This window comes from Podarcis tiliguerta, assembly GCF_965153285.1.
Source record: "Podarcis tiliguerta genome assembly, chromosome: 10".
NCBI classification, from domain to species: domain Eukaryota; kingdom Metazoa; phylum Chordata; class Lepidosauria; order Squamata; family Lacertidae; genus Podarcis; species Podarcis tiliguerta.
In genome coordinates, this window is record NC_139543.1 from 18,082,385 (window position 1) to 18,154,473 (window position 72,089).

The following is a 72,089-nucleotide window of genomic DNA, read 5'->3' on the forward strand; positions in this document are numbered from 1 at the left end:
CATTAAAAACTTCCCTAAACAGGGCTGCCTTCAGATGTCTTCTAAAAGTTTGGTTGTTATTTTCCCTTTGACATCTGGTGGGAGGGCGTTCCACAGGGCGGGTGCAACTACTGAGAAGGCCCTCTGCCTGGTTCCCTATAACTTGGCTTCTCACAGCGAAGGAACCGCCAGAAGTCCCTTGGCACTGGACCTTAGCAGAACGATGGAGGTGGAGATGCTCCTTCAGGTATACTGGACCGAGGCCGTTTAGGGCTTTAAAGGTCGGCACCAACACTTTGAATTATGCTCGGAAACGTACTGGGAGCTAGTGTAGGTCTTTCAAGACCGGTGTTATGTGGTCTTGGCGGCCACTCCCAGTCACCAGTCTAGCTGCCGCATTCTGGATTAGTTGTAGTGTATCTGATCCATGCCCAATGCAGAACTTTGTGTAAGTGCCGATCATATGACTGGCACTAACAGCAAGCCCTGCTGTGACATCAAGACTTACAACAGGTCCCCAGGTTCATGAGAAGGGCTACTGCTGGTTGAAGAGACCTGAGCTCGGTGGAGAGAAAATAGGCCTTCAAAACAGAGTTGGACTTGCATCACTCTCAATGGTTGACTTTGGTAATATGATCCCACTAATATCAATATTGGATTACCGCAATGCACTCAATATTGGGCTTCTTTTGTGCTGGATCCAGAAGCATATACAGTGGTACTTTGGTTCTCAAACGCCTTGGTTCCCAAACACCGAAAACCCAGAAGTAAGTGTTCCACTTTTTGAACGTTTTTCAGAAGTCAAACGTCCAATGCGTCTGCTGGCTGTTGTTTCCAGGGCACCTGCACCAATCAGAAGCTGTGCCTTGGTTTTCAATATTTCAATATGAGTATTTCAATATGAGTAGGAAAATGAGAGTACCCCTAAACATTTTTAAAGGGGGGGAAAGTACTAGATTAGTTAGTTAGATAAATAGATAGATGATAGATAGATAGATGATTGATAGATAGATAGATGATAGATATAGATAGATAGATGATGGATAGATAGATAGATAGATAGATGATAGATAGAGATAGATAGATAGATAGATGATAGATAGATAGATAGATAGATAGATAGATGATAGATAGATAGATATAGATAGATAGATAGATAGATGATAGATAGATAGATATAGATAGATAGATAGATAGATAGATAGATAGATAGATGATAGATAGATAGATGATAGATAGATAGATAGATAGATGATAGATAGATAGATAGATGATAGATAATAGATAGATCGATCGATCACTGGGGGTAGTTGACCAGGAAAGAAACCTTGTATGCTATCTTTTAATCTTAGGTTCATCTTACTCTCCCTGTCTGTCTGTTTATAGGAAGTAGGTACATATTTCAATTCACCCTCATGTTGCCATTATAGTATGTTGCTGATGGAGCCTCTTATGCGGCTCTCAAAACTTATGTCATTTTTTAAATAAAAGTGAATAATGATTAGAGGCAAAGAGGACAAGCTTAGATGGAAACACACAGAAGAAAGAGAGAGGAGATTAAGGAAAGTCCATGCAGAGAGGGGGCTAGCAAGGGCATAAGAGGGAGCTGAAGAAAATTCTTTGATTAGAACAATAATATAAGGGTAGGTGGCAGATGAGGAATGGAGGTGATGAAAGAAGATGTGAGAGTGAACACGGATGAAAAGAGGGAGACAATTACAGAACCGAAAGAGACCAAAGTCAAAAAGTAAAGATCTGCTTCTATTGAAGTCTGTGAGATCATTGCTATTTATACTTCATGGAAATTAGTTGAAATCTTCCCGCAGTGTCTTTAACATCTAGGCAAGTGGATGGTGTGAAAAGGAGGGAGGAAAAGAAAATATAAAATACAGACAATTAAATAATACCAAGATTATGTTCATGAATGTCTGTATTATTGATTTATTTTTTACACTTGTCTCCTGTCCTTCTTCCCAAGGGAGTTCAGGACAGCAAACATCCAAGGGTCAAAACAGTACAATTTAAAATAATATAGAAACATATGTGTAATGGTTCTAGGGGTTGCTTGTGCGTAAATCGGCGCCACACCTGGGTGGGTTGCCTGAGTGGACCCTTTCTGTCTGGACAGCCACTCGCCCGTGGCTGTCTCAATCGCTGGCATAATCCATCAGTGGGCGTTTCTTGAACTTCTTCGAGCATAAAAGTTCTTTGACGCCTAGTCGCCGCCTACTCTCCCTGCGCGGAAGCCTTCTGCACAGGGAGGGTGTGGGCATCGGAGGACCCGTGCTCTCCCCGCTGGTCCCCGGCGAGATGTCTTGGAGCCACCTCGCCGATTCCCCCATCTGCCCCCCTCCTCCACTGGTGCTACACTGATTTCCTTCCCCAGAAGATGTGCTGCTTCTCTCCCTCCCGGGACGCTCTCCAGAATCCCTCTGGAGCCCTCCCTCTCCTTCTGGCTCCAATGGCAGTTCCCTGACAATATGTAAAGCTGCTTCTGTTGAAATCAGTTACTTGGAAGTAAGTCCTGTTAAATGTAGTGAGACTGACTTCTGGGTAGGTACGCCAGGTAAAATGATTGTGTTGTGACAGCACAACCCTGTGTATAGGCACTTTTTCTGCAGCACTTTGCTTGCGTCGCCTGTTTGCCCAACAATAACGACTGAGAATTAAAACTTGGCAATTCTTGCTGACTCCAGTGAACATTGACGTCAAGAAGCTATCCATTTTGTTAGCTTGTTGCTGTTCCTCGCCGAAAGTAATCAACGTAACGTTTTGAGTCAAAGGAGATGTCAGTTTTTATGTATATATTTTCAAAAAAATATTTGCAAGCTGCAACTTGCTTGCAGGTTGTGCAACATGTACTGGAATACATAATATTGGAAGGGTTTTGACACCCTCACTTTAAAGAGGGAATGCACCCATTTAAGGAAGGAGATGTTATTAGGACAATTGATTTGGTAAGCATAGTTGTGCTAAGGGTTAAAGTAGCAATTGCTTGAATGAAAAGAAAGACATTGCATGGAACGGCTAAATGGCGGCTGGTCAAGAAATTCAATTACGTTGCTCGTGGCCTGAATCGAAATAAGGGTTTTTAAAAATTAGTTTGTGCATTTATTTATTAATTATGAATTATGGTGCTGGAGGAGACTCTTGAGAGTCCCATGGACTGCAAGAAGATCAAACCTATCCATTCTTAAGGAAATCAGCCCTGAGTGCTCACTGGAAGGACAGGTCCTGAAGCTGAGGCTCCAATACTTTGGCCACCTCATGAGAAGAGAAGACTCCCTGGAAAAGACCCTGATGTTGGGAAAGATTGAGGGCACAAGGAGAAGGGGATGACAGAGGACGGGATGGTTGGACAGTGTTCTCGAAACTACAAACATGAGTTTGACCAAACTGCGGGAGGCAGTGAAAGACAGGAGTGCCTGGCGTGCTCTGGTCCATGGGGTCACGAAGAGTCGGACACGACTAAACAACTAAACAACAACAATTTATTAAATTGGTATACCGCCCTCCATCTGAAGACCACAGGGCAGTTCTCAACATAAAAATACAAAAGGAAATCACAAACTAAAACAAAACAATAACCCCCCTCCCACAAACACATTTAAAATGCTATAGAATATTTAATCAGCCAAATGGGATCCTCCTAAATCGAGGGTCCTGGTTGAGCTCGGGACCCTTAAGCCACCCCTATGGGGTGTGTTGTTGCTAGGTGTGGCCCAAGCCTTGTCTGTTGGGCCCCAGGATCACGCTTGGCTGTTTGGGCCAATTGGGGCGAGTGGCGTGATCCCGGGGACCTATAAATGCAGCAGCGTGACAGGGGTGGGGCACTTGCTTTGTGCTGCCTAACACCTGCCCTGCTTCCCTATTTTAGGTGCTGATGCTTTGGCCTTGCTTTGGATTGGATCGCCTGCTTTGGAGCAGGGGCTGGGTAGGAATTTTTCCATTTGGGAGATTGGCTTTAGCCGCTTGGTTTTTGCCTACCCCCTAAGCAATCATCACAACTTTGTAAGGTTTGGCAGTTGGGCATTGGTTTATAGAAATGTGTGGGAGGGGAGATGTGGCCATCACCTGCCCCTCCAGAAATAGGGTATTCCGATAAAGGAATCTGGGGGTCCTGGATCTCATCCGCAGTCCGCTTGAGGGGCTAGGGCCATGCCAGGACCACAGGAACCCCGGGGTGAGCTTCAATCGATCTTCGCCAATGTTGCTCCCCGGGAGAAGCAGCACCAAACCATGGTTTTATCCTGTATTTCTGGAAACTCAAACCATGCTGTGAGTTTTTAACTACGGATTAGCAAAAATAGTTGGTTGCAGAAAGGTGCACCTCTGGAAGCACATATTGATTGATATTCACTTTGTTACCCTTACAATTTAACAATCCGAAACACAGCAGGACATGAGAAAACACCAATTAGGTTCTAAATAGATCCTCGGTGTCTGGATGAAAGTGAACGTTGGCTTGCTAATTGCCAGTCTTTGGTACTGTTAGCAAATGCATTTATAGTGCTGAAACTTTTCTTTAGAAAAGCTGGGTCATTTAGCACACAGCAACTTCATTTTTAACAGAGCTAGTCCCCTGTATGGCTTAGGGCAGTGTTTCCCAAACTTGGGTTTTCAGCTGATTTTGGACTACAGTTCCCATCATCCCTGACCACTGGCCTTGCTAGCTAGGGATGATGGGAGTTGTAATCCAAAAACATCTGGAGACCCAAGTTTGGGAGACACTGACTTAGAGTCTTGGGTTCCAATTCCTGCCCAGGCATGAAGCTGAGTGGGTGACCTAGGACTATTTCTCGGCCTAACCCACTTTGCATGGTTGTTGCGAGCATAAAATGGAGGACTGCAGAAGCATGTAGGACACCTTGAGCTGCTTGTCGGTTTGTATTTCTTAGTACAGAAAGTATTGGTCTGATGTGTAGAGATCTTTCCTATTCTAATTAATTCAAGAGGGTTCTGGAAGCTTCTCTGTGTGAAAGAAACAAGCAGAAGGTTCATGATGTTTGGGTTATTCCTTCAGAGAAGCTGAGTACAGCTGGTTTAAACAGGTTCTCTTATCTCTTTCCGTCAAGGCTATGTTGACTATAAAAGTAGAGCCAGAGGGAGCCTGGCTTTCACGCTCTCTTTCTGTCTTTTTTCCTTCTAGTGTAGTGTTCTGTACATAATATGCTTAGTGTTAAGGGTTTAGACATATTATAAGTTATTGTAAAAGGTAAAGGTAAAGGGACCCCTGACCATTAGGTCCAGTCTTGACCGACTCTGGGGTTGCAGCTCTCATCTCGCTTTACTGGCTGATGGAGCCCGCATACAGCTTCTGGGTCATGTGGCCAGCATGACTAAGCCGCTTCTGGCAAACCAGAGCAGCACACGGAAACACTGTTTACCTTCCCGCCAGAGTGGTACCTATTTATCTACTTGCACTTTGACGTGCTTTCAAGCTGCTAGGTTGGCAGGAGCAGGGACCGAGCAACAGGAGCGCACCCCGTCACGGGGATTTGAACCGCCGACCTTCTGATCGGCAAGTCCTAGGCTCCGTGGTTTAACCCACAGCGCCACCCGCGTCCCTATAAGTTATTTTAAGTTTAAGTCTGCTGCAACTGGATTTCTTATGGACAGGGCCAGTCCTGAATATATTGGATTTGTGACCATTATGCTCATTTGCCTTCAGTAGCAATAAAGCTCTGCTGGATGAAATACAATTGCCTCTTGTCTATTTTGGGGGAATCCTGAAATGTTTTCACACTGCTAACTATACAATGTAATCTACTCTGGATCAATATTGAGTAGAAATTCATGGCACTGCTTTATAATAAATAATGAATAAAGCACACACCCCCCAACAGAAACAATCTCTGTCAATTTTAAATTAAACTCATATGTCTATACATGCGACATGAAGGCTGGCGACATGAACCCCGCCATGTGGGAATCCCTTGCAGACAATTGCAGTGCCTGGAGTCAGACAGTCAGGTTGTGTGTCCACAGCAGTGAACAGAAGAGGAATGAACTCTGGGAGGAGCACAGAAAGAAGAAATGCCATGGTGCATCTCTAGCGGCAAAACTGAATGCCTTCCTCTGCCCCAGCTGCAATAAACATGTCTCTCCCATATCAGTCTCTACAGCCACAGCAGGCGCCGTAATTCTCCAACAGTTTAACTTTACCTTTGAAGGCATGCTCTTCCATTGTTGTTTGCAAACAACAAGAATAGAGAGGGAAAGAGAAAGCAATTTGTCATTGCCGAACTAAAGGCATTTGAGATGTGATTGATCTATACTATAAAATGTATCTACTATCCAAAGACAGGGCTGGCAATAACATTAACACTGAATCCTAGACTTCTGGCACGAAAGCATAGATTTATTGTCCCATTATAATCTCCTAGCTGACAGCCAACGTATTAGGAAAGCAGTATTTAATATAATAATAAAACCAAGTTTCCTCAACATGTTCCAGTGTAGGGTACAGGCTGGTGATTAACTTCATCATTAGTTTTCTAGAGGGGGGAACTGTATTTCTTTTTTGAAAACACTGATCATAGCCTTTGGAGAGGCTTTTATCACTTGTACAAAAAATCCTGTTTTCCTTCCATTTTGCTTCTGTTGTCAGAGAGGAGCCCTTCGTCTTTTTTTGACTCACAGCAAACTCATTGTCATTCAGCATGTGCTTTCTTGAATCACTGGGCATGATTCAACCCATGTCAAGCAAAGCTTTCAGCTCCGCGAATTTGAATACGCAGACTTAACATCGGATCTGCCTTTATACCCAACACATGCTTAAAACAACAATCCTATGGACATTTAGACCAAAGGCTGGTGGATTATAAAACGAGAGCCACTGCCATACTTTGAGATCAGTTCCACATTTGAAATGGTCACAGAGAGAAATGGACCAAAAATGCATTCATCCTGAAGGAGGGTACTTTTTACCATATGCGGTGGACATGTACATTGGTTAAGGCTTTCTGGGAAATGATATACAGTGGAACCTCTACTTACAGCCATAATCCATTCCAGAGGTCCGGTCACAACTAGAAATGTACATAAGTAGAGGAACACTTTATTAGGATATTTCCGTTCCACCTTAAAAGGGAGCAGGCTTTGTGAGTCACAGAGTCTGCGTATTTCCTGTTCACAGGAAGTTTATGTTGTGTCTTTGCTTTCGTTTCTCTCTCTGTGCCGGAGACACTGAAGCAGGCAGTCATGTTTTCTCTTTGTTCTGACCAACGCTGAATAAAGTTGTAAATATGCTCTCCTGAGTGCATCTTTCGCTGTGTGCATTATCTGCTGATAGAGCGTGCATCGGCTCTGGAATGTGGCAAGCTATTTCTGGAGCTCGTGTCGCTAATTGCTGATACTGCGTGTCTACGGGAGATCGATGGACGTCCGGAGACGACGTGGAGTCATGATGGACTTTGTCTCCCTGGCAGTATCCCAACACACTTTTCCATAGAAAGTAATGGAAAAGTGAATTGATCCATTCTAGACGATGAAAAACACTCCCTAAAACAGCAATTTAACATGGATTTTACTGTCTAATGAGACCATAGATCCATAAAATGAAGGCAATAACCAATGTACTGTATTATAAAACAAATAAGACAGTATTGTAGATGAAATTTTTTGGGGGTGGGCTTACTTGGCTACAAGCTGGGGGTGGAGCAAGGGTCAGCAAAGAGCTGATTCACTTCGGCCAGGGTCACTTTTTTTCTTGCGCGGCCAGGTTCTTCTCTGGACTTCCTCAGGTTAGTTCCTCAGTGGGGTTTTGCGCTGCAGTGCGCCCTGCTATGCCTCTTGCAGGCGGCACCTCTTCCACAGCTTTGGGGGTAGGATGGGGACCGTCTCCCTAGTGGCTGAGGCCCCAGCGCTAATCCGCAGCCGGCCGGGCGAGCTCCGGGCTGCTGGCAAGGCCTCTGTTTGTATCTAGAGGAAAGTTCATAAGTTGAAGTACCTACTGAAGGTCGTAACTGGAATCGTACATAAGTAGAGCCGTACGTAAGTCAAGATTTCACTGTATAATGAACTAAAGAAAATGTTTTAAAATACATTTATTAAAAAACCAGAAGCCTTCTTACTAGGTATACTAGGTGAAGAGTTACCAAGAGAAGATGAAAGATTATTTCTGTATGCAACAACAGCAGCGAGAATGCTACCAGCCCAGAGATGGAAGGAAGAAGTACGAACAAAAAATGGCAGATGAAACAGACGGAGGATGCAGAGATGGCAAAACTGACAGGGAAGATCCGAAACCAGGAAGATCAAGTACTTTCTAAAGACTGGAGAAAATTTGTAATTTATTTAAAAGACCACTGTAAACAGTTAAAATCCTTGGCAGGGATGTAATGACACTTGCAATGTGGAATTATTTATGATAAGTAGTATGGAACCAACCTTGAGAGAAAGAGGGAGCTTTGAGCTCCGAAAAGACCTATTGAAGCTGAATTCTTGGGAATCTGAAGCAAGACACTGGATCCACAGAATACTGGGAGTGCAGGGCTATGTGCTTCCATTGATGCACCTATCTTTGTAAACCAATTCCCTAGGGCTGTGGTGATTTCTCCTCCAAAGAAAGTGAAGCTCACGTAAATACAGTGGTGCCTCGCAAGACGAAAAGAATCCGTTCCGCGAGTCTCTTCGTCTTGTGGTTTTTTTCATCTTGCGAAGCAAGCCCATTAACGGATTAGCGGATTAGCGCTATTAGCGGCTTAGCGGGTTTAGCGGATCAGCTGATAAGCGGCTTAGCGGATCAGCTGATAAGCGGCTTAGCGGATCAGCTGATAAGCGGCTTAGCGGATCAGCTGATAAGCGGCTTAGCGGATCAGCTGTTAAGCGGCTTAGCGGCTTAACGGATCAGCTGATAAGCGGCTTAGTGGCTTGGGGAAAAGGGGAGGGAACCCCGCAGGAACTCGCAAGACATTTTGGTCTTGCAAAGCAAGCCCATAGGAAATTCGAAGCACCTCCAAAACGGAAAACCCTTTCGTCTAGCGGGTTTTCCGTCTTGCGAGGCATTCGTCTTGCGGGGCACCACTGTACTGTCGCTGGGACTTCTTGTTGCTTGGGGAAGTGGGGCACACATAATAATATATTTCTCAGGCAAGGGCTACCAACTTTTTTGGATCCATGCGCTCATTTGAAAACAGGAGAAACAGGTGTGGGCACCATGCACACAAACACACACCACAACCGTTTCTCTTGGCTACAGTAGAGGACTTCTTTAAAGCCTATTTTCAGAGGAGGGACGAGCAAGGTGAGAAGACTACATAAGAGGCAAGGAAAACTCTGCAGGTGCATGTTCACCCATGGGTGAACCCCTGTTCTGAAGGGCATCTGTCAGTTCCTCGCTAAGCTCCCATTGCAGACTTGTCTCAACCTGCATTCAGGTCTCCTTTATGGTTTTAAGATCCAAAAGTTTGTGATTCATTTTTTTCTTGAGGAAAGTGACACACAAACACACACACCATTGTGTTTACTAAATAGAACAGCTATTCAATTGCTGTACATGTGTAAGGCTTTATTTTGCCTCGATCCCTGACTTGGTGTTATTTTCTGAAAGGCAAGGAGTCCCTGTGGTTTCTGTAAATCAGCTTGGTTAGTGATCGCTTGTCTTTCCTTCTGTTTCCAAAGCAAACGTTCCGCTGCGCACAGCATCTGTGAAAATATTTCGGGCAGATGATGCTGCTTGCTTCCAGTCGGAGAAACCATCTCTCGATCAGTCAGTGTGTGGCACACCGCTGCTGCATTTATATTTTCTCTTGCTTAAAATGGAGGAATGTTGTACACAGAAACATGTGCATGTCTAAGGAAAGAAGAAACATTGGTACGTTATGGGTCTCAAAGGCAAAGACATTGGCAGGCTTTGGGCTTTCAAATTCCAGCAGCAGCTTGTGTGATCCAGGAATTTGGTGCCCTTGTCTCTTACATCATTGTTGCAGTGCCCTCTGCAGTACTTCTTAAACCACTTGTGGCAAAAAGAAAAAAGGATTGCAGTTGTGTACAAATCCTTGCAGAACGCAGATGAATTCTACTTCCAACCAGACTAGATGTTTACCAGTCATGCTACAACTGAATCAGATTGAGGTTGAATCCTGACAAGACAGAAGTACTGTTTTAGGGGGACAGGAGGCGGGTGGGTGTGGAGGACTCCCTGGTCCTGAATGGGGTAACTGTGCCCCTGAAGGACCAGGTGCGCAGCCTGGGAGTCATTTTGCACTCACAGCTGTCCATGGAGGTGCAGGTCAGTTCTGTGTCCAAGGCAGCTGTTTACCAGCTCCATCTGGTACACAGGCTGAGACCCTACCTGCCCGCAGACTGCCTCACCAGAGTGGTGCATGCTCTGGTTATCTCCCGCTTGGACTACTGCAGTGCGCTCTATGTAGGGCTACCTTTGAAGGTGATCCGGAAACTACAACTAATCCAGAATGCGGCAGCTAGACTGGTGACTGAGAGCGGCCGCTGAGACCACATAACACCGGTCCTGAAAGACCTACATTGGCTCCTAGTACGTTTCCAAGCACAATTCAAAGTGTTGGTGCCCTAAACGGCCTCAGTCCAGTATATCTGAAGGAGCATCTCCACCCCCATTATTCTGCCCGGACACTGAGGTCCAGTGCTGAGGGCCTTCTGACGGTTCCCTCACTGTGAGAAGCCAAGTTACAGGGAACCAGGCAGAGGGCCTTCTTGGTAGTGGCACCGGCTCTGTGGAACACCCTCCCACCAGATGTCAAAGAGAAAAACAACTACCAGACTTTTAGACGACATCTGAAGGCAGCCCTGTTTAGGGAAGCTTTTAACGTTCGATGTATTATGGTATTTTAATATTTTGTTGGAAGCCTCCCAGAGTGGCTGAGGAAGCCCAGCCAGATGGGCGGGGTATAAATAATAAATTGTTGTTGTTGTTGTTATTGGCAGTATTGCTTTCACAGGTTGGCAGTGTCTTTCCAGAGACTGAGGGAGGGGTCTCTCTCAGCTCTACCAGGAGACGTCAGGGTTCGAACCTGGAGCCTTTTGCATGCAAAGCAGGTAGCCTACCACTGAGTCACAGCCTGACAGGAACTGGGGGTAGATCTACACACAGGAAAAAACACTTCAAATAAGTCATAAATTAAATCATTATGACAAAACAGGGGGGGGAAGCCTATGTAAAATCACATAGAAATGTTTTGTGCTCTACAGCGCCATCTGGTGTTGCATATTTATAATGCATTTAAAATGCTGTTTTTTGACTAATGTAGCTGAGTCCTGGATGTGCAAACCTAGCAACTTGCAGCATTTGTATACTAAGGCTATTAATACAAGGGGGACAATCAGTTTCCCACCCCCAGAAAAAAAATGGTGCTGGTACTCACCACACAATGGAGGGCTCTAGAGCTGGGCAGAAGCTCTCCGGGCTTTGGCAAGGAGGTGCGAGTCATCTGACAGGATCCTCCAGCCCTCCTGCCTCCTTCCCAAAGAGGGCTTTGGGAAGGACAGCTCTCAGATCTAGCCAGAGCATCATGTCTCCTTTTCTAATCCAGACAGCAGCTTCCCAGGTTTTAGGAAGGAGACACAAGACTCTGGTTTGATGGGGTGCTGGTACTGGAACTACGTACAAAAATTACTTTATGTACAAAGGAAACAGTGCAAAATTCAGGTGCGATTTCACTCATGGAAAGTCCAGCGAGTAGTGTGTTGGATTTGGCTCTCAGGTCTTGATAAATGTGATCCTTTGCCCTGCATCACACACACACAAAAGGACATCGATTTGTATAAAATCTGCATGTGCTTATCTATGTGTACAGATGCAGATTTGGACGTGCTTATTATAATTTAAACAGGAACACCATGTTCAAGTCTGCTGCCTCTGTGAGACGCAACTTCTCTCTCTTCTTATGGCTTGGATTGGACAACACTTTAGCCAGTCTGTCCACTGGCCATATTGCAGCACTATCCTCAGAATGGCCTGAACCAAACCACAAAATCAAGGAGCTTCTGGGACTTGAGTAATCATTAGGTCTACTCTACATTTCCAAGGAAACGGTTATTTGACTGCAGACAAGGGACACAGTTACTGCAGCATTACTGTATTTATATTCATGTCTTTGTTCCCCCCCAAAGCTTTTCCCACACTTTTCTCCAGAAGTATATATATGTTATTCTGATAGGGCCCCAGGGAGACATGCCAAGAATGATGGAACAAATCAGATGTATTGTTCCTAACAGTAATTCTTTTTTTTTAAAAAAAGAAAAACTTTAGGAATTAGCATCCTTTCCATAGCGTTGGCATAGCTCCCTCATGGGGTTAATGCTTTTACATCTGCACGGATGGCTTTTAATTAAATGCATTCATAAACAGACTTCGGAGATGACACGTCTTGTTGCAAATACAATCTGTCAGCGCACAGCAGCTGCGGCAGTCATTCTGTCATCTACCACAAGCAGAGCACGGCTCAGCTCACTCTGCGCAGGAGATGATAGGTGACATGGTTAACTCTTTGGGGTTGGTGGAATGATCACTGGCGCAAAGGGCTCATCTGCACTGGCATCTTCCATTACCACAAACAAAGGGCTACTTCATAGACTTTCATGCCATTTTTGGTACTGAAGCAAATCCCCTAGCAAGCCTCGCCTTAGTAAACCTCTGGCACAAACCATTTTATGCTATCCTTCTCTGCAATGAATCAGTGCAGATGGGTGGCACACAGAGAAGTAGATGAGGGTTGTGGTCTAAACCACTGAGTCTCTTGGGCTTGCTGATCGGAAGGTCGGTGGTTCGAATCCCCACGACGGAGTGAGCTCTGTCCCAGTTCCTGCCAACCAGCAGTTCGAAAGCACACCAGTGCAAGTAGATAAATAGGTAGCACTGCAGTGGGAAGGTAAACGACGTTTCCATGTGCTCTGGCTTCCATCATGGCATCCCATTGTGCCAGAAGCTGTTTAGTCATGCAGGCCCCATGACGTGGAAAGCTATCTGTGGACACACACCCGCTCCCCTTGGCCTGAAAGTGAGATGAGCACCGCAACCCCATAGTCGCCTTTGACAGGACTTAGCCATCCATGGGTCCTTTACCTTTACTCTTTACCTAAAATGAGGGTTTCTTGCTTTACCTGGCAACATCTTGTGCATTCAATACCCGTGATGTATTGAGGCAGAATGAATCAATTGTGCACTGACCCCTTAAGTAGAATTCAGCCCGCAGGCTCACTCCTTCCTGTCTTTCCCTGACTCAAATCACTTGGCTTGGACCAAGCTGCTGCAAAAGAAAGAATTGGCCACTTGATGTCATAGTGATGTCAGGTGATGATAATAATAATAATAATAATAATAATAATAATAATAATAATAATAATATATTTATTTATTTATTTATTTATTTATTCATTCATTCATTCATTCCCTGCCCATCTGGCTGGGTTTCCCCAGCCACTCTGGGCAGCTTCCAACACAATATTAAAATACAGTAATGCATCAAACATTAAAAGCTTCCCTAAACAGGGCTGCCTTCAGATGTCGTCTAAAAGTCTGGTAGTTGTTTTTCTCTTTGACATCTGGTCGGAGGGTGTTCCACAGGGCCGGTGCCACTACCAAGAAGGCCCTCTGCCTGGTTCCCTGTAACTTGGCTTCTCACAGTGAGGGAACCGTCAGAAGGCCCTCGGCGCTGGACCTGAGTGTCGGGGGTGAAGATGCTCCTTCAGATATACTGGACCGAGGCCATTTAGGGCTTTAAAGATCAGACCAACACTCTGAATTGTGCTCGGAAATGTATTGGGAGCCAATGTAGGTCTTTCAAGACCAGTGTTATGTGGTCTTGGTGACCGCTCCCAGTCACCAGTCTAGCTGCCGCATTCTGGATTAGTTGTAGTTTCTGGGTCACCTTCAAAGGTAGCCCCACGTAGAGTGCGTTGCAGTAGTCCAAGCGGGAGATAACCAAAGTATGCACCACTCTGGTTAAACAGTCCACGGGCAGACAGGGTTTCAGCCTGCGTACCAGATGGATCTGGTAGACAGCTGCCCTGGACACAGAATTGACCTGTGCCTGATTGACAGGAGTGTGTCACCTATGAAAGTGGCTGACCAAGTTCCCCTGGTCTAAGTGAAGACCCAGATGGAATGTAGACACATATAAAAAATGCTGCAAAAATGCTTTTTTAAAAAAAAAAAGTTTTGAAAAATATATTGAATTTGCCATCACCATCTAGTGTCACGTTTGTATAAAGCGTGTTCTCACTAAAGGAGAGCACGTGTTGCGGCTGGGAACAGACAAGCACCCTGTAATTGCCAGGCAGAATTGAAGGAAGGGGCCTGTCATGGATTGGATGTGTTGTTGCTGGGGCAATTTGTATGTTGCCAATTTGGGGTGGGATCAGAGGATATTTAAGTAAGGCCCACAGCAAGTTGCTTTCTCTTTCGCTGTGGGCATTGGATCACCCGCCCGCCCTCCCTTGTTTGGGCTTGCGCCTTGACCTTGCTATGCCTGTCATGGGGTCGTTCGCTTTGATGTGGGGGCCCAGTAGGAATTTTTCCATTTGGCTGATTAGTGTGTGCCATCTGGTTTTCGCCTACTGCGTAGCAAATCGTCACAACTTGTAAGGTTGGCGGTTAGGCATTGGTTTAAATTGGTTGGTGGAGGGGTATGGATTGGCTGTGCCTGCCCCTCCAGAGCTGCTGCTGCACGGGAATTCCGTTAAAGGAATTTAGGGGCTTACCATCCTTTCGTCCAAACCCCTGGAATCGGGTTTGGGCTGCGTATGCCCCTAGGAGCATGCGGGGAGAAGCTGAGGGTCTGTGTCGCAGCTCCAGTTATCCCTGATCTTGTTCCTCCACACTGTCTTCCACTGGAATCCGGGAGTCAGTGCTGTCCCCAAAGGCGGGGGGGGGGCAGCTAGTCTTAACCAATGCCTAAGCGACCACTCACAATTTGTATGTTGAATAAAGTTGTGGCCAAAATTATGCCAAAAACCTTAAACAAAAATTAATGTGTGATGTGTGAGTTATTGGGCTAGGGGTGTTTGGGCGATCTCAGCACGCAAAGCACTTAAAGCTCACTTAAAACATTATATTTGCAGCTGCACAGCTGAGTTTCCAGTATAGAATCCTGATAAGAAAAGCTTCAGTCTGAAGGTGGGGCATGGTGGTTCTTGTGTCTCATCTAAGGGCTTGCCCACATTTCTGCTTGTCCTAGAAAGCTCAGGTCCAAGCCATTTCCAACCTGCCCCATGCTTTCTATCCATGGGTCTGAGCGCTTTTGCATTTCCCCTGCCACTAAATTGGAACAAGCAGCAATCCATGGGAAACTCAATTGCTCTTTGTTCCAATTCAATACTAAACCATGGGTTTTCCCAGGAGAAAGTGGTGCAGCAAACAAAGGCATAGATAAGCCTTAACACTATGCAAGGCTATGTTCTTATGTGAATGTGACGTTTCCTGGAAGTTGCTTTCTTTATTGATTCCCTCCCCTTGTTCCTGATTTTTTTTGGGGGGGGGAATAAACAAGAAGAAACTAGAAACACAGTTCAAGAAGGACACTGACAAACTGGAACGTGTCCAGAGGAGGGCAACCAAAATGGTCAAAGGCCTGGAAACGATGCCTTATGAGGAACGGCTAAGGGAGCTGGGCATGTTTAGCCTGGAGGAGAGGAGGTTAAGGGGCGACATGATAGCCATGTTCAAATATATAAAAGGATGTCACATAGAGGAGGGAGAAAGGTGGTTTTCTGCTGCTCCAGAGAAGCAGACACAGAGCAATGGATCCAAACTACAAGAAAGAAGATTCCACCTAAACATGAGGAAGAACTTCCTGACAGTAAGAGCTGTTCGACAGTGGAATTTGCTGCCAAGGAGTGTGGTGGAGTCTCCTTCTTTGGAGGTCTTTAAGCAGAGGCTTGACAACCATATGTCAGGAGTGCTCTGATGGTGTTTCCTGCTTGGCAGGGGGTTGGACTCGATGGCCCTTGTGGTCTCTTCCAACTCTATGATTCTATGATTCTAGGCCAGCTTCTGAACCAACATTGTTTTCCTCCCAGTTTGGGGGTACACTAGGGTACATTTTTGTTATATCCTCTTGAACATCTCTTCAGTTGACCTTTCCCCCATCTAGTCTTCTGTCTCAGGGGCAGAGAACATGCGGCTCCCCATATGCTGTTGGACCAGAACTTCCATTATCTTGACCATTGGCCAAGTTGCCTGGGAACAGGAATGCAGTAACATCTGGAAAGCCACATGTTCCACATCCTAGTTCTATCACATCCTTGTCAGAAAAGATTATTTTTATAAGTATAGGACGTGTATCAGCACTCTACTTTCATTCTCCCCTTTTATGATGCTAACGTTTAGCTACAGAAGGACACTGCATCAGTCAATCTTCTCCTCTAATGCTTCATCCGTTACCCTCTGAGGTCAAGAAGTTCTCGTTATTCCTCTCCAGCAGTTGTTGTTTTTATCCAAATCTCTCTAACTTCTATATACAGTGGTATCTCAGGTTACATACGCTTCAGGTTACATACACTTCAGGTTACAGACTCCGCTAACCCAGAAATAGTGCTTCAGGTTCAGAGCTTTGCTTTAGGATGAGAACAGAAATCGTGCAGCAGCGGCGCAGCGGCAGCAGGAGGCCCCATTAGCTAAAGTGGTGCTTCAGGTTAAGAACAGTTTCAGGTTAAGTACGGACCTCAGGAATGAATCAAGTACTTAACCTGAGGTACCACTGTAGTCTCTTAGTTCTCATATTTCAGCACTAAGCTTTGCAGAGCTGTTTTCTGTTTTGTCTCCCTACAGAATGAATGCCACCTTCAAAATAACCCAGGCTTGCTACACACACGAAGAGCGTGGGGTTGCATGTTGAAATATTCGGGACTGCTGATCCCTACCAGGATTTTGATGTCCAATTTGATTCTCTGTAGTAGAATGTGAACCCTGACGTTGATATTTCAACAGCTGATTGGACAACTTGACACCTGATATTAGACATATAGCGCAATTCTGACAAGGGCGACATCAGCTACTGAATTAAAAGGCAATTGCTTTGTCGACAGATTTCTCAGACATTCAAACGAGGATGTTGAAGTCCATTGTTAACACTGAATGCCCTAGTTTCAAAGTGTCATTGAATGATAGCAAAATGAATTAATGCAAATCACCTTGAAATTAATAGGAAGTGCTTTGTACAAAAACCACTATGTTACTTAAGTTTTATTTTCCAAATCAGAGTGGTCAGCTAAAGCTGGGATTAAGTGGAAATTTTACAGGGGGGGGTGTGTGTGTGTGTTTACACACACACACACACACACACACACACACACACACACGTCAACTGGAATACCCAAATTAAATATATAGAATCAAAATAGAGTCGTATCTTGGTTGTCAGATGGAATCCGTTCTGGAAGTCCGTTCAGCTTCTGAAAATGTTTGACAACCAAGGCGCAGCTTCCAATTGGCTGCAGGAGATTCCTCCACGCAACCAGAAGCCGTGGAAGCTGCATCAGACGTTCAGCTTCCAAAGAACTTTCGCAAACCGGAACACTCTCTTCCAAGTTTGCAGCGTTTGGGTGCCAAAACAGACGAAAACCAAGGTGTTCGGGATCCAAGGTACGACTGTAGGACAACATAAGAAGACCAAAAGTATATCTAGTCCAGCATCCTGATCTTACATTGGCCAACCGGATACCCATGGGAAGCCTGTAAGAAGGGCATGAGCACATCAACACAACAACTGGTACGTGGAGGCGCATTCCCTTTTGTATGTGAAGTCATACAGCCATCATGACCACAACCCATTGTCAGCCTTAATGTTGTTTCATAGATTATAAATGCTGTAATTATTCTCTTTAGCTTATTTGGTTGCTGTTTTATTAAGAGTGGAGGTCTTTTTATTAAAAATTTATTAGACTTTCATAACTTTAACTGATTTCAAACTTCAGATTTGTTCCACATTTGACTTCCCACCTTCCATGCTGTTTTTATAAGGTAAAGGTAAAGGTACCCCTGCCCATACGGGCCAGTCTTGACAGACTCTAGGGTTGTGCGCCCATCTCACTCAAAGAGGCCGGGGGCCAGCGCTGTCCGAAGACACTTCCGGGTCACGTGGCCAGCGTGACATCGCTGCTCTGGCGAGCCAGAGCTGCACACGGAAACGCCGTTTACCTTCCCGCTAGTAAGTGGTCCCTATTTATCTACTTGCACCCAAGAGTGCTTTCGAACTGCTAGGTTGGCAGGCGCTGGGACCAAACAGCGGGAGCGCACCCCGCCACGGGGATTCGAACCGCCGACCTTGCGATCAGCAAGCCCTAGGCGCTGAGGCTTTAACCCACAGCACCACCCGCGTCCCTGCTGTTTTTATACCTACCCCTTTTATGTACTGCACAATATCACACTTTTCATTCAATACATATTCCTCTATTGCATCCCACATTTCATCTAATATATATTCCTCTATTTCATACATTAAGGTTTCTGCCCATTGCTCAAATTTCAAATCCTGCCTGCGATTTCATTTGGTTATTATGGGTTTTCTCTCTCCAAATAATCCAAAAAAAGACTGCCACTCTTCCATAAATTGTCCATTGTGTTGATTTCTTATTATTGCCATTAGCTTTGCCAGTTCTGCTTGGTCCTTTAATTTCGTTGTTTCGTTGGTTTTCCCCCTTCTTTACGTATAAGATTCTGGCTGCTGTTATTAATGGTGTTTAATTGATTGTAATTGTTTTATTGATGACTTGCTGATTATTTTATCCTATTAATGCTGTATTTGTGATGTTCGATTATGTTTTAGTTGTTTGCACCTGTCTGTCCCGAGAGACAATGGAGTGCTCCTCTGGGGGTGAAGTAAAACTGGTGCGGCAGTTTAGGACTGCAGTCTTAAACTTCAATATCCCCTCCATTTCTCCAAACTTCAATATCCCCTCCATTTCTCCTTCATTTCTGTTATTTTCAAAGGGCAGGAGCAGACACAGCCATCCCCCCCATTTTATACTCCATATGCCTTATGGAGTATAAAAATATATTGAGAAACCATCTTTTCAATTTTCCTGGAGAGCTAAATTATATGCGGTTCACTGTATCTTTTTTCACTCATAAATGCTAATTCCTCATTAGAAAAGGCAGGGTGAAAAGGTACATTACTTATGGATGCTTAATCTATTGTCCTCCGATGGATAGTGAACATTAAATAAGACCTTTCTTATATCCCTCCAAGGAGTCTTAATATTAATATACTGCCCTAGTCCATGAAACCAAGGTTAATTAAGTCTCTACATGTGTCAAAAATAAAGTAGAGTAGAACTTTATTGTTTGTGTTGTTGCAAAGACAACAGAAACCCAGTCAAATAATAAATACTATGAAGATGTTACGAAGAAGTATTATCAAGTTCATAAATAAATTCCAAAATGGTAACCTTTGAAAGAACTCATTGTGAGACCTTGTATATAGGTTGCATCCTGAGTTCCCTGTCTCCCAGAAAAGCTACCCTGAAGATTTGGAAGAGCGTGGGAAGTCGAATAGGGGCAGAGGTGGAGCAGGAAAGCAGGGGAGTTTGAATCCCCACAATGGGGTGAGCTCCCATTGCTCTATCCCAGCTCCTGCCAACCTAGCAGTTCAAAAGCACACCAGTGCAAGTAGATAAATAGGTACTGCTGTGGCAGGAAGGTAAACGGTGTTTCCGTGTGCTCTGGTTTCCGTAATGGTCTTCTGTTGTGCCAGAAGTGGTTTAGTTATGCTGGCCACATGGCCAGGAAAGCGGTCTGTGGACAAATGCCGGCTCCCTCAGCCTGAAAACGAGATGAGCACCACAACCCCATAGTTGCCTTTGACTGGACTTAACCATCCAGGGGTCCTTTTCCTTTACATTTTTTATATCTTTTGTAGAAACATAAGAACAAAGAGCTTACTGGATTAGGGCAGTGGTCCATTCAATTCTCACAGCGGCACCTGCAAAATTTACCACCCTTGCACAGAGGACTGCAGGGAGGAGAGTGAATTGGCAGCAATTGCCCCTCTTCTATACAGTGGTACCTCGGGTTACAGACACTTCAGGTTACAGACTCTACTAACCCAGAAATAGTACCTCGGGTTAAGAACTTTGCTTCAGGATGAGAACAGAAATCGTGCGGTGGCAGTGGAAGGCTCCATTAGCTAAAGTGGTATCTCAGGTTAAGAACATTTTCAGGTTAAAAACGGACCTCCGGAACAAATTAAGTTCTTAACCCGAGGTACCACTGTATCACCCTTGTGGGTCCCTTCCAACTCTATGGTTTTATGATTCTTCCTCCACTGGGAGCACCACTGTGCTGGTCCCGGGGGAAAGGTTACCGAGAGGCAAGGTCAGGGTCCTGGGTCGAGGGTCTGTAGATTGTCCTCCGAGGGTGGAGCAGGGTCCGAAGCGAGGAGCCGGGCAAGGACAGGAACTCTGAAGGTGCAGGTCTGGGTGCTGGCCGAAACAGCTCTTCAACGACGTTGCTCCTGCAGCCTGGGACCGGGCTGACTGTCCTTTATCTTCTCTGAGGCCAGGGGCGGTCCCAGCCCCCAGGAGACCCGCCTCTCCTGGCCTTAAGGCGAGCACTCCTCCTGGGAGAAACCAGTTCCCTCCGCCTCTCTGCCCTGAGCCTCTGCAGCTCAGGAGAGGCTGGAGGGTTACTGGACCCAGGGGGAGACTTACCTTCCCCTGACAGGGCTGGGATAGGAGCACCTATAGGCACTGTGTCCTCAATCACCTCCGGAGCCAGAGTGGATTCACCTGGTGCCTGCTCCTGAGGATCTGGCACAGGTGCAGGCGCTTCAGATCCAAGGCCCTGCCCCAGCTCAGCCGGCCCTGGAGGCGGGGACTCCTGTGCAGGCTGGGGTTCCTCCGGTTCAGCCTCTGAATCAGACTCCCAGGCCATCACAACCACTAAATTGTGGTCCCTTTTGCAAACGGACTATTTTGTACCATGTATCTATTTTGTTTCAATCTGTGAACTTTTTAAGGGGAAAAAACAAGAGGCCTCATGAAAGTTCATCAAGATTTTAGTGCAATTTTCTCTTAATACATACATTTGTAAGCAATATTGCTTCCTTTGCCTGTTTTGCATAGCAATTCCCCCTAATACAATCACTTCTTAATGTTATCTTCACTTATATATTTATTTGATGCACACTATGGGCATTTTTGTAGACATCACATGGCTGGTGAACAGCATTGCAAAATTCGGAAAACTGAGAAGTGTGACAGATGGCTGTGTTTTGGTGCCTGCATTGTTTTGGGCAGTGCGAATCAGGTACTTCACCTTTAAATATGAACTGAATTGAATCTCTCCCTAATCCCTACTCTTGTCAACACTCATCTGTGACCTTTAAAAAGAGATTAATATAAACATTGTGGTACTGGTGGCGCTTTTTTTGCATTCCTGCAAGGCGATACACAGGCGAAGGAGAAGCAGAAAATTGCCTCTGCATTGGTGAAGCAGATGGAGACAAGGTTCAAAAAGAGAGATAAATTAGCCATGGAAGGAACATGCAGGAGTCTTCATTTCACACCTCTGCATTTGTGGTTTTCCACCATTCCTTTTTTAAAGTGGTTTCCAATAAGTTATCTTTGACCTTCTACCTGTCCTTTGAACAGTAAATTTGAACAGCCAAAGAAGTCAATTTTCATGAATTAGAATTTATATAGATATGGGTGGGTGGGGATTTTAAATGAAGACCACCCTAGACAGCTTTGTACACAACAAGGAACAAGCTAACCCCCTTGACTTGTCTAATCCTAAATAGATTGCTGTGGCATTTCTCTCTTTATTTCCCACCATTTGGTAATCTGGATCACAATTACCTTTTCTAAAATCCCTCCCCAAATTCTTCTCAAAACACTCTAAGCAGGAACAATTAATGTAACAAAAGCTTAGCAATGCAAACATCAATAAACTGATTTTGCATTCAGAAAATTAATCCTGCTGTGTGCTAATCCTTAAGCCATTTTTTTAAAAAAAAAAGAAACTGATTAATGGAAGTTCCTTCAACTGCTCTCTTTTCCCCCTGCAAACCCTCATTAAATGTTCTATAAAATGCTTCAGGAAAGTTTCATACACAGCGCTTTTGAAATTCTAGCCTTTAGGGTTTTCCTCCCATGCAATTTTATCAACTCAGCCCCCTTTCAAAACTTGAGCAAATCTAAATTCACCATCAGAAGAAAAGAAAAGAAAACACACCCTGGGCACACATTATGCTGGAAGGAGAGCGCTGCAACAGTTTGCAACTTTCAAAAAGGCTAGACATGTGTTCCTGAATTTGCACACTGGTAGCATGGCTACAAAAGGGACGCGGGTGGCGCTGTGGGTAAAAGCCTCAGCGCCTAGGGCTTGCCGATCGAAAGGTTGGCGGTTCAAATCCCCGCGGCGGAGTGCGCTCCTGTTGTTCAGTCCCAGCGCCTGCCAACCTAGCAGTTCGAAAGCACTCTCGGGTGCAAGTAGATAAATAGGGACCGCTTACTAGCGGGAAGGTAAACGGCGTTTCCGTGTGCGGCTCTGGCTCGCCAGAGCAGCGATGTCACGCTGGCCACATGACCCGGAAGTGTCTTCGGACAGCGCTGGCCCCCGGCCTCTTTGAGTGAGATGGGCGCACAACCCTAGAGTCAGACACGACTGGCCCGTATGGGCAGGGGTACCTTTACCTTTTTAGCATGGCTACATAATCTTAAAAAATAAAAAAGGTCCACAGACACAGATTTGCTAGTGATAATGTATCAATCTTTCTGCAAATGTGGAGGTAATTACAATACAGTACATCTTACCATAATAAGGAATATGACCAGGTGGCCTAAAACTGGCAGTATGGGCAACTCCTGGTGTTCCTTCTTAGGGGTCTTTATCTTGAACCTAGAAAGCCCTTCAAACAGAGAACTGCCCTTTGACATCCTTCAAATAGAAAACTGTCAAGAAAGAAAACCTCGAGAAAGAAGGGCATTTTCGCTGGCCAGGTTTAATTCAAATCTATCAAACCTCCTTTGGGGAAGGTTCTCAGGCAGGGTGGAAGGAGAAAGAACTTGCCCATGTGAAGACCACCTGGTGGAAACCCTTACACATATGGTTCTTAATTGTAAACTATATTCTGATCTCCGTCAGCAATTTCTAGATCAACTCTGTATCCCCAAATGGAAACCAGAGTTGGAGGTGATACATTTTCTATTACTGCGGAATGATCAGGAGCTCATCAAGTTAGTGGCTAAATATCTCTATTTGCTTTTTTGTCGTCGAAATACACTGCAGGCGTCTGATCTCCCTGGAGACCTAGAGATATGACGATAGACTGCTCTGCCTCCTTTCTTTTAGCAAATGTTTTGTGCCACTGGGGAAGTGGTAATTCTGTATTGATTTGTTTCGGATGTATCTATGTGATACCAATAAAAGGTTTGATGATGATGAAGAGAAACTGCCTTCTCTGAATAAGGACACCTGGCCACTCGATGATACCAACTGGCTTGGAAGCAACTCTGAAGGGGTGGGGAAACTAGCCGTTTGGCACTGTATAGCCATCCCCACTTTGCACAGGTTATCCAAGAAAATCTGTCATAGGAAGGCTCACCTGCCATGCAAAAACATTCCTCTTCTCCCATAAAAGATTGAACAATCTATGGCCTTCTAAACACTGGGGGGGGGGGGGGGGTTCCAATTCCTGGCTGAGCAAAGCCTATAGGGACATTTATTTTAAAATAAAAGGTAAAGGGACCCCTGACCATTAGGTCCAGTTGTGGCCAACTCTGGGGTTGCGGTGCTCATCTCGCTTTATTGGCTGAGGGAGCCGGTGTACAGCTTCCGGGTCATGTGACCAGCATGACTAAGCCACTTCTGGCGAACCAGAGCAGCGCACAGAAACGCCATTTACCTTCCCGCCGGAGTGGTACCTATTTATCTACTTGCACTTTGAAGTGCTTTCGAACTGCTAGGTTGGCAGGAGCAAGGACCGAGCAACGGGAGCTCACCCCGTCGCGGGGATTTGAACCGCGACCTTCTGATCGGCAAGTCCTAGGCTCTGTGGTTTAACCCACAGCGCCACAATAGTTTTGCTCTAAATTCCGTGGGGACCACGGGATGTTGAACATATATTCATTGATTTTATACTTCCAAAGAGAATGTAAGAAAAGAGGGCATACACAAGCCTGCCACCGTTTTCAATGGAGGGAGGGAATGTTTTGAAAGGAGCAAATTATACATCGAGTAAACAACAAATCACTGTCAGGCTAATTAGCAGCTTTCTTCAGAGATCTATGGATGGCACAATGAAATGGCTACATGAAAGCAGATCACTTCCCCACCCCCCACCCTACAAGTTTATTTACAGTTACATTAGTTCAGTACAGTCTTCAGAGATTAGAAAGCTTTCCATCTACAATATTCAGGTGCTGCACTTTCAACCATGACAGAAAAATGTGGCCTACATTTATGAGATACAAATTACATTTCTGGATAATAGAGGTGCCTGTTTCACTTGTAATGGAAGCCTTCCTGGGCATGTGAACAAGGATTTATATACTACAACAAAATGGTGCAGTGTGGAATGCTCCTGCTCACTGTTCCATTCAGCCTTGCCTTCTTTCAGGATGAGTCATTCCAGCTCCGCCCCCCCTCCATTTTCTGTTTCCTCAATCAGTTGCAGCCAACAAGTCCATATTGGATTGTTTTACGGGTTAGGGATGCTATGAAATTTCCCTCCCTTTGTTTCCCAACCACTGTAAACCTCAGGGCTCCCCAGAGAATGGATGTTAAGTACAGGAGTTCCCCTCTCCCTTCCGGTGGCTCCCTGATAAGAATTAATGACCATTTGGTAGATTTATAGTCCTTTTATTACAGTATTCTGTTACAAGCACAAACAGGCAACCCTCCGCAATAATAATAAATTTTTATTTATACCCCGCTCTTCCCGGTTCAGGACACCGGGCTCAGGGCAGCTAACAACAAATTTAAAACACTTAATTGATGCAACAAAAAAAACAGCATAAAATACAGTATAAAACATGAATAACAATAAATTCAGAATTCAAAAATCAATTTAGGGGGGAAATCCATCCAATAAACATTAGATGATCACCAGGGCTAGCTGGCTAAATTAGGATATCAGTTGCCTACTCTGAATCATCCTTGCGACTTCCACAGGAAGGAGTGTGCCAAAAGGAAGTCCCTCCCCTTCTCTGTCTCCTTTGTTCTCTGATACGTTTGGACCATCTAGTCTGAGGGGAAGAGGCTTCCCCCACACTCTCGACTGACGTATCACCCAGCTGCCCCCCTCCTTCCAGTTCTCTCGTCCTGGTCTCAAAACTGGGTAGCTCCAAGCTGTTTGTCTGCTTTGTGTAAGTCTGACCTTCTCTCTCTGCTTCTGGGAGCACTGGAGGCAAGGGTGGGGGCATGAATATTCCCCTTCCTCCTCTGAACTGAGCTGGTCTGCCTACGACTGCATTCCCCAACATTCGTCTTCAGCGTATTCCCTGACAATAGAGTTCCTAGAACCATAGAATTGTAGAGTTGGACTTCCATCACGTTCTAACCAGTAACCCTGTTTTGGCTACATAGCCATCAGAAATGAGTGCACGAGTTCATTGTTGGGCTGGCATATATCAGGAAAGGTGCTCAAACAGGTGCCTGGTTCCTAAGCTATTTGGGATCTTGTAAGCGAACATCAATACCTTAAAGCGGGCTGAGAAGTGGACAGGCAGTTGCTGTGGATCACAGGCAGCCACAGCCTCTGAACTGTCTTCAAGGGCAGCCCCACAGAGAGTGCATTGCAGTAATCTAGCCTTGAGGCTTCAAGAGCACGAGTCACTGTGTGGCAAGGCTATCCTGATCGAGGAAGGACTGTAGCTCTTGAGCAAGCTGGCGGTGGAAATGGGAACTCCTTTTGGGCCTCCAGCTGGATCCAGGATCATGTCCCAAGCTACAAAGCTGTCCTTTCAAGGAGAGAGCAAACCTGTTTAATATAGGCCTGGTCCCCACATCCTAGACTTGGGAGCCACCCATTCAAAGCACCCTTGATTTAACAGGATTCAGTTTCAGTTTATTAATCCAGCCCTTTCCTGCCTTCAGACACAGGTCCAGTAGCAACACTGATCCACATATCCTGTGTTTCCATTTGTGGTCTGTGTTGCAGGAATTTATGTATAGGTTGGGGGGAGGGTTGCCCCTCTAGCAGATATCATGCACAGGCAGCCCACTACCAAAATCAGCACAATCGCTTTTGTGACTTTTGTGATTTGTCCCCACAAAACACTTCATCACAGTTTCTTCCTATCTATTCAAAGGGCCTCTGCTGCACTATACCAAACGTAACAATTCACTGATAAATGTATCTATGTACTGGCTCACTGGGAAAACTACAGAAATTCATATAGACATGTGAGCTCAGCTACTCAGCAGCCCCTCTGCCTGAGTGATAATCCCTGGCATCCTGATACCTGAGTGCCAGACAGGTAGCCATTCCAGAAATAACAAACCCAGATGAAGACAAAAGGGTGTACTTAACTTAGCTGGGAAACAGGGAGATGCAAATATCTCTTTTGTTACACTTGATGGGTGTTTGGTGGAGGGCAAGGAGAACCATGGTCCAGGATGCTCAGATTACTGCCACCAGACCTCCCCTTTCGTGATGTAACCGTGATGTATGAGTGATGTAGTTTGGGCGGGTGTAACATGGGGATTAGCAGCTAATAAAAGTTTGGGGGCTCTTTTGTTTGGGGCTTCCATCTTGTTCCACCTTGTGACAGGTGGGAATCCTGTCGTGACATTCTTCAATAAAGACCAAGCCTACTCGCTGCTGTTTTGCTTTGGTATTCCTGGCTGGTGTCCTTGTTTTTTTGTCCAAGGGAGCCCTCAGATTTCTCCGTGAACATTTGAGAAAGTAGGGCATGGAAGCTGGTGTTTATTTATCAGAATATTTGGAAAGCACTGTTCTATGAAGCCCAAGCTTTCAGTTATTTAGCAATAATATTTTGCCCACGAATCGTCGTCTTCAGATAGAAGGCAACTACCAATATTGACATGCAGGTTCCCTCTGGCTTCCTCGTTGTCAGTGTGTCTGGCAGCAGCGGTTTGATCCCACTTTGAAACGTTACCTTCAAGGAAGACTTCCAGAGGGGAAAACACAGGAGCTCATGCTTTGAACAGATTCGCCTGGGTCACAATCTGCCTCAGCTGTTGCCTGGGGCTGAGAAACAAGGTTGCACAGCAAGACAGAGGGAAAGAATTCAGGTAATGAGATGACCTCTTCCGAAAGGTGCTCCCCTGCTCAGTGCTGTTGATTTATTCAAGTAGATTGCAAACTGGGGCTGGTTCCACACCCCGAGGCCAGCTCACAAACAGAGAGGAGCATTGCTCCCAATGATAATCAGCTTCTGTGGTTTCTCATTCATATGGCTTTTATAGGAGAATAAATACCATGTCTGGACCATAAAGAAGGCTGATCGCCGAAGAATTGATGCTTTTGAATTATGGTGCTGGAGGAGACTCTTGAGAGTCCCATGGACTGCAAGAAGATCAAACCTCTCCATTCTGAAGGAAATCAGCCCTGAGTGCTCACTGGAAGGACAGATCGTGAAGCTGAGGCTTCAATACTTTGGCCACCTCATGAGAAGAGAAGACTCCCTGGAAAAGACCCTGATGTTGGGAAAGATGGAGGGCACAAGGAGAAGGAGACGACAGAGGATGAGATGGTTGGATAGTGTTCTCGAAGCTACCAGCAAGAGTTTGACCAAACTGCGGGAGGCAGTGGAAGACAGGAGTGCCTGACGTGCTCTGGTCCATGGGGTCACGAAGAGTCGGACACGACTAAACGACTAAACAACAACAAATAACATGTCATGAACTCATGTGTGTGTGTGTTTACAGCATTTAGAACCTCCATTCTGAAGCCCCAAATGCTCTCAGAGTAGCTTGCGAAGGTCACTTCTATGCCAGTTCCTGCCCTCGGGCTCACAGTCTAAAAAGACACCACACACAAGGAAAAATGGAATCGGAGGGAGGAGGGGAAAGCAAGCTCAAGCAAGAGTTCTTAAAGCTACAACCAATGTTGGTGGTGGTTCTGGATGTCTTGTAGGATATTGGCCACGAGAGGAGCATACTAGCCACGAGAGGAGATTCAGGAGCAGAGATGCTGGAAGGACAAACCAACTCCTGCCACATAGTTCTTATTAGAAGTATAATGAGTAATATATTTGCTTTCCACTGTTCAAGACCCCCAATAACAAAGTATTTCCAGAGAGGCAGGATGTGGATTTGTAAACAAACATTTCTCTATTTTGTGTGTTTCTCCTAATTGGCAGAGTTCCTGCGTCTGTCAGCCTCTTAAAACAACTTCTTAGCACGCTTGTCTTGCAACTGTCTCAACCAATTAAAAGAAAATAGCCAACGGACTTAGGAATACTTATGAGTATTCAAAGTTGATTTCAAAGTTATAAGCATGCAAACAAGAACATTGTGATTGTCCTTGTTTTACAGATAGTAAAAAATATGTGCTATTTGCTGTATGTGGCTTCTCTGTTTCTCTTTCTTTCTTTCTTTCTTTCTTTCTTTCTTTCTTTCTTTCTTTCTTCCTTCCTTCCTTCCTTCCTTCCTTTCTTTCTTTTTTTCTTTCCTTTCTTCTTCTTTGTATTTTTTTTAAGACTAGTTGGGTTTTTATTGTAACCTATGTGGAAAAGTCCTAATAAAAATTGATATAAAAATGTGTGTGTTCTTTTCTTTGCCTAAACATTTGAAAAAGTCACTCGATATCTACAAATTCATAATGTCCCAATGCAGAAAAAAGTAGCCATCCTTGAAAGATGTCATCCTCTTTGCTTAGAATCGTGAATGGGGCATTGTGATGTTCAGCCTGCAAGGCTACACAGTCACAAATAATCTCCTCTGTCACAAATAAAAGAAAGAATGAGATGCCAGCAGAGCCTTAGAATTCTAAAAGTCACATATTTTAGTATATATCCATTCAAAAGTGTAACTTGCCTTAAGGGGCTTTTGTTGGCAGGATATTTAATTACGAGTACTTAGAGGTGGTCAAAGATTTAGAATGGAAGGCCCTGGAGACTATAGTTCTATAAAACAAAAGTAAATGTAAGCATGTGCATTTGAAGTGTAACGATTTAAGACAGCTAGAAGAGGGAACTGCAAGTCCAAGCAATTAACGAAATGAAATAAAGTGTGAATAAGGATTTCACCGAGAGAATGAACCCATGCTCCAAGGTAAAAGATAGGCCATTAGATTGCTAAAGAGGAAGGCAAGTTATCGAAATAAGTTAAGCAGTATTGTAAAGCAGTAATAGTAGGAGAGTTACTGTTCCAATGTTCCAAGGTTGTTGGGTGCAAGGGTGGGGGTAGGGAATCCTGCAGGTCCAAAGATATACAGTGCTACCTCGGGTTAAGTACTTAATTCATTCCGGAGGTCCGTTCTTAACCTGAAACTGTTCTTAACCTGAAGCACCACATTAGCTAATGGGGCCTCCCGCTGCCGCTGTGCCGCCGGAGCACGATTTCTGTTCTCGTCCTGAAGCAAAGTTCTTAACCTGAGGTACAATTTCTGGGTTAGCGGAGTCTGTAACCTGAAGCGTATGTAACCTGAAGCGTATCTAACCCGAGGTACCACTGTATCTAGGTCTGTTTGGATTACTGTGGGGCTGCCTATGGAGAGTGTTTAGAAACTTCAGCAGGTCTAAGATGCCCGGGCCAGATTGTTGACCAGAGTGAGTTACAGAGAGAACAGAAACTCATTCTTACAACATTTCCACTAGTTTCTAAGCAGAGTTCAAAATGCTGGTTATGACCTACAAAGCCCTATATAGTTTGGGTCCAAGCTACCTGAAGAACCGTATCTCCTTGAACGAGCCTCCTGCCTTTGAGAACTTCTGGTGAGGCCCTTGCCTTGGCCCCACCACCTTCATAGGCATTGTGATGTAGTGATAGGTGTTATTTTTAAAAAAGGTAAAGGAACCCTGGACGGTTAAGTCCAGTCAAAGGTGACTATGGGGTTGTGGCGCTCATCTCACTTTCAGGCCAAGGGAGCCGGCGTTTGCCCACAGACAGCTTTTCAGGTCATGTGGCCAGCATGACTAAACCGCTTCTGGTGCAGTAGAACACATGGTGTAAGCCAGAGCGCACGGAAACACTGTTTACCTTCCCGCCGCAGCAGTACCTATTTATCTACGTGAACTTTGATGTGCTTTCGAACTGCTAGGTTGGCAGGAGCTGGGACAGAGCAACACAAGCTCACTCCGCCATGAGGATTCAAACCACCGACCTTCCGATCGACAAGCCCAGGAGGCTCAGTGGTTTAGACCACAGCGCCACCTGCTACTCCAAGTGTAGGTGTCGCTGTGTCCAACTGTCAGTCATGCTGCTGCTCCGGACCGTTCTTGATGGCAACAAAGCTGTTAAGAATCCACTTTGGCCTGTCCTCTTCTCTGAAATAACCTGAAATAACCTGATAGGCACATTAGGTGAAGACAGAAGAGAAGGCCTTCTTGGTGGTTGCTCCCAAATTGTGGAACTTAGTACCACAAAAGGCTAAACCTTCCCCCTCTCTGCTTTTCTTTCATCAGCAGAGAAGTACTTTTTTGTTGTTTTTCCAACTAACTGGCTATTGTGTGCACACACTGCGTCATGTGATTGATTATGTGGGGCAGGGCTTTTATTCAAGCTGGTACATGCATAGAGTCCTACGTACCTGAAACCTACTTTTTTTTGAGTGTGTGTGTGTGTGTGTTTAGTCCTAGGAAGCCGAAAGGTGTCTTTTAAAAGTAAATTCAATGAATAGTTTTAGCATCCTACAGCTGAAATTCTTCTATTTATTCAGTATTCAGACGGCTGAATTCCAACCTCCTATTATGAGATGCAATTATAAAAGCCCATGTGCTTGTTGCTTGTGCAGTTTAATGCATCTGGGGGCATTAAAATGCATGAAAGTAAAGCCATTAAAGAGAGCTTTTATTTAAGATTCCTCTAATAAAGACACCAAAATATGTCCCCAAATCAAGAGTGACTTCTTTATTATGGCACTTGGAGCTCATCAGATCTATAATGCATGAGCAAAGGCCTCCATCTTCTCTGGGCATGTCCAAGTAGACTTGGCCCTCCTAGCAGATATCCAGGAGAAACACAGAGCAGTCTCGGCTCAGTTTCTTTAAAGTGCTCATTACAGTTCTGTTACTTCCACTGGAGGCAAAGCTAGCTATTTGGGCAAAGGCTCTCTTCCTGCACATGGAGGGAGGGCAAACAACATTGGAGGCCTTTGGGTCAGACTGTTGCTGTAGGTAAGCTGAAACTCACTCCATTTTGAAATGGAAGCAGTGCGGCTCAGCTGAAAGACTTCCTTTCATTCATTCTGATGAGCATTTACACTAACTGTAAACTGGAAGCTTACACAAACACACAGATGGTTGCTATTCTTTATCACAGACACTCACAGTAAGTACTCACCAGTAAGAATGAGTGAATCTGTCCATTTCAGTTTGTCATTCTACCAATCTTATATTTCTTTCTCCACATTTTCACTTCAGTTTACTGTTTTTTTCAGTTTAGCGCATGTAAATCAGCATTTAAGTGTGAATTTCTCCTGATACGCATTTTTTTTCATGCCTACATACACGTTTTTGTAGAGTAGATTTCCCCCAATATAATGCATTTCTGTATATTATTTTTTTACCAGCCTATGCATTTTATGCACACTTTACTCTCGTATATTCACTGTCTACACATTACTAGACTGGAAACCTGCACTGCAATATTCAAGTGCAAATTTTGAACGCCGTGCTTTGATTCACATATTGATCTAGAAAATTGGGCAAGTTTGTATTTCAATGCAAACTGGGTGAAATATCTCCCACAACCTTAATCTCTGGCAAGAGCAGCTATTCTGAGCACCTCTACCTGCTATCCATCCATCCATCCAGGCCTCAGTCAAGTTCTCAGTGGCTCAGTGCCCCAGCAGTGCCTCACAGTGCCAACACGTGTCTTGAGAATCCCACACTGAGTGGCTAGATTGTTGAGCTGCCATTTTGAGGTCTCACGCTTCTCTGGAGTAACTCTGTCAAGGGCCATGGGGCAGATTTGGAATGGTGGTTCATAGCTACCTACAATGGGGCACCAGGTAAACTAATAGGAGGCCCACCAGGACCTGCTATCAAAGGTGGATCTAAGGGAGCATGACCAATTAGGTCACACCAGGCACTGAGCTTCTGGGGCACCACAGCAGGCACCGAAACTATGAAGTCCAATGGAAAGCAAGAGGTGGGGGGCACCATATTTTGGTGTCACATGGGGCACCACTGAAATTTGAGATGTCAAGTCCACCACTGCTGCTATCCCAAAGGTCCCCTTCCCATCTGAAGCCAATGTATCATCTGAAGGTACACGAAGCTGCCATCTTCCTAAAACTAAATGGTCTGGTCAGTTCTGGAAGGCAAATTACCCATGGGTCTGAATCAGAGGATTGGGAAATGCATTCTCAGGGAGATCAGCTCCTCTTCGAAGATGAGGAGGAGAGGGAAGATTCACACACACACACCCTGTTTCCAGCAGTTTCAGAAGCAGAGGGAGACACAGACACCGAGCAGCGTAGACAGGAGTTGCCTAGCTATGAGATAACGGAAAAAGAAATAGAAGGGAGGGAACAGCCAGCAGAGACATCATTAGAGAGTGTGGGAGATCCTGCCTCCCCAAGAACTAGGAGGTCCATCTGTATTAGAGAACAAAGAATGCAGAGAGGAGGAAGAAGAACTTCCCTTTGGTACCCAGGATGTTGCTAGGGATGGAAGGGGGAGAAATTCAGAGTAGCCAACTGCTCTCCTTGTGAAGAGATGTGGATTTTTGCTTGCAACCAGATGACTGAATAAAAAGGACTACAAAATATAAACTGCTCGTTAATTCTTGTCTGTGAAGTTACCGAAGGGAGGGGAGGGCTCTCCACGCCTGACGTGGAATAAATATGGGCCATTAAATGTAAGCACATTAAATGAATGAATGCCTGGTAGTCTTTGTTGGAATCTACACACATATGAAAAACGTTATGAAAAGGATTTTTAAAAAAGTTTTGAAAAATATATTGAAATTGCCATAACTCACCATCGCCATCTAGCGTCAAATTTGTATAATGCGCTTTGCAACACACTTAAAATGTTTCATTTGTAGCTGAATAGCTGAGTCCTTTAACAGTGCTCCCATCAACCATGAGCGTCACGTTTTCACCGCGTCACAGATGCCTTACTCATTTAAGCAAAATAATCATCCTATTGGACTCGTTCATGCACGATAGAATCCCCCTCAGTAAAATCTTATTGAAAGATAGTTTTCATGAAGTAATTCCGAAAGCATGTGCCTTGGTGGCCTGCCAGAATGAGTTTGGGGACCTCGTTTTCAAGTGATTCTCCTTCTACTTCCAGTCAAGCATAAAACTGTCATCACCTTGCACTGTGGGTACTTCAAGAGGAAATATTAGTCTTTACACATGTTGCATCTTCATTGCTGGGAAACGGGATTAGCTTCAGCAGCAACAGTAAAGGGTCGGTCGTGCTTTGCTTAGCTATCAGACAAGATTATACTTTTCGATACCAGTGCAGTTCTAAGTGGAGTGTCTGGCAATGAAGATATATGACCTCCAAAAATCTACCATGGATTTTCAGAAATACACTGTTATATGATTTTTGTTGTATTATGTGTAACTGTTGTAAACTGCTCTGAATTATTTTTTTATGAAGAGCAGTATATAGACATATTTCTAAATAAATAAAATATATTCAAAACATGTTCAAGACTAGGAAGGAATGACTGTTTCTGAAAGGTCTCGTCATAAGGAGTCTCAAGCACAGTGGCCGGCAATGCCTGCTATTTGTTTAAATGCCTCACTTGTCTTCCCCTTTTAATAAAGTTGCCCTAAAATCTATAACACCTCTGAACCAGCGTAGTAAATAAAAAGAAGCTCAATACTTAACTACATTAAACCAAATCATAAGACGCAGCACTGAAGAATATAAATGTGTGCAGTGGTCAGAAACGGGCTGGCCCAAAATGTTGCTGAACTACTGGAGAACAGTAGCTCTCAATTAGTGTTTGTTTGTTTTTGTTTTTTAAAGCTGAAATCTAGAATTTCAGGGCTAACCTGAAAAATGAAAATCATGGCCACTGGTCCCATCACCTCCTGGCAAACAGAAGGGGAAGAAATGGAGGCAGTGAGAGATTTCACTTTCTTTCCATGATCATTTGCAGATGGTGACAGCAGTCACGAAATTAAAAGACGCCTGCTTCTTGGGAGAAAAGCAATGACAAACCTAGACAGCATCTTAAAAAGTAGAAACATCACTTTGCCAACAAAGGTCTGTATAGTTAAAGCTATGGTTTTCCCAGTAGTGATGTATGGAAGTGAGAGCTGGACCATAAAGAAGGCTGATCGCCGAAGAATTTATCCTTTTGAATTATGGTGCTGGAGGAGACTCTTGAGAGTCCCATGGACTGCAAGAAGATCAAACCTATCCATTCTGAAGGAAATCAGCCCTGAGTGCTCACTGGAAGGACAGATCCTGAAGCTGAGGCTCCAATACTTTGGCCACCTCATGAGAAGAGAAGACTCCCTGGAAAAGAACCTGATGTTGGGAAAGATGGAGGGCACAAGGAGAAGGGGACGACAGAGGACGAGATGGTTAGACAGTGTTCTCGAAGCTACAAACATGAATCTGACCAAAGTGCGGGTGGCAGTGGAAGACAGGAGTGCCTGGCATGCTCTGGTCCATGGGGTCACAAAGAGTCGGACACGACTAAACAACTAAACAACAACAACAACCTGAAAAACAGGAAGAAATCAATTTCCCTCCCCAGCAGGACTCAAAATAGAAGTTGGCTTCTTCTTCTTCTTTTACACACACAGCTTAAACTATTTGCCCACAGTTTCCATTTATCTCCTATCTTAACAAGAACCGAATATTCTTTTGCTTTCCCCTGGCTCATTTATCATTTGAGAAAGAAAGCCTTATTTAATGTATGGTTTAGGTTGAACATTGATGTCCTACTGCCTTGACTTTGCTTTTCCATCTGTGTTGCCATGATACACTGAATTTGTGCTTTTCTATTTAGATGCAAGTTACATTGATTTGGGGGGCGGGGCTCTTTTTTCCCTTTTAAAAAAAATGGTTATTTCCCACTTCCTGTTTAGCCAAGAGTTTGACCTTGGCTAGTGACTCGCGAGGAGAGAGCTTAATCACAATTCTGAGTTGAGGCAACATACTAAGTCAAACTTTGGCTTAGGTAAGTATGGTTTGGATATACAGTTGTACCATGGAAATTGAACAGAATCCATTCCAGAAGTCCATTCGACTTCCAAAACATTTGAAAACCAAAGCATGGCTTCTGATTGGCTTCAGGAAGCTCCTGCAGCCAATCGGAAGCTGGGGAAGCCCCATCAGATGTTTGGCTTCCAAAAATAGTTTGCAAACCGAAACAGTGTCTTCTGGGTTTGTGGCATTTGGGAGCCAAAACAGTCAAGAACTAAGCTGTTTGAAAACCAAGGTATGACTGTGTGTGTATGTCTCTCTCTCTCTCTCTCTCTCTCTCTCTATATATATATATATACACACACACACACACACACACATATACATATACATATATCAGGGGTCAGCAAACTTTTTCAACAGGGGGCCGGTCCACTGTCCCTCAGACCTTGTGGGGGGGCAGACTATACTTTTTTGGGGGGAAATGAATGAATTCCTATGCCCCACAAATAACCCAGAGATGCATTTTAAATAAAATGACACGCTGTTTCCCGGACCATCCGCGGGCCAGATTTAGAAGGCAATTGAGCCGGATTCGGCCTGAGGAGAAAAGTGGATATGAACTCCCTTCCAGAATCCTGCACATTCACACAGCACTAGTAAACCATAGTTTACTTTGTTGTGTGAAATAGACCACTGTGCACAAACAATATTCATCCTTTAAATCACCACTACCCATTTAGTAATAAGTTATTAGAGAAAGTACAGCACTATAAAGATGGACCATTTTACATTAAATCACTGGGCAAACTGGTGGGATACAAACTAAATCTTGGGGAAACCAGTGTTCTTTGCATCATTGTGAATCTGTAATGTTTGAAATTCAGGGAGACATCAAGTGCACTGATGAGATTAGTTACTCGTTTTTATCTTCTTTTTCAGTACTCTGATTAAATGCATTTATGATGTTCAAAGTTATTCACATTGTTTGTTGCATAAAGAGAGCAAATTGCTTTGAACATCACAAAGGCATGATAATTAGATTACTTGAAAGAAAACCTAAAAATTAATAACTAATCATTTCCACACCCACCATGCTCCCTGGTAGGTTCTGCAGTGAGGTTGAAATTGCACCAAAGGGCAAGATACTTGAAAATGTGGAATTGCTATAAAAGCAAATGTTGTTTGCAAGACATCTCTGTAATAAAATATAGTTCACTTCCCACTCCCAAATGCAAACCAAGGGAATTTATCTGATTTTAAGACACAACAGAGCAAGAAGTTCTTTAACTGTATTGCACTTGTCGTGGAAGGAATTTCATATATATATATATATATATATATATATATACACACACACACACACACACACACACACACACACACACACCTATTCATAAGTGGCTTGCTTTGCACATCACTTAACCATAGTGGCCACCTCATGAGAAGAGAAGACTCCCTGGAAAAAACTCTGATGTTGGGAAAGATGGAGGGCACAAGGAGAAGGGGACGACAGAGGACGAGATGGTTGGATGGTGTTCTCGAAGCTACCAGCATGAGTTTGACTAAACTGCGGGAGGCAGTGGAAGACACAAGTGCCTGGCGTGCTCTGGTCCATGGGGTCACGAAGAGTCGGACATGACTAAACGACTAAACAATATGTATTCAAGGGCTGTCCCATGAATCCACTGGATGAAATAGCGGAAGAATGTTGCCTCAGGAGAGTGAGGAAGATTCTCACCCTGGCAGGCACACCCTGTGTGGCACTTTCACACCCTGGCAGGCACTTTTTTGATCTCCTGCCTTCGGGCAGAAGATATAGATGCATTATTAGTCGAGCCAACAGGGTAAAGAACAGCTTCTATCCGTGGGCTGTTAGGCTGCTGAATGAAAAGATAACAACAGGGCAACTGACTTTCGGGTTTGGTGGGTGTGCGTCAGTAAACGAGGGCAATTAAGACTAGGAGAGCTGAGTGGGGGGTGCTTGTGTAATATCACTGTATACAAGTTGTACAAGTGACAATAAAGTATTTCAAAAATTTCAAAAACAAAATATATGCAATGGGTGCAAGGCAGCAGAGAAGAGGCAGGAGAGACAGGGTGAGACTCCAGAAATGATTTGGTGAGTAATTATATTCTCCATGTGATTTCCTGTACCAGGGCTGCATACCCTCCAACATCCCATTGATCAAAATCAGGATGTTTGTGTCTGGGTCCCAAGCTCTCACGGGAGCCAGCTGACTCAAGAGTGTGAGACAAAAAGAAACCCGAGCATCTTTTGGTCCATTGCTCTCATGGGCACCAGCTGAAATGAACATCTTTCCGTCCAGTGCTGACTCATACCAGAGTGCCGGATTTTAAAAAAGGGGGAACATTCCTGGATCCAGTCAGAAGTTGGGGTGGCTTTTGTAATTCCGGGATGTCATGCTCCAATCAGGACAGTTGAGAGCTATGGGGCTTGCCCCAGTTCTGAGGGGCCCACCAGCAAATTGCCCTCATGTGAGTACTACATATGTTCACCCAAGTGGACATACCAGTTGATGGCCCCCTGGAGATGTCAGGGATAGAACCTGAAACCTTGTGCATGCAATGTGGATAGTCTACCTTTGCCCATAGCATGTACTGTTCCGCATTAGATTTAGGCCTTAATATTTAAAGATGGGTGATCATTGACAGAAGAATCAGTATAATTGGGGGGGGGGGGTTATCCTTGCCCAAAACATGTCAGGGAAACTTTGAGGAAACCTGATTTGAAAAACAACAACAACACACACACACACCACCCAAATCAATATTACCATGTGATTTTAAAACAGATTACATTTCAAGTTCATCTTGCTGCAGCAGCAGTCTTTGCTAAAATGCTCGTGGCATTTTATAGGCAGCCTTACCGAGAGCTGACCAATACTTCAAGGCCTATAAAAATGCCCAAGAATTTGCCAAGAGGGGGTGAGAAAGAATATTATTTACTACCTTAATGCAGCATAAAGAAAAGACTTAAAACTACAAGATACGGTTCAAGCTAAATCTCAGAAGCACATAGTAGTCCCATAAAAATTTTTTTTTACTAACGCTCACAATTGTTAGACTTATTCCAAACAATTTCTGCAGATGATAATATTTCTCAGAGCTGACAAATGCTCCAGAGTGTGAAGATCTGTCTATGTAACAATTGTCACTGGTGGCCTTACCTAGAAGTTGTCTCCAGGGCTGTTGAGCCAAAGATGGAGCAGACTTCTTTTAGGCTGTTCCAGAGGGCAAGACTAGCACCAACAGGCAGAAATGGCCAGGAAGCAGGTTTCATGTCAACCCTGAAAGAAACTTCTTAATAGTAAGGTAAAAGGTAAAGGACCCCTGGACGGTTAAGTCCAGTCAAAGGCGACTATGGGGTGTGGCGCTCATCTCACTTACAGGCCAAGGGAGCTGGCATTTGTCCACAGGCAGCTTTCCAGGTCGTGTGGCCAGCATGACTAAACTGGTGCAATAGGACACCATGATGGAAACCAGAGCACACGGAAATGCTGTTTATCTTCCTGCCGCAGCAGTACCTATTTATCTACTTGCAATTGTGTGCTTTCAAACTGCTAGTTCGAACTGGCAGGAGCTGGGACAGAGCAATGGCAGCTCACTCCGTTGCGGGGATTCGAACCACTGACCTTCCGATCAGCAAGTCCATGAGGCTCATTGGTTTAGGCCACAGCATCACTCACATCCGATTAGTATGGGTTGTTCGACAATGGGGGCTCTCCTTCCCTGGTGGTATTCAAACTGATATTGGACAGCCATCTTTTGGTGATCCTGCAGTTGTATCTCACATTGCAAATCCTGCAGTGGCCGGAAGGTGGGACTTTGTTGTTGTTTAATCGTTTAGTCGTGTCCGCCTCTTCGTGACCCCATGGACCAGAGCACGCCAGGCACTCCTGTCTTCCACTGCCTCCCGCAGTTTGGTCAAACTCATGCTTGTAGCTTTGAGAACACTATCCAACCATCTTGTCCTCTGTTGTCCCCTTCTCCTTGTGCCCTCCATCTTTCCCAACATCAGGGTCTTTTCCAGGGAGTCTTCTCTTCTCATGAGGTGGCCAAAGTATTGGAGCCTCAGCTTCAGGATCTGTCCTTCCAGTGAGCACTCAGGGCTGATTTCCTTCAGAATGGATAGGTTTGATCTTCTTGCAGTCCGTGGGACTCTCAAGAGTCTCCTCCAGCACCATTATTCAAAAGCATCAATTCTTCAGCGATCAGCCTTCTTTATGGTCCAGCTTTCGCTTCCATACATCACTACCGGGAAAACCATAGCTTTTACTATCCTTTTTATATATGGACCTTTGTTGGCAAGGTGATGTCTTTATTTTTTAAGGTGGGACTAGATAACTACTAAGTTCCCTTTCAGCTCTGGGATTCTATTTCAGAGCAGATCTGACGAATTCCAGAGCTGCATACTGCAAGCCAGCCTGTCATATGGGCTGATGTTGCATACCCCTAGTTCCGTCTGAGGTTGAAAGATTTTGGCTGACAGGCTAAATTACAGCCTCACTCACCCCTTGAGAGTCCTTCTAAATCCTTGGCAGTGCTATGCAAATCCCTGTCTTACTTCAATATTAAATAGTTTCCTTAGATTGCTCTTCATTCTGATATCAAAGAATTTGATTATTCAGACATAGCCCATCAGGAGTAAAAGACCGGTATTGATGAACTGGAAAAGTAAAAGTGCAGCTTCCTTTAACGATTGGATTGAAGATATCTACAAACTCACTACACAATTAACAAGTGGTGTGGAAATGTAGACTTGCCATTTAACAAGATTTGGAATTCATTTTTATAAATGCCATTTTAGGTTAAGTCCTGGTTAACTGCAGTAACAATCCCTGCCCATTTTTTTTGTAATGTACACATTATCTTTTTTCTGTTTTGTTTTCTGCATGGGTACTATTTCTTGTTTCTTCTTTTTGTTTGTGTCTTATCTTACTTTGTGCACTTGTAGTTTTCTACTTTTTATTTTTCAGTAAGGAATATACAATAAAATAACAATGGGTCAACATGGAATCATTAGGAATGGACAATTGTGACCCTCCATAGTCCCAACTCTCACCAGCCCCGGCTAGTTCAGCCAATGAGGAAAGACGATGGGAGTTGTAGTCAAAAAAATCTGAAGGGTTATAGATTTATCCAGCCCTGGCCTACACCGTGTCTTTGCTGCAAAGGTAGCTGTACTGAAGTAAATGCTATGCTGATTGAAAGAGATGCCTCGCAGCTCTGTGCTCCATGTAACATTGGTCTGATACGGAGTATGGATGAGGAGCTCTTTCTAACTCGTACACTGGAAGGAAGGAAGAATCAGGGAGAGCTGTATATGCCTGTTAGGTGGGCTCATAGGAAACTAAGAACTGTGAAATGCTGTCAGGGTGATGCATTGGTTAGAGTGTTGCATATGGTTGTGGAAAATCCAAGCTCAGTTCCTCACTCAGGTGTGAAGCTTCGTGAAATTTACTCTCTTAGCCTAGTGTGTATTGAAGTGGGGAGAATAAAATGTTGATCTGGGTTCCTTGGAAGATAGAAATGCAAATGCACAGAGGGAGTGCTGAGTTCTTTGACTGCTCTTTGCAGATGGCTCTTTGCCCATGGTGATGATGATGATGATGATGACGACGACTGTGCGTCTAACCTGCTCTTCGGTTCAAATAAATTCTCCAAGCAGCTAACCAAGGAAACAGAAATCCAATATGCAATATTAAAGCTGAAAATTAATACAATAATTAATAGCAGCACTTATTAGCAGCAGCAGTAAAATGTGTATTACATTTATTTACGGTATAAATCGATACAGGTATCCCTGAAGAAGGCTGCAGCTTGAAATGTACTCACTTTACATGGTGGAAGTTGCATTGATTTGTTCCTTCTTACACTGGTAGGTTTGTTTCATCTCCTGCCTTGCATCTCTTGTTGGGAAATGCACCATTTAAGCTTCTCCAGTTGTCCGTTCTTTGGCTTCCCTCAGCATCCCTCAGATCTTTTGCCCAAGGAAGATTCCCTAAATTTGTTTCAAGTGAAAACACCTGATTAAAGCGTGTGTGCATTTTCTTATTCTTCTCCTTAGCTCAATTTATGTTTTAATGACTGGGGCTACAAATTAGAAGAAGCCTGCTGGAGAGATACCAATGTTCCACATCAGAAGAAGACAAATTTGGAAAAATGAGAAACCAGGAGAACCAAAATCGACTATTCCGTCTATCCCTATTCAAATGGAGACCATAGCTTAGTGATAGAGTACATGGTTTTCATGCAGAAGGTCCTATGTTCAGTTCCTGGCCAGTGGCGTAGCATGGGGAAGGGGGCACGGGGCAGTTGCCCTGGGTGCAAAATTTCAACACCTGTTACAGCCTCAATACAGCTGCATACTTCTGTTGCTGGGCTTCATTGAAAATGGCTTCTCTATGCGAAGCAGCAAGTGACCTCTCCAGACAATGGAACAGAACAACTCTTCTTTTCTTATGTCTGTGGTTGCAATCTCCTGGGTGATGCGGACACCATTAGGCAGTTGAATGTGCTTGCGTATTCTGCCTGTTTCCCTAACTCCTGCCCCTCCTCCATGTGGCCCCAGGCACTGGCAACCCACGCTATGCCACTGCTCCTGGCATCTCCAGGTAAATCTCAGAAGACTCTGTTTGAAATCTTGGAGAGCTGCTGGCAGTCAGAGTCATAGCTGCCGGCCAGGGAGGAGGGAGGCTCCATCTGTGTTGCTTGGCTGCGTTGCTCACCCAATAAGGAGTCTAAGAATGACTGCGGGGTGGAGCTTGCGTGCCTTGTGCCGATCAAATCGGCTGCATTGCCTGGGGACTCGCCTTTGCTCAGCGCTTCCCAGCAGAGTGTGGTTTTCCTTGAGGCTTGAGGTTTCGTTTGGCTGCTGGCTGGGCTTTCTGCCTTTGGCTCGGAGGGGTTCAGAAGTTGGACATACCTGTGCTGAGTGCTCGGATCGGAATCGGATGGATACGTCATCAATGGCCCACTCACCCTTGCCGGGCAAAATGTCTGTCTGCAGCGGGGGCACATGGTGGGGGGAAAGGAAAGGAGCTGGTTGAGTACAATGGTGGGTGGTGATCTCGTGGGAGGGGGAGCTTTGGATTTGTTTTGGAGGCTCCTTCAATTGACTGTTATGGGGGAAAGGAAAGGAGCTGGTTAAGTAAAATCCCTTATTTTCACTGCTGATCCCTTATTTTTGAGGCTGCTGGTCCCTTATTTTCAAATCTGTAAGTTGACAGCTATGGTCAGAGTGTACAATACTGAGCTAGGTGGTCCAGTCTTCTGAGGGTATAATGTAGCTTCCTAGATGGGACTGATAGCAAAGTTTTATGAGGAAAATTTATCCAGCTGTTAAAGTACTCAGGGATGCCTACAGCTTCTGTCTCCCGGCAAAATAGGATATATTCAGAAGATTCAGAATTCCAATCTAAGTAGCAAATGTAAATTGGATAGGAACAGAACCTCAGCTCCACAGGGGAAGATTAAAACCCTGGCCAATGCTGACATCACACACAGACTGGCTGTGTTCTGCCCAGAGGGCGACATACTGTACCAATGGCTGATGCTATTACTCTTTGTGTTAATGAGCAAGGAGCATTGATAATCTGCACAAGCTTGGGGGGAACAAACCCACTTGAAATATTTGAAGGCTTGCCACAACATGACAGCAAATGCATTTGGTGTATGTTCAGTGATCAAAAGAGAGGCTTCCGTAAGAAAATGTCACTTGCTAGTCAAACAAATTGGAAGTGTAAAAAGAAGCCGTCTCAAAATACAGGGATTTACCTCAAATTCTGAGAGACAGGACATGCAAGTGGGGAGGCCGCCCTTAAATACCTAGAAAATCACCTGCTCTTCTAACTTCATTTCTCTGCAGAATAACTGTATCAGGTGTTCATGTGTCCTAGGAGTTCAGAATCCTACTAATCACAGGGGCTCTGTTAGCATTTCACTCCTCCGTGGCTGGATGTGTGATTGTTATATCACATGTCAGTGTTTACTTTCTAGGCTTGGAAAGTGCGAGAACGGAAGTCAGTCTTATCTCTCTTCCACTGCACTGTACTATTGTACTTCTTTACTCTCTCTTGGAAAAGAAGTGAGAAGACGCCATGATTGCTTTGTCCTGTATATATTGCGTGTCGAGGTCCCCAGGGCCACCCCAATAACTCACACATCACACAGAAATTTTGTTTAAGGTTTTTGGCGTAATTTTGGCCACAACTTTATTAAAATACAAAAATGTGAGTGGTTGCGTAGGCATTGGTTGCGACTATCTCCCCCCCCCCCCCATTGGGGGACAGACTGACATTCCACACGCCTGCGAAAGTCAGAAAAGGGGAATACACTTGGGGGTAGCGACGGAGCAGGGAACCTGCCCTCAGCCCTCCCCAAATGCAGCCAGGAGCTCTTGCAGTGGCCCGAGCCCCCTTGACAGAGTGGACAAGCAATAGTTAGCCCCCGATTCCTTTAACGGAATCCCTTGCAGCAGCAGCATTAGAGGGGCAGGCACAGCCAATCCATGCCCCTCAACCAACCAAACCATAAACCAATGCCTAACCACAAACTTACAAGTTGTGACAATTTGCTATGCTGTAGGCAAAAACCAAATGGCCCCAGCCATGTGTCCTTCCAGTGAGCACTCAGGGCTAATTTCCTTAAGAATGCATGGAAATCAGCCCTGAGTGCTCACTGGAAGGACAGATCCTGAAGCTGAGGCTCCAATACTTGTAACAATGTGTTACCCAAATTATAAATGCTCGGTGGACAGTCTTTCTGGCTGAATGCTGTTTCATTAAGAAATATATGCTAATATGTTAAAAAAGAGAAATAATCCTTAATGTGTGGTTTTTGGTGTGTGTGTGTGTTTTAGTATCCCTTACAATCATCTTGATTAATTCATCCCTATTCCTTAAGTAATGGCACTTTATAGGAGAGCAAAGGCTCTTGTTGTCACTACTTGCTAGTAACGAACAGGCTGATCAACATGCTAATTACAGGGGTTCTTTTTTAACAGTCTTTTTTTATTATTCTCAAATGAATAATGCGCAGCAGCTGTGACATTGAACAAGGGTGCTATAATTGCAATAACCAAAGCAAGAGAGAAATTGTTTAATAGTCTCATAAAACGCGTAGCCTCCTTCCAGGACAGATTTTTCTTGCCCTGCCTGTGATTTAGGAGCCGTCCGCCGGCGTTCGGATTCTCATTCGTGCTATTGGACTGAGCAGGTGCTATCGACACAGGTTTGGAACTCGGTGGTGCCATTTCAGCGGTTGGGGCTTCCTAGCACCATCTGCCCAACATTACAGAAGCGTCCCCAAAGCGTCCCTTCCCAAGAGAACTCTGCTTCATACTTTTCTTATCAAAATTTAGGTGCCAGGCAATAATAATAATAATAATAATAATAATAATAATAATAATAATATATAATAATAATATATAATATTTGTACCCCGCCCATCTGGCTGGGTTACCCCAGCCTTCATTGTTATGTACTGAAGTTCTTACCCTGGCCCAGCAGGGGGATACTGTAGATAGTTATGCAAATGAAGGATCGAAAGTGATGTTCAGTGATTGGATAGTTTGTATGCAAATGAAGGATCGAAAGTGACGTTCAGTGATTGGCTAGTTACAGAAAATGGTTACTGTTGCATTCTAGTGGAGCTCTATATAAGCAGGCTGACTGAGCTCCTCAGTTCAGTTCTGTTCCAGCTTACAAATAAAGAGCTGCTTTGGAAGAATCGCTATGTCATCTGATATGTTCGCCCACAACTTAACATCCATGGGCGGCTTCCAACAAAGATTAAAAATACATTAAAAACTTCCCTGAACAGGGCTGCCTTCAGATGTCTTCTAAATGTTAGGTAGTTGTTTATCTCTTTGACAGCTTTCTGAGCTGTTAGTGAGCAGCTACTTTGTTTCCCTCCGTTAAAAACTTTTGTACAGCATGTTTTATTTGTGGTTCGATCTGATGCTTCCACAGTTTCTTTGCGTCTGCAGCTGTTTTTATTTGCTGTTCTATTTTAAAGTGGTTTCCATCTCTTTTTTAATGTCCAGAAACATAGGGCGCTGTCTTGTCCTGAGTCGGACTATTGATCCTTCTAGCTGAGTGGCCAATTGATCTAGCTAGCTCAGTGGTGTCTGCACTAAGTGGAAGCGTCTCTGTACGATTTCAGACAGGATACAGTCCTAGCCCTCCATCTCATGGATTGAAGTTGAATGCAAGACAAATGCTCCACCAATGAACTGTATCGCTTCCCCATTTATTGTGAGCTCATGGGTTGTTGTTTTTCTTTAAAAGGAGGATTTTCTACAACAGCAAAAAAGCAGTTTTCAGTTTCCCCAGCCACTCTCGGCAGCTCCCAACAGAATATTAAAAACACGATAAAACATCAAACATTAAAAACTTCCCTAAATAAGGGTTGCCTTCAGGTGTCTTCTAAAAGTCAGATAGTTGTTTGTTTCCTTGACATCTGATGGGAGGGCATTTCACAGGGCAGGTGCCACTACCGAGAAGGCCCTCTGCCTGGTTCCCTGTAGCCTCACTTCTTGCAGTGAGGGAACCGCCAAAAGGCCCTCGGAGCTGGACCTCGGTGTCCGGGCTGAACAATGGGGGTGGAGCATAAATGTGTCTACTCTGAGTAGCACTTTGTTGAATTCCACCCACATTAATCAATATGCATGCCTCATGCCTTTTTCCTACATAAATGCAGGGCTTTTATTTTTTCAACCAGAGCTTACAGGAGCTCAGCTCCAGCACCTCTCAGGTGGGCACCATTGCCATTCTAAGAGAACAAGGGAGAAGTTCATTGTGAGCTCCAGCACCTCTTTTTCTAGAAAAAATAGAATTTTTTTTCTAGAAAAAAATGTGCTGTTGAAGAGGAGATTTATAATGTTGGAAGGGGACCTGAGGGCCCCAATAACTGGTAATAAATAAAGATCAAACTCCACTTGTTTGTGTGTATAATTAAGTTGCAATGGATAGAAAATAGAGATTCCTGTGAACCAGGAGTTTAGAACTGCTGTCAGCCCCAGGAGGCATGGCCCATGACCAGGAATAATGGGAGTTGTAGCTCAACAACATCTGGAGGGCTGAAGATTCCCTACAGCTGCTGTATTCAAGCTTTCATTGATGGTCTCCATAGAGAACAAGGCCAATCACCCTCCAACATACCTGCTTTGGGTGGGGAGGTCTGAAGGGAAATTGGAAACTGGGACCCAGTTACAGTCCACTCCACAACCAGGATATATGATCACAAAGAAGACTTAAAACCTTCCTGCTGGGTGGGATTCAAGGGATCGGGGGAGATGTCACAAGGACACAAATATATTATAGTTTTTATATATGTATATAAAAAGGTAAAGGGTAAAGGGACCCCTGACCATTAGGTCCAGTCGTGGCCGACTCTGGGGTTGCGGCACTCATCTCGCTTCATTGGCCGAGGGAGCCGGTGTACAGCTTCCAGGTCATGTGGCCAGCATGACTAAGCTGCTTCTGGCGAACCAGAGCAGTGCACAGAAACTCCGTTTACCTTCCCGCCGGAGCGGTACCTATTTATCTACTTGCACTTTGACGTGCTTTCGAACTGCTAGGTTGGCAGGAGCAGGGACCGAGCAACGGGAGCTCACCCCATCGCGGGGATTCGAACCGCCGACCTTCTGATCTGCAAGTCCTAGGCTCTGTGGTTTAACCCCCAGCACCACCTGCGTCCCATATATGTATATATATTCTAAAAATGGCAGCTGAATATAATCTCTCTCTACAAACAGCTTGTTCATATGGGAGCCATTTTGACACCTACCCTTTGGAATTTCACCCCAACTCCTATTATATATATGACAGTCACCCTCTCTGTTGTCTTTCCAGAACCTACTGAAAGCCTTCCACTTCCAACAAGCCTTTTAAGTACAGCTCTTTCCCAGTCTGCACTTGTATTGGATGTGTTTTTAGATGTTTTCCTTCTTTTATCATTCGTGTGCCTGCCAGCCTGGGCTCCACTGGGAGGAAGAGGGCAGAATATAAATGGAAGAACGGAAGAAAGAACTATGGTTAACAGCGCAAGTCTGTTCAAAAGTAAGTTACATTGATTTCAGTGGGGCTTGCTCACAAGTAAGTGGGTACAGGATTGCAGCTTAAATTTCCCCCTTCTAAAATTAAGAAAGCATCTTTCATCTTAGCGCTGTAGCAGATCTGAAACTCTTTTATAGATGAGAATACCTGGAACATTTAATGGCAGAAATACTATTTCACTGGCAGCCGCAGATCCATACTTGTGATGGAAAGGTTTTCACTCCTTTGTGATAACTTGCTGTCCAAAACCATAAGAACATTATTTAGGCACATTAAATCTAAAACCTTCACACACTTGCCTCTAATGTTTCTTAGGAATGACAATGTGAACATTTTCAAGGGCACAGACCACAGGGATTATTTATATACGGTGTGGGCCAAGTTAAGGTAAGCATTGACATAATATTTATAATCTCAAAGGTTACTAAATCAGAAATACTGTAGAATTCCATTAGCAAGGCAAGCTGCATCAATGGGAGGTTGTGATTTATTCAAGTTATAAATTGCTCTAGAAATGGTTATGGTCTCCTTCAGGCTGTCCAAATACACCTGAAGATTCATTAGTTTGGCAGGGTAATTTTAGCTTATTGGGATGATTATAAGAGGAGGTGGTACTGAACTAGGTAAGGACTCAGGAAGCTTTTTCACCTTGAGGACAAGATGAATTTTAACAGGGAGAAATGTAAAGTATTGCACTTGGGGGGGGGGGGAATGAGAGGCACAAATACAAGATGGGTGACACCTGGCTTGAGAGCAGTACATGTGAAAAGGATCTAGGAGTCTTGGTTGACAACAAACTTGACATGAGCCAACAGTGTGACGCGGCAGCTAAAAAAGCCAATGCAATTCTGGGCTGCATCAATAGGAGTATAGCATCCAGATCAAGGGAAATAATAGTGCCACTGTATTCTGCTCTGGTCAGACCTCACCTGGAGTACTGTGTCCAGTTCTGGGCACCACAGTTCAAGAAGGACACTGACAAACTGAAACGTGTCCAGAGGAGGGCAACCAAAATGCTCAAAGGCCTGAAAACGATGCCTTATGAGGAACGGCTAAGGGAGCTGGGCATGTTTAGCCTGGAGAAGAGGAGGTTAAGGGGTGATATGATAGCCATGTTCAAATATATAAAAGGATGTCACATAGAGGAGGGAGAAAGGTTGGTTTCTGCTGCTCCAGAGAGGCGGACACAGAGCAATGGATCCAAACTACAAGAAAGAAGATTCCACCTAAACATTAGGAAGAACTTTCTGACAGTAAGAGCTGTTCGACAGTGGAATTTGCTGCCAAGGAGTGTGGTGGAGTCTCCTTCTTTGGAGGTCTTTAAGCAGAGGCTTGACAACCATATGTCAGGAGTGCTCTGATGGTGTTTCCTGCTTGGCAGGGGGTTGGACTCGATGGCCCTTGTGGTCTCTTCCAACTCTATGATTCTATGATTCTAGGACCACATTGCTCCTGGGCAAACTTCGAGGAGCCTCATGTTAACAATGGGTGGGGTATTATCGTATGTCGTGGTCATGTGGGATGGTAAAAGCTTTCTGGGAAATGATATATAATGAAAAAAATGTTTAAAATTGTTATGTACTGAAGTTCTCACCCTGGGCCAGCAGGGGGATACTGTAGATAGTTTTCACTCAGGTCGACATATGCAAATAAGGAACTGAAAGTGATGTTCAGTGATCGGATAGTTACAGAAAGTTGTTACTGTTGCATTGTAGTGGAGCTCTATATAAGCAGCCTGGCTGAACTCTTCAGTTCAGTTCTGTTCTGGCCTGTGAATAAACAAAAGCCGTTTGAAGAATCGCTGCGTCATCTGATATGTTCACCCACAACTTAACAAAAATAACTTTCGTTAAAAAAGCAGAGGCTTTTTTGTTAAGCATTATAGACACGAAACTACCAAAAGAAAAGAAAATACTGTTTATGTAAGGTAAAGTTAAAGGACCCCTGGATGGTTAAGTCTAGTCAAAGGTGACTATGGGGTTGTGGTACTCATCTCGCTTTCAGGCCAAGGGAACCAGCGTTTGTCCATAGACAGTTTTCTGGGTCATGTAGCCAGCAGGACTAAACCGCTACTGGAGCACAGAGAAAGCATGCTTTCGAACTGCTAGGTTGGCAGGAGCTGGGACGGAGTGAAGGGAGCTCACCCCGTAGTGGGGATTCGAACCACCGACCTTCCGATTGGCAAGCCCAAGTGGCTCAGTGGTTTAGACCACAGTGCCACCTGCATCCCTGCTGTTTATGTATGCAACGACAGCAAGCAAGGATGCTTCTTGCCCGGAGATGTAAAGAATAAGAAGTACCAACCAGAGAAGAGTGGCAGACCAAGCTGATGGAATATGCAGAAATGGCAAGACTGACGGGAAAGATCAGAAACCAGGAAGACCAAGTATTTTTAAAAGACTGGAATAACCTTCTAACGTATTTGAGAGATCACCGTAAACAGCTGAAATCATTGGCAGGAATACAATGACCTTTGTAATGTAACTTGGATTTTGGATACTATGATTATATAGATTACAGTAAAAGATGCAGGAATAAAATTAAGAATTGGAACCCATGGACGAAGGGAAGGAAGGAGGTCTCAAGGTTCGAAAGAACGCTTTCCTTTTTTAATATGTGAAAATGTTATGTTTTATGTAAAACTAATACAAATTTATATACTGTTGCAGATGCTCGAGAGTAAACAGACAGGACTCCACCCTGTCTTTTACCTGGCTTTATTTTGGTGCAAATTATTTACAGTGAAGAGCGTCAAAAGTTCATGTCTGGCTCAATCGCGAGCAGAATCCAAGAGTGGTCTTTTTTTGTATCTCCCCCAACATAAAGGTTTTGTTATCCCCAACCGTCTCCGCCCCTCTCTGCACCCCAGACTACTGCGCAGCATGGGTGATGGCAAGGGCATGTTTCCCTCCTGTCCGCCTTGCCCAGGAGCGGTGTTAAGGCTCTCCCTAGCATCCTCTGGTCCTTGCACCTCTTCTCCACTGGTGGTGGGGCTTTCCTCATCCTCTGGTCCTTGCACCTCTTTCCTCCTCCCCAGAAGAGGAACTGCTTCGCAAGATTTTCGGAGGCTCCCTGTAACACAAGTGCCCTTCTATTTCTCATCTCTGAGCCAATGGCAGTTCCCTGACATATACATTTTAAAAATAATAATGGGTGGAGCGAAGTGGGTGGGGCCAGAGGCAGAAGTGGGTGGAGCAATGAATGTGTCTCTTACTTTTGTGCAGTAGGCTAGATTCCAGTGTCACAAAAGCTAGAGGTTTCAACACACACACACTAACAATTCTCTCTTATCTTCCAAGCAGGCAAGAAAGAGTTCAATGACACATTCCAGACAGGCAGCGACAGATGTACTATGAAACCAATGTATCTTAAACTTAAGGGCCCCTCTGGGATTCGGGACCCCAGAATTGACTTTAGTTCACATTGCTTTTTTTAAAAAATGGGCCGAGTAGACCCAGTTTGAATCACATGACTCAAATTGATTACTTTTTTGTTGCATCTTTTTCAACAATCCCAAAGAGTCAGTAGCACAGATGTTGTAAAGGAAGAAGATAACAGTGGTCACCTAGACTTCATTGCTGGTTGCGAAGGGGCCCCCAAAACAGTTCAAGCCCTCAAAATGTAGGTCCACCCCTGCGGCGAGGTAAAACCTTTGGAGGACAACATGGAGCAGGACTAGTGATGGTCCTAGTCTTTGAACTAAGACCTTCTGTTAAAGTCTACCAAACCCAAGTGTTGGCAATCACCATAAATTGCTAGATACCTAAAGGAACACTATCCTACCCCTTCTCTGTGTCCTGCTTAGTGTGAAGACTTAGTGAATGATGGCAAGAAATAAGACCTTCACCAATATCGTGAAGCACTTTGGCTCATGAAGCACAAACAGTCATCTCTCTGACTATCCCCAGCCTATTGATAAAGACATTTTTATTCCAGCACCTTTGGCCTGCTAAGCATCTGCTGTTTTCAATAAGGATTATGTTTCAATCTCTGAGATCTTCATTCATTGTATTTTTTATATTCTGTTTTTAACGATTCAGTCCTATGCATGTCCATTCTGAAATAAGCCCCACTGAGTTCAATGAGTTCTGCATCCTGGCGTGTATAGGATTACACCGCATAAATGTGCTTTTATTTTTTTATTTTTAATGTATTTAATAGTTAACCTGAAATTCGGATTGGAAATGTGTACCAGGAGTGGTGGGTGGGCCTGTGGGTTAAACCACAGAGCCTAGGACTTGCCGATCAGAAGGTTGGCGGTTCGAATCCCCACGACAGGGTGAACTCGCATTGCTCAGTCCCTGCTCCTGCCAACCTAGCAGTTCAAAAGCACGTCAAAGTGCAAGTAGATAAATAGGTACCGCTCCAGCGGGAAGGTAAACGGCGTTTCTGTGCGCTGCTCTGGTTCGCCAGAAGCGGCTTAGTCATGCTGGCCACATGACCCGCAAGATGTACACGCGCTCCCTCGGCCAATAAAATGAGATGAGCGCCGCAACCCCAGAGTCGGCCACGACTGGACCTAATGGTCAGGGGGTCCCTTTACCTTTACCAGGAGTGCAGAAAGGGGGGAGCCTATTTCTCTTTTCCCCTACTGACTGTTTTTCTTTGCCCAGGCAGGCGCATTATGTGACCCATGAGAGCAGCAAAATAACCAGACTGTACAACGGTGATGGGATAAATTCAGACCAATTCTTTATAGGGAACAGCTTCCCTGTTTAGGGAAGCTTTTAATGTTTAATAGATTATTGTATTTTAGTGTTTTGTTGGAAGCCGCCCAGAGTGGCTGGGGAAACCCAGCCAGATGGACGGGGTACAAATAATAAATTGTTGTTGTTGTTAAAGCCATAATTTCACTGTGGGAAAGGCAAAACAACAACAAAACCCCAACCAAGTGGAAATCAGGTTGAGAGAAAGTAAATCCTTTCCGGCCCTGTCAACCAGTGACCCAAAATTGCTCAATCAAGGCTCTAACCCAAGAGTGGGCAGGCAAGAAGCTCCCAAAGCAAAATGGCTGTAAGCTCCTGGGGAAGCATTCTTATATAAGCTTTTCCCTCCCCACTGGAGCAAGGGCTCACGGGACAGCTTTTCCCCATGAGCCCATCACACAGAGAATTGCTGCAATCTATGGGCTACCAAGCCACCAGCAAAGGCATCCTGTGCTTATTGGGCACAGAGCGGGGCTTAAAAAATGAACCACTTCTGAGCTGCTTATCAGTCCAGGTACGAATTACATGAGTAGAGAAAAAGGACTGTGTTTGCTTGCACCTTGTCCTCTGTGCACTCCCGTCGCCTTCTTGGCTCACGCCGTGCGTTTGATGACATTTGATGGCTTTGAAATGACATCTTCATGAAAGGTCTGTTGCTCTCTTAGGAGTCAGAGCAACCTGAAGCTGCAAGCCAAATAAGTCATTCTCACGCAAGAGTGGAACTCATGCACGCAGCGGACGTTTCCTTTGAAATCGTCCCTGCAGCAGCTCCCACTCCTGAAGATGAAAGCCAATCTGCTCTCCCATCTAGTTGGTTGATCCTGTGGGAATGGGAGGTTCTGCAAATAGATCCGCAAAGGAAAATTTACCCAGCACCCTTGTTCATGTGCAATTGCCCTCTTTGAATCGCAGCTATTTGTGGGTTGTTGTTCTTTTCCCAGTATTTCTTCCACATTCCTGTGAGCCCTTTGTATGACGGAAGCATTATTAATTTTTAAAGATAGCCTATGGTGCTTTCGCTACTTAATTATGTTATCAAAATTAAAAATTAACTATGCTTGTCAAATAAATTGCAGTTGGAACATTCTGTTACCCCTTTCCCCTTTATGTTTATATCTCTTCTTACCTCTCAGCTCTTTGGCTTTGCCATAGTCTTGAATTCAATGCATTTCTTGTTATTTTAATCCAGAATAGACCACAAAAGGTTGGTGTGAGATAAACCACAAAGGGGCCAAACTAATGTTCAAAGCAATTTGAATGGTTTTCTTTCAAAGTTAAAAGTGCGTATCTAGGGTGATCTACCTTAGGACCCTGGTGGAGCTTTAACACAGAGAGAGACACACACACTGCAATTCAGGTTCAGAGAGTCCACACACAAACATATATACACACAAACCCCGATTGCTCAGTCCAGACCCTGAGGTCCTCCTCTGAGGGTCTTCTGCTGGTTCCCTCAATGCAAGAAGTGAAGTTACAAGGAACCAGACAGAGGGCCTTCTCAGTAGTAGTGCCCTCCCTGTGGAACACCTTCCCTTCAGATGTCAAGGAGATAAATAACTACACAACAACAACAACAACAACAACAACAACAACATAATAATAATAATAATAATAATAATACCCACTCATCTGGCTGGGTTTCCCCAGCCACTTTAGGTGGCTCCCAACAAAATATTAAACGACAATAATTCATCAAATATTAAAAGATTCCCTAAATAGGGCTGCCTTCAGGTGTCTCCCAACATGTTGTGTCATTTTCTTTGACTTGTTTGTCTTTTGTACGTATTAATTCAGGGAGCTGAACTTACTGAATATTTCCATTCAGTTGCTTGAATCTAGGATTTGCTTCACTGAGTTAATGCATATAAAGATCGATGTATATCAAGTTTGCATTTTTAGGAATGGGTGTCACCCGTGCAGTTGAGTCCAAAGGCAGTATCTTGTCAATGAAATCGAATAGACTCCCTCTGGAGGTGGTGGGCTCTCATTCATTGGAGGTTTTTAAAGAAGAGGTTGGGTGGCCACCTATCATGGATGCTTTAGTTAAGATTCCTGCATTGCAAGGGGTTGCACTAGATGTGTGACGCGGTAGCTAAAAAAGCCATTGATGCATTCTGGGCTGCATCAATAGGAGTATAGCATCTAGATCAAGGGAAGTAATAGTGCCACTGTATTCTGCTCTGGTCAGACCTCACCTGGAGTACTGTGTCCAGTTCTGGGCACCACAGTTCAAGAAGGACACTGACAAACTGGAACGTGTCCAGAGGAGGGCAACCAAAATGGTCAAAGGCCTGGAAACGATGCCTTAGGAGGAACGGCTAAGGGAGCTGGGCATGTTTAGCCTGGAGAAGAGGAGGTTAAGGGGTGATATGATAGCCATGTTCAAATATATAAAAGGATGTCACATAGAGGAGGGAGAAAGGTTGTTTTCTGCTGCTCCAGAGAAGCGGACACAGAACAATGGATCCAAACTACAAGAAAGAAGATTCCACCTAAACATTAGGAAGAACTTCCTGACAGTAAGAGCTGTTCGACAGTGGAATTTGCTGCCAAGGAGTGTGGTGGAGTCTCCTTCTTTGGAGGTCTTTAAGCAGAGGCTTGACAACCATATGTCAGGAGTGCTCTGATGGTGTTTCCTGCTTGGCAGGGGGTTGGACTCGATGGCCCTTGTGGTCTCTTCCAACTCTATGATTCTATGATCCTTGGGGTCTCTTCCAAATCTACAATTCTATGATTCTATCTCAAACTTTTCAGAGGATTGCTTTTCAAACCACAAAAGATCAGGTTTTCGTTTCGTTTTAATTGTAGTTGTTGCATTAGGGTAACAGAGCACATTAAGCCAATGAATCACACGGACCTACAGTTCTGCTGTGCACCTGAATCCGCCCCACAAAATATTGACAATCTGGACACAGCGTTAGTTGCTTTTGCTGCAACAGACTGACAAATCTCCTTCCTTCTAAGATTTTACTCAGTCATGCAGGTATTGATTATTTTATTGTTATTATAATTTATTAAAATTGTATACCACCCTTCGTCTGTAGCTATCGGGGTGATTCACCAATAAAAATACAAGATGACTGTTAACAGTACACAGTGCCAATAAATACTTTGTAAACCTTTTACACTCTTTATTCCGGGAGAACAGCTGTTTCTGCTTTCGGATCCTTTAGTTACATCTTGTCACATATTCAGAGTCGATGGCTGAAAATTCATGGTCTCCCCTTGGAATTTAAGCATGAAGATTAAATAGCTCCATTTATTCTCCACTTCTGAGTGGAATATGCCTGCTTGCATACCAATCAGTCATTGCAAGTTCAGATCCAGGAGGAAAGTAGCACTCTATCATAATTTAGGCTAGCAGAAAATCTCTTCTGGCTGAGTGGGTACTCCCCTCTTCAAAATAACAACAGTATTGCTGCTAGCGAGTGCTATGTGGCATGGATGATATCGCAATAAAGATCCATTGAAATGAAGCTTTTGATACTTTGAAGTGAACTGGGTCTTCGGCGATGCTTCTCAGATGCTAATCAAAAGGCACACGAGCAAAATTGCAGGGCATCTAATGACTAGAGCTAACCTCTTCAAACTAGAGAAGTATGTATTTACATGTACAGTATAGCTGTTAATCTTCCCCATAGATGCAGAAGATTTTATAACAGGCACAGCTACCGTGCTCCCCTTCCCACGCATGAAAGGAGATATTATCTTAACTGTGCTTGCAGAACCCTTGTAGAGAAATGATTTCTGCCTGTGCCTCTTGAAAACAAACAACATGGAATAGCGGAGATACTCCACACAACCTTTGAATATCATTCCCAACAGATGTCAAGGCGATAAGCAATGAGCCTACTTTTAAAAGGCATCTGAAGGCAGCCCTGTTTAGGGACATTTTTAATCACTAATGCTGTATTGTATTTTTAATATTCGGTTGGGAGCTGCCCAGAGTGGCTGGGGAAACCCAGCCAAATGGGCGGGATATAAATAATATATTATTATTATTATTATTATTATTATTATTATTATTATTATTGTACCTTGGGTTAAGAACTTAATTCATTCTGGAGGTCCGTTCTTAACCTGAAACTGTTCTTAACCTGAAGCACCACTTTAGCTAATGGGGCCTCCCACGGTCGCCGGAGCACGATTTCTGTTCTTATCCTGAAGCAAAGTTCATAACCAGAGGTACTATTTCTGGGTTAGCGGAGTCTGTAACCTGATGCATCTGTAACCTGAGGTACCACTATAGTCCTATGCAAGCACAAGAGGGATGTATCAGCAAGCAGAAGTGGAAAACATATTGAGGGGGGTGGGCAAATTGAGACTGCAAAAAAACAAAACAAAAAAAACCCCAATAATTGGGGAATGCAAAACAGGCTAATGAGGACTCAATTGCCATGGAATGCCGATTGACTGGGAGTAAAACTGGGTTTGTGCAATGGCTAGAATCCTGAACAGCAAGCTTTCCACAATGCAACCTATTCCATTGCATGGACCACTTGTCATTTGACTAATGCGCTAATCGCAGGTTTCCCTGGGCAGCGGATAATCTGGGTAGAAAGCCTTTCCTAGGTTTGTCAGTTTCCCAGTGATTTGCTCATCTGACTGTTAGGAACCAATTTTTGCCCCTGGGTCTTTCTGTAATGGAGTTGTGTGCTCAAGTTAATAGATTATTTTTACCTGATAGCTCCTAGTTAAAAAGAATTGCCTTTGGCCCAGCTTAATCATGACGAGTGTAATAATTGTTGCTCTTTTGAGCCTCTTTCTGCGAGCCTAAGTCTAAGTGACTTGAGTAATAAAGCAGCCCGGTGTTTGTCAAAAAGTCAATATTTTTGGAATATATTAGCACTAATTGCTTTAGGGTTATCTTGCTAGAAGTACAAACTGATCGACCTAAATGTCGTAAGTATATGGAAATAGCTCCTGTGTGATATTTGATTTTTGTGCAGGCCAAAAATATATAGTATAGCTGAGACGGCTATTGCTACTCTGGGGCTCACACCAATCTACCTGTTTGGGATTCTGATATCCCACTTTATCACTACCTAAAGGAGTCTCAAAGCGGCTAACATTCTCCTTTCCCTTCCTCCCCCACAACAAACACTCTGTGAGGTGAGTGAGGCTGAGAGACTTCAGAGAAGTGTGACGAGCCCAAGGTCACCCAGCAGCTGCATGTGGAGGAGCGGGGAAGCGAACCCGGTTCACCAGATTACGAGTCTACCGCTCTTAACCACTACACCACACTGGCTCTCATCAGAAGCAGCATCAAAAGGATAATAGTGGCAGGAGATGTTGAAAAAGAGAGGCAATATCGCAAACTGGCTCCGCCTGCAGAGTTCTAAGCAATTCTTCCATCATTTGTCAGTCATGATATTCTTCCTGATGGTGTTCCCAAATTAAGCATACACGGAAGGCACCACTTACCATGCAGTCATAACAGGGGCCCCCATTGCATGACCAGATCCATTCTCCCTCTCTCTCACCCACAAGGCATAAACATGCTGCCAGGAAAAGCCCAATGTTTTAGCATGTATAATATTTTTGTTTTGTTTTATTTTTTTTATTTATATACTTAAAGATATATATTTAAATATCATATATATTTAAATGTTGGGTTGAAATAAGCAACAGACGAGTAGATGGTGCCATGTGGGAGGCATCTCCCAGACCAAGTCTCGGAGAGTCCCTTTTATTGTATATTACCCCAATTGCCTCATATGTGCTTGGTGCTGATTGGTTACACATGGTGTGCGTACAAGCGTTACAGTGTTGCATATACATACAAGAGGTTACATGAAGACATTACGCATCATTAGATAGAGGGAACACAGGAACACAGTAATCTATGATTGATAGGGTGGTACTCAGAGATTATAGAGAGTGCACTTAACATTCTTCCAGTCTGCGGTGATGAGAGGATGTATATAGTTAGATAGGAAGGTCATGACATCACTTAGACATTCCGAGCTAGCAGTGCCAGGGTAGCTTAGAAGGGAATGTACAGAACGTACAGAAATACAACCTACGCAGGATCTCTAGGAAAGCAATACTCCACATTTAAAGATCACAATATATAATATATAAAATACCATATATAAAATATATAACACAATACATAACATATATATAAACACAATATATAAAACAAATATATAAAATATAAACACAATAAAATATCTAAAATATAAACACAATATATAAAATAAAAATAGAAACTATAACCCAATAATACCCCCCTCTCAAAGAGCCACATTTGAAAAGGGTATAGGATGTTGATCAGGTCAACTAAAGGCCTGGCTAAAAAGGAATGTTTTTTCCTGGCATCTAAAGGTGTATAATGAAGGCGCCAGGAGAACTTCCCTGGGGAGAGCATTCAATAGACAGGGACCCACTGCAGAGAAGGCCCCGTTCTCATGTTGCCACTTTCTGGACCTTTTGAGGAGGAGGCACATGAAGGAGGGCCTCAGAAGATGATCTCAGGGTCTGGGTAGGTTCATATGGAAAGAGGTGGTCCTTGAGGTATTGTGGTCCTGAGCCATTTAATATACCATCCCAGTGGTCACAACCTCAAGCAACAGACTACCATCAGACAGCAGTTTGAATTTCCTGCCAAATCAAATAGCAGGGGCCTGACAATGTGAGTGGCAGGAGTGGATTTAGGGCTTTCCAAGAGGTGTACAAACACTGGGTGCTGAGCAGAGGGGGGCGCCTTCTCAAAACCCAGTGAGAGAGACATCGGGTTTGGGGAAGGAGGCGTGAGTCTCTGACAGGGTCCTAGAGTCCTCTCACCTCCTTCCCAAAGCCTAGTTAGACACCATATTTCCCAAGTCAGCCTCTGTGAGTGGGAAGGATGGAGGAATTGTTTTCTAGTTTGGATCGAAACTATAGCCAGAAATGAACTTCAGAGGTTTATTGCTCACCTCTTATTTGACTCTATATCTATATATCTCCTGGTACTTATTTTTCAAGGAAGGCTATAAAGGAAGACCTCCATTAATGGAGGCAGTATGCCTCTGAATACCAGTTGCAGGGGGAAAATATTGTTGCACTCCTGCCCTGCCTGTGGGCTTCTCATAGGTCTCTTGATGGCCATTGTGTGAACAGAATACTCAGTTAGACAGGGCTTTTACCTAATGGTAGGACTCATCCCAGTAATAACGTATTGGTCAGTCCAAAATACAGTGGTACCTCGGGTTACATACGCTTCAGGTTACAGAAGCTTCAGGTTACAGACTCCGCTAACCCAGAAATAGTACCTCGGGTTAAGAACTTTGCTTCAGGATGAGGACAGAAATCGTGCGGCAGCGGTGCAGCGGCAGCAGGAGGCCCCGTTAGCTAAAGTGGTACCTTGGGTTAAGAACATTTTCAGGTTAAGAATGGACCTCCGGAACCCGAGGTACTACTGTATTATATAAATTATGAAACATAGCTGAAGCAACCTTTTCAAAGCATTTGACGGTAAACACTTGGAGCTGCCTCAGACGTTAGATAGATGTAGGTACAGTCTTTAGGTGGATAACTAGCATCTGTTGTCATTATTGTCATTATTGTCATTATTACTAACGTTATTATCATTATTAAGCAGAGTGAAGAGGCAGATGTCATGCCAGCTGTTCTTCCCGAGTTCCCCCACCCCAGCCATTCCTCTCTGATAGAGCTGTGTGTGCTTTGTGACCTCTAAGTTAGCCTGCTGCCCTCAGAGTTGGTGGGGGATGCTGTTCCATTACCAATGTTGAATTAAATGCCCTCCACGCGTCCTTTTTATTGTGCATTCATGACAATTGTGCCCATGATGGTGTCACAGTCTGGGTTACAGGCAGTCTGAGTCCCGGCTCAGTATGTTGGGACCAGGGTAGAGGTCAGGAAGCAGGAATCTGCAGTCCAGGGGTCAGGAAGCCAGGAGTCCACAAATCAGGAAGCCAGGAGTCCACAAATCAGGAAGCCAAGAGTCTGAGGATCAGGAAACCAGGAGTCAGGAAGCCAAGGATCCAAGAGTCAGAATACCAGGAGTCAGGAAGCCAAAGCTCAGCTAGGTGGGTAGTATGTTGCTGTGGCAAAGAGCCAGAAGTAAATGCTGGTCTTCTATACCGTATTTTTCGCCCTATAGGACACACTTTTTCCCCTCCAAAAATGAAGGGGAAATGTGTGTGTGTCCTATGGGGCGAATGCAGGCTTTCGCTGAAGCCTGGAGAGCGAGAGGGGTCGGTGCGCACCGACCCCTCTCGCTCTCCAGGCTTCGTGGACCTCTCCGCAAGCAGCGGGAGTGCTCCCGCTGCTTGCGGAGAGTTGCCTGCATGCTGAAGCCTGCCCGCACTGAGCTCAGCGCGTCCAGGCTTCGCGGACCTCTCAGCAAGCAGCGGGAGCCAGCGCTGGGCTCCCATGGCTTGCAGAGAGCTGCCTGTTTGGGGGCTGGGGTTGGGGAAAGCTCGGGCCTCCCCCGCCCCAGCCCCGCGCCTGGGGGAAAAATAATTGTTTCCCCTTTATTTCCCCCCAAAAAAACTAGGTGCGCCTTATGGGATGGTGCGTCCTATAGGGCGAAAAATACGGTACTCTTCCCGGCCCTTGCCACCAGGTGCTACGAGTCTTCTGTCCACTCTCACCTGTGTGGCCACACCTTGCCCTTCCAGGCCAAACTCAGGAAGGCCCCAGTCCTGCGATGGCCTACCAGTCACAAGGCCTGGCTCCTGGACACACTCCTGACAGATGGTATCCAGGCTTTCAATACCAACCAATACCCAGAGGAAGGTCTACCAGGCTTGTGTGGTGAGACATGGGCAACTTACACCTCTAAAGACGGTTAGGAAACTTCAGCTGGTGGAGAATTCAGCGGCCAGGTTGCAGGTTGCAAGACGGTTTGAACATATTACATCAATCCTGGTCTGACTGCACTGGCTACCAATTCGTTTCTGGGCCCAATTCAAAGTGCTGGTTTTGACCTATAAAGTCTTAAATGGCTCAGGACCGCAATACCTCAAGGACCGCCTCTTTCCATATGAACCTACTCGGACCCTGAGATCATCTTCTGAGGCCCTCCTTCGTGTTCCTCCTCCTCAAGAGGTCCGGAGGGTGGCAACATGAGAACAGGCCTTCTCTGCAGTGGCTCCCCGTCTGTGGAATCCTCTCCCCAGGGAAGTTCACCTGGAGTGGCGTAGCGTGGGGGGTGCAGGGGGGGCCGGCTGCACCGGGCGCAACATCTGGGGGGGTGCGCTCGCACACGCAGCTCTCTGCCCCTACCTGGCTCACTCACTCTCTCTCACTGCAGTGCTGGCTGTGTAAATCCGATCCGAGCTCCGGGTCGCCGCCCACTGTGGAGGGGGGGGTGCCAGGCATGTGGTGCGGTGCGGAGAGAGAGCGAGGGACTATCTGGGGGAGGGACAGTGCAGCGGGGGCGCAAATTACTTCCCTTGCCCTGGGTTAGGGGGCGCAAATTACTTGCCTTGCCCCAGGTGCTGACAACCCACGCAACGCCACTGGCCGTCATTGTACACCGTTAGGAATCAGGCAAAAATGTTCCTTTTTAACCATGCCTTTGGTTGACCTGATTGACATCCTATACCCTTTTAACATGTGGTTCTTTTTTGGGCAGTGTTGTTGGGTTATTATTTTGATTTTGATTTTATATACAGTGGTACCTCGGGTTACAGACGCTTCAGGTTACAGAAGCTTCAGGTTACAGACGCTTCAGGTTACAGACTCTGCTAACCCAGAAATAGTACCTCAGGTTAAGAACTTTCCTTCAGGATGAAAACAGAAATCATGCAGTGACAGCACAGCAGCAGCAGGAGGTCCCATTAGCTAAAGTGATACCTCAGGTTAAGAACAGTTTCAGGTTAAGAACAGACCTCCAGAACGAATTAAGTTCTGTATTGTGATCTGTTTTGTGAACTGCCCTGAGACCTCTGGGTATAGGGAGGTATATAAATTCTAATAATAATAAATAAATAAAATACATCCTCCAGGAGCGACACCTCAATGCCTTCCACATGCACTGTGTCGGGAATAGTTTGGGCATCACATGGCAGGGCAGAGTCTCAAACAAAGATGTGTTCTCCCAAGCCCACATTCCCAACACGTTCACATTCCTGTCCCAGCAACCTCTATGATGGCTTGGTCAAGTACACAGAAGGCAGCAGGATCTCCAAGGGGAGCTAGCTTCAGGCACCAAGTCTGTGTTCCAAAGATGTCTACAAACAAGGCATGAAGGCTGGTGAAATTAACCCCGCTATGCAGAAATCCCTTGCAGATGACCACAGTGCCTGGAGACAATCGGTCAGGTTGTTTATACACAACAGCCAGAGGAAGAATGACAGCTGGGATGAACACAGAAGAAAGAAACGCCTTGGTGCATCTGCAGCAGCACAACCAGACACCTTCCTCTGCCCCAGCTGCAATGAAACATGTCTCTCCTGTAGCAATCTCTACAGCCACAGCAGGTGCTGTAACTCTCCAAAGGTTTGAGTGCACTTTTCCATTGTCTCCTGAGACGAACAGATACCAACCAACCAATATCACTTTCAGTACCTGCTGTAACTTCCTGCTGAGACCCTGTAACTTTTTATACCACAAATGTTCCAGGGTTTGGTTTTTCTCCCAATTTAGTTGTGCTGTGGAGGAAGCGTGTAATTTGATAACGTTGGGGAAGCATCACAGAACAACTTAACAAGAGAAATGATGTGTGCTGGTCCAGCATAAACCCACTATTATTGTGTCAATGACATGTTGCAGAATGCATCTGCAAACCACACCAATCTGGAGGGCTCTATAGATTCAACTCCCAGCACAGTCAGCTTCTATATGTCAAATAGTTGGAAGCATATTTTCCCCCCTTTGCCTCAGGCAGCAAAATTTCTTGAGCCAGCCCTGATTATTATTGATGCTTCTGGAACAATGTCTAAAGGACGAACAGGCACACATCTATTTTTGCTGGTATCTGTTAATTACTGAAGCACTAAAGAAATGAACTTTACGGAGAAAATCAGGAGGGATGGAAGAGTTTGCCAACTGCCCGAGGCACAAGCAGTTTAGTCATCTTTCTGAAGCTTCTTCTACCTGTCCTTGGGGAGGATTTTCAAGCCATCCTTGGCAGCACCTATGAAGAAAATAAGTCAAATGACTAGAATAACCCCTCATAGCCATATACAGCTCTATTATATATGTTTAAAAGCCATTCTGCAATGGGGAAGATGATTGTACATTATAAAATAGAGAGTCCTTTGACTAAGCACAGTGCTTATTTGATGTCACAGATAAGTACATTTTATAGCCTGGCCTGAAGATGCTTTGGGATTTCCTGGTTACAGGCAGGGGATCAATAATTTTAATTTATTAGGGATATTAGAAGTCCACTCAAGGTCATTACTCATTCACTGTCTTTCTTTTACTTGATTAATTGCTCAATGAAGCAATCTAAATTAAATATTACAGTAACTCACACGGCGGGTTTTGTCTTTTTTGAAGATTGCCCTAATCCAGAGACGCCAAAAGGCTGCTATGGAGTCAGAGGGGCAGTTCCAAATTCAGTACAGTGGTACCTCTGGTTGCAGACAGGATCTGTTCCAGAGGTCTGGCCGGATCCTGAGGTTTTCACAACCGGAAGACCACTTCTGTGCATGTGCGCATGGCAAATACCCGATAAAATACTTCCAGGTTTGCCGCTTTCACATCCCGAAGTTCATGTAACCAGAGGGTTATGTAAACTGAGGTACTACTGTATCCAGTTATACACCTGCCAATCTTCTGAACCATGGGTGTACGGTCTAAGATGTGATCAGTCATTTCTGTTGTTTTTTTTTAATAAAATTTTATTAGATATTTTATAATTATAAAGAGAAAAACAATGAAAAAAAAATACATGAATTCAACAAACAGTACATCGACAATAAAAAAGAAAAAGAAAACAATACAGCAATACAACATAAGAAAAAAAAGCAAAAACACACATCCAAATTTTTATATCCAAATCTTTCATTAGCTTATTTCCTCGACTTCCTCGCACCTCCCTTTTTTGTACTCTAGTTCAAATTATCTAGTTCAACAAATCCTTTCCCTCTTCTTCAATTTTTGTTCTATAATTTATCTTAACACCATTTAACTTTCAATTTTCCAATTTAACACATTAACACTTAATATTCATATAATTCTTAATAACCCTTCTGCTAAAACCATATAACTTCATTCCAATATACTTCTAACATTCATGTGATCAGTCATTTCTGAAAGTGTAAATCAGTTGCTGGGAAACCAGAGAATCCCAGCATAACCCATTCCTTCCTTTCTACCACCAAATAGTGTGTGAGAGAGATTATATATATATATAATTTCTGTTTTACAATTTAAAATATTCATTTAAACAACCTTAAAATATCAATGACTTCCCTTTCCATGGTTCATTTTGCACAACATTAATCCCTGCATATTTTACATAAGCTGAACCATTCAGTATCCCAATGTTACATCCATCAAAACTTATTTACACTGTTGAATTTATTTTAATGCTGCCAGCATTTTCAAGTGTACACAACCCCCCCCCCCATATTCAATAAATGGTTTCCAATCTTCTTTAAACGTACGTTCTTCTTGTTCTCTTATTCTATATGTTAGGTCCTCAAGCTGCGCCTATTCTATCAGCGTAAATTGCCATTCTTATTTGGTTGGGACCTCGCTCGTTTTCCATTTGGGAGCTAACGAAACACGGGCCGCAGTGGTGGCATACATAAATACCCTTTTTTGACACCCGCGAATTTCCATCTGAATTACGGTATCCCCCACAGAAAGGACTCTGGATTTTTTGAGAAATAAAAACAAATAGTTGACCATTGCTATAAGCCCTGGAAAGCCAATGAGGCACCCTATAAACCAGCCTTTCTCAACCTGTGGGTCCCCAGATGTTGAACTACAACTCCCATCACCCCTAGCTAGCAAGACCAGAGCTCAGGGATGATGAGAGTTGTAGTCCAACAACATCTGGGGACCCACAGGTTGAGAAGCACTGCTCTAGATGTTCTGAGCTACTACCTCCATGGTCATTGGTCATGCTGGTTGGGGCTGATGGGAACTGGAGTCCAACAGCATCTGGAGAGCACCACATTGACTACCCCTGTTACAGGTTTTGACAATGCTAGATTAATTAAGAGAAAGCGCTCAGAAATATCAGACTGGCTGAAAGACATATTTGTAAAGCTGTAGTCTTACTTGTCTGTCTTTGGCCTGCTGCAGTAGGCTTGAGTTAACTGCTCAGTACTTCCTGATTCCTTTTTCAGCTGCTTCCCACTGAGAGATCATCTGAGTCTCTCTATTTCTACTTACTTTCACTCCTCCTAATACAGTCCTGGGTAGTGGATCTTCTGGGCAGTGATATTTTTCTAGAGAAGGAGGTGCCGTAGCTCACTATGAATGAATGCCTTGTATTCTTATAATGTCAAATGTGCCCATCTGAGAGGTGCATGAACTGAGTTCTGTTGAGTTCCAATTGAAAAAAAGCCCTGCTTCTGGGTTTGCTGCTTAGATCCCTTGATTAATAGGGATTTACTTTTTAATAAACCAAAGCATTAAAAAAACAAAAACCAAAGCATTTCTGACATAACATCTAGAGATTCATTGCCTGGAACTTCAGATAGACAGCAAATCCATCAGGACTGCTCAAAAGGGGCAGCAGTGACAAAAATCTAAGGTTTAATTAGTCCTTAATAAAATAATTGCACTGTTTGCTTAATTGGAAACCTGATCTATAACCTTATTACATGGAAATATACAGAAACAAGTTTAGTACCATTGGAGCCAACAGAAATGCATCAGCACTCATGTCTTTTATCTTAACAAGAATGCAGATTGAGTTGCAAGTCTTTTAAACTCTATTATTTATGATTAAATATTTAAACTGTGGCCCATCAGCAGCTCCCTCAGAAGAAGTGACCTTGAGGTCAATGAAGTTGGATATTGCATTCTAATAACAAATTTTCTCTTGCCTATCTGTTTATTATGGTTGGGCATAAGATAGTCAAAAGAAGCCCTTATCATGCCACGCATTCAGGCAGCCCCCCACCCCAAGTCCATCCCTTTCTTCCTGTGAATCTTGCTCCAGAGATCTATTGCCTCATCTAAAGGCATTGCTTTCATCATTGACGGCTACGTTCAAAATAGAAAACCAGCCACTGTCCTGGCATCTCCATACTAGCCTGGTGGAAGGCTTCAACCAACAACCAAGAATTCAAAGCAGTTTTCAACCAAAATTTGACCTTTTCTGGATCCTTTATTCAGGCCTGTTGCCTCCTGACCCAAATCTACCCTCCAGATTCTTCAGTAGGTCAGCTGACTGGGTCATGTGAGATTCTGCCCAGTGGAACAATCAAGGCAGGAAATTGAAGTAGAAGTCTCAGGTCCCACTCAACAGAATCAGCAGGAGGACTCCACCAACACAGCAGGGCTGTGTTACAGTGTTTTGAAGTATGTGAAGAAATATGCATTACCATCTAATTGCTGGGGGGGAGGGTTCTAGTAAGACCATTAAAACCAGAGTCTAAAATGACCTTACTATACCAGTGTTCCTGCAAGCCAACTTGCTACCTGTTGAATGACATGTTATTTCAGTAGGACAACTCCACAGATAACTGCATCAAGCTCTTCTCAAGCAGTTGACAGCTGCTCACAGATCCTCCATGTTTCTGAAGGAAATCGTGCCATAATGCTCCTTCCTAAGTCTTTTTAGCCTGCGGTCTGTAAGATACACAAAAGCTTTTGAGATATAGTTGGCCTTCACAGGGAGTTATTGGTGAAGCATATCAACATTTTACCTGCTTGTAAGGAAATTGCTCCATCATTGCTTTACCAAGAGCCTCTTTCGGGTCGAACAGCCAATTATTTCCACCATCTGTCGTTCTCCAGAGTGGAGATGTTACTAGCTATCTTTGAAAGCTAACGTGATTAATGAACCAGGCTTTAAAAACAGTATCCGTGTAATAGATGGAAAATAAATGGATCTCAGAAATCCCACTGAAGTGGTGAAGATGGGCACTTCCATGGCCTTAATCTCCTCTAGCCGTATAGTATTAAATGAATACTGGAGCTATTTCAACATCAGAAAGGTCAGTGCACTCTTTTGATAAATGAGACCTTTTCACTAGCCACAAAGGTTGCCTTGAATTACAAAGGCATTGTTTTTACAAGAGTTGTTTTTTTTTAAGCAATGGGCCAAGTTCATCCCTGAGGTACCTTTAATGTACCAGAAATGCCATAACTGCCCTTGATGGTAAATATTTTGCTTTTTCACATTTACCTCTTACGTACAACCCATGTTTTCCTTTGTTTGTGAAATCGATCTCACATGATTTTGGTGATACCTCACCTGGAATGAGTGGTGGTGGTGGTGGTTGGGTGAGCAGCGCAGACATTGGTGGCCGTGGCAGGGCTGGGTAGCACTTCTCATTTCACCTCAAGCAGCGAAACAGAGTAGCCCACCCCTACTTACAATACATGCCACAGAGACTCCTGTGACATTTTCGACTGAACTGCCTTTAAACACACACACACAAATACAACTCTGATGGTTGTTTTATATTTAGAAACAGCTGGAGAATGTAAGCAGTAAGAGGCTGAGATGATGCTAAAGTTACATCTGCATTTCAAGAGATAATAAAGTTTGAATCTGGAGCATCTATCGCATGGAATGATTTCATGCTTTATAAGGCTGGTTAAGCAAATGCTACCCTGTTTTGCTATAATGTGTAGGCATTCATTCAAGAGAGAGAAAATGCATGAGATGTTGAGGCTTTTGCACCTATTAACTCTGCTGGAATTCGTCCTGCTTTTCTTTCTTTCTTTCTTTCTTTCTTTCTTTCTTTCTTTCTTTCTTTCTTTCTTTCAAGAGGATGACAAAAGAGCCAGAGCTCATTACATTCCCAGCTCATAATACTGGCTAAAATTTAACAATACAAAATCTGCAGTAGATGTCTCACAGAATCTCTGCTCCATAGGTTAGTTAATAATAATAATAAAAAGCATGCAAATGAGTACATATGAACTAGTTTCAAAGGAAAATAAAAGGGAATGATGGGGATGAAGAGCCTGCAGGGAGTAACCATTATTCGTACAAAACTAGCTGGGTGTTACCTTTCTAAAGAGTTTGCTGGGAAAATATCAAAGATGCCCCTCTGAAGCACAAATGATACCTGTAAATAATAACAGCCTCTATCGCTGTTCCAGCTGCTAGGGAATGAGCATGCATATAAGAGAAGAAACGTTTTGAAAAGTTCTGAAGATGGCAAGCCATCTGGCTTTACTGGGAAGCAGAAAAATGTTCTACTCCCTACATCTCCATGCTAAAGAGACAAAAGGTTAAAAATCCCTATTGTCAAACAAGACATATATGTGTCCCCAGAGCAGGAAAGGCTACATAGTGACCCATCAAATATTGCTGAACTTACTTTTACTTAAATCAGATAGCAATTTTTCCTTTTTTTTTCCTTTTTTTTTTTTGGTAGCCTCTAATTTAAACAGATGGGACGCTGGTGGTGCTGTGAGTTCAACTACAGAGCCTAAAACTTGCCAATCAGGTCGGCGGTTCAAATGCCCGCAACGGAGTGAGCTCCCGTTGCTCGGTCCCTGCTCCTGCCAACCTAGCACTTCGAAAGCACATCAAAGTGCAAGTAGATAAACAGGTACCGCTCTGTTGGGAAGGTAAACGGCGTTTCCTTGCGCTGCTCTGGTTCGCCAGAAGCGGCTTAGTCATGCTGGCCACATGACCTGGAAGCTGTACACTAGCTCCCTCGGCCAGTAAAGCGAGATGAGCGCTGCAGCCCCACAGTCGTCCACAACTGGACCAAATGGTCAGGGGTCCCTTTACCTTTACTAATTTAAACAGATAGTGTGGATCTCCCCTCAATATAAACTGTCCTGTGTACATATCCCACAATCCCACTGAACAAGTGCAGCAAAGCTGGAATTTGGCACAAAATTCAGCTTCTTGAAAATACCAGTTTCCGTTTTAAAGGAAATTACAGCGGGTGGCACTGTGGTCTAAACCACAGAATGTAGGGCTTGCTGATCTGAAGGTTGGCAGTTTGAATCCCTGCAACGGGGTGAGCTCCCGTTGCTTGGTCCCAGCTCCTGCCAACCTAGCACTTCGAAAGCACATCAAAGTGCAAGTAGATAAATAGGTACCGCTCTGTTGGGAAGGTAAACGGCGTTTCCGTGCGCTGCTCTGGTTCAGCAGAAGCAGCTTGGTCATGCTGGCCACATGACCTGGAAGCTGTACACCGGCTCCCTCAGCCAATAAAGCAAGATGAGCGCCGCAACCCCACAGTCATCCACAACTGGACCTAACGGTCAGGGGTCCCTTTACCTTTTACAGTGTCTATCAAGGAATATCGTGCAGGCAATACTCAGTCAAATTTCAGGAGTCAAAGGAAAGCCTTGTGGAAGATTTCCGGTGCTTGGGAAGAAGTTGTTTGACGGCGTGGCCCTATCCATGTCTGCTCAAAGAATAAGTTCCAGCATGTTCAGTGGTCTTACTTCCATGCAAATGAGCACAGGATTGCTGCCTCAGTATAACAGTGCATTAGCAAGGCAATCTGCTCCTAACAACTGTTGTAGTGTATATGGTTTGAGCAGCGAGCTATTTCCTTGAAGGCAAATGAATTAATCATGTGTGGTGTTTCTCCTCTTCACTCCATGGCCTGTAGGTTTTCCCTTACCGGCTAGTGTCAATATTGATAAATGGGGTCCATTGTGAGCTTTCATTACTAAGCAGCGCTCCTAATGTTCTGGGCGAGGTCCCTTCGCTCAACTCTTTATCCAGTCGCTGTTGGTTTTTTGAAGAGCTGGTGGTAGCTGCCGCTGGCTACTAATTCCCATCCATCTTTATCAGTGACACTCACTCTTTGGACTCTCCATAGCCCATTAATAAAGCTGGAGATTCTATTATAACCTAGGCCCACTAAACAATGAATCATTGGCCGCTGCACATATTATACCTAGAGGAGTTTTACTGCATGTCGGCGGTGTCTGTTCTGCAGTGTTTAAAGGAGAGATGTTTGTTTGTAAGCATATGAGAAACAGAAGCCAAGCATGCGTTTCCTGACTGTTTGCATATGCACACCTCATCTCCAGGAATCAGTGCCAGATTGACATATGGGCTGAGCGTGCTTGCAGCCCAATGCCTCATCATCTAGGAGGGCCTTGGCTTCTTGCCACTTTTTTAAAGGCAGATTTTGCTATCTAGGCCCAGCTGCTTAGTAACATTAAAGACATGACATATAAGTCTATGGCTGTACAATTGTTACACCAGTGCGTACTTGCTGCTTAGTAAAGCAGACCCTCCAAGTGTCCCTGTTTTCCAGGGACAGTCCTGGATTTACAGAAGCCGCCTTGGTTTCTGATTTGATCCTGGAATGTACCACTTTTCCTTCAGAAAAAGGTCCCTATTTTCATCCGAGAAATGTTGGAGGGTATGGTAAAGGTAAAGGTAAAGGTAAAGGGACCCCTGACCACTAGAATCATAGAATCATAGAATCATAGAGTTGGAAGAGACCACAAGGGCCATCGAGTCCAACCCCCTTCTAGGTCCAGTCGTGACCGACTCTGGGGTTGTGGCGCTCATCTTGCTTTAGTGGCCAAGGGAGCTGACGTACAGCTTCCGGGTCAGCATGACTAAGCCGCTTCTGGCGAACCAGAGCAGCGCACGGAAACGCCGTTTACCTTCCCACCGGAGTGGTACCTATTTATCTACTTGCACTTTGACGTGCTTTCGAACTGCTAGGTTGGCAGAAGCAGGGACCGAACAACAGGAGCTCACCCCATCGCAAGTATGCTAGAATGTCCTTATTTTCATTGGAGAATTGTCAGAGGGTAAAAGGTGAGGTAAGGAAAAGGACCCCTGGATGGTTAAGTCCAGTCAAAGGAGACTGTGGGGTACAGAGCTCAACTCCCTTTCAAGCCGAGGGAGCCAGCGTTTGTCCACAGACAGCTTTCCAGGTCATGTGGCCAGCATGACTAAATCGCTTCTGGTGCAACGGGACACCGCGACGGAAACCAGAGCACACAGAAATGTTGTTTACCTTCCCACAGTGGCAGTACCTATGTATCTAATTGCACTGGTGTGCTTTTGAACTGTAAGGTTGGCGGGAGCTGGGACAGAGCAACAGGAGCTCACTCCATCGTGGAGATTCAAACTGCCGACCTTCCGATCAGCAAGCCGAAGAAGCTCAGAGGTTTAGACCACAATGCCACCCATGCCCTTATTTTCACCAGAGAAATGTTGGAAGCTATGGAGTTGTGCAACCCCCCGAAGCCAAGGCGATAAGTAACTATACAACCTTCAGAAGTCATCTGAAGGCAGCCTGTATAGCAAAGTTTTTTTAATGTTTAAGGCTTTGTTATGTTTTTTTATATGTTGGAAGCCACCCAAAGTGGCTGGGGCAAACCAGTCAGATGGGTGGGGTGTTGTGGTGGTGGTGGTGGTTGAATAAGATGTCCCTATTTTCATTAGAGAAATGTTAGAGGGTATGGTAAAGTTTGTGGATGCTTTAAAGCTACTCAGAATCAAATGAAAAAGTCAGCTATGAAGCAATACAGAGGACTCTCTGGATACAAATGTAATTCGTTCTGGGAGTCCGTGCACACCCTGAAAAATCCATATCCAAGGCGCCGCTTCTGCGCACACATGTGGCGAAATAGAGCACTTCCGTGCATGTGCGTGGTGCGCAAAGCGCTTCTGCGCATGCATGAGCGGCGAAACCCAGAAAAATACTTTCAGGTTTGCCGCTTTTGCAGCCCAAAGTTTATGTTACTCAAGAGTAACGTAACCCAAGGGTCTACTGTACAAGTGCTCAGACCACTGCCTGTTATTATAGCATGCGCTTTTAGAACAGGTGAGGATTCTTTTACATCATTGTGAATCGCAATAATATTTAATGTTGACTTTGTGCGAAAGTAACAAAGTGGTGTTAGTAAAGGGAAGTGATTATAGAATAGGAGGAAATACTCAAACGTTTAAAACCACTCAAGTCACATGGCTTTGTACAACAGGCAGAAACAGGCCTACTTAATCCCTCAGATACAGAACATTCATATTTAATGCACACTTCAGTATATGACTTTACTTGGCTGGAGAAATGCATTGCAAAGTTCAGAGAAGTGTGAATTTTGAAGGGTGGTG

At 44.3% G+C, this 72,089-nt stretch overlaps 1 long non-coding RNA gene across 1 annotated transcript; it reads left to right on the plus strand.

Moving 5' to 3' along the window:
• Positions 1 to 22,914: 22,914 nt before the first annotated feature.
• On the plus strand, positions 22,915 to 51,219 carry LOC310658291. Its single transcript, XR_014502188.1, has 4 exons — positions 22,915 to 23,008; positions 46,529 to 47,237; positions 47,550 to 47,621; positions 51,040 to 51,219. It is a non-coding gene; the product is annotated as an uncharacterized lncRNA (long non-coding RNA).
• Positions 51,220 to 72,089: the final 20,870 nt, after the last annotated feature.